Here is a 72,089-nt window from a genome sequence, read left to right on the forward strand (position 1 = left end):
CGCGTTCAGAATGGGATCTTCAACCTCCAAACACTATAAAAGTCGCCCAATTATTCACATTGTGAAATTTTTTTTAGGGTTTCTGAAGATTAAACCCAGAGAAGAGCTCCCAAAAATTCACGCTGAAATTCAAAGTTTTTGCACAATTGTTGCCTACAATCAGCTTAATAGAGTTGAGATTTCGTTCTTAAATTGTGAAATTGATACAAAATCGACAAAATCAACTAATGTCTATGGAGATTGTGAATGCTAGAACTACCGTTCCAACTTTGATTCCGATTTTACTTCAACACAGTGGTGAATGGGTAAGTGAGAGTAAATTTGTTAATTTCCTTGTTAATGGCGTGTTGATCAATTCAGACTGTAGCTATGATTATTTTGTTGATGAGATATACAAGCAATTGGGTAGAGATCCAATTACAAGTGCAATGGAGATAAAATATACAGTGAAGGATAGCTATATAGCAATTCCAATATACAATGATATGAGCGTGCGCTTGTATATGGAGATGAAAAAGAAAAACCTGAATATCACTGAATATCCATTATGCATAACATTGAAAACTGTGTATTCAAGTGCTGAATGCTCATATTCAAGTTCATACTCGGGTGGCAACTTACTCGCAACAACTTCGGCTGGAAACTTACTCGCAACAACTTCAGTTGGTTTACAATGTCAGAACGTAGAAGAAGTACACGGAACTAATATTGTTGAGATGATGGATAATCATGTAAAGGAAGACAAAATTGAGATATTGAAGGGAAATTGTATAATAGACAATCCACAACATGAAGAAATTGCAGAAGGTCAGTTGTATTGGGACAAAGATACACTTATTAGTGTAATGAAGCACTACGCAATACGAGAAAAATATCAATTTATAGTGGATAGATCATCTACAACAAGGTATGATTTCTACTTATGAGATTGCACTTCTCTATAATTTTATGTATACAGATCTGTATAAAAAATGTATAATTATTGTATAGTGTAAATTTATGCATACAGATCTGTATAAAAAATGTATAATTATTGTATAGTGTAAATTTATACATACAGATCTGTATAAAAAATGTATAATTATTGTATAGTGAGATTGCATATGTATACAGATCTGTATAAAAAATATATAATTATTGTATAGTGAGATAGCATATGTATACTGGTTGTTTATTTGAGACACAAGTGTAAAAATCTGAAGAAATGCATTATCATAACACTATATTTTAAATAGGTATTGTCTTATATGCGTGGATGAAAGTTACAAATGGAGTCTTAGATCTTCAAGTCTACAAATCAAATGTCTTCAAGGTTAGACGGTTCAATGATGTTCACACTTGCTCAGAGATGACTAGACTGTTTTCACAACGTCATGCTACTTTGTCTGCCATTGCAAAAATGATTTGCAGCAAATATGCCAATCCAAAAACAATATACACTCCGGCAGACATCATGAGCGACGTGAAACAACAGTATGAGATTAATATGAGTTACGTAAAAGCTTATAGAACAAACGAAAAGGAGCTTGAACTACTAAGAGGGATACCACGCGAATCTTATAGAAAACTACCGGGTCACTTGTATATGATAAATATGACAAATCCTGGTTCTTTCACAATGTTACATAAATCAGAGGACAGGCGCTTCATGTATGTTTTTGTCGCACTAAATGCATCAATCATAGGAGGGAAATACTGTTACCCTATTGTAGTGGTTGATGGGACATTCCTCAAATCATCACACAGAGGAACAATGTTAACAGCTAGCGCACAAAATGCGGCAGGTGAATATGTTGCAGACTCGTATAATAATTATATATGGTATAGATAGTTCTTATCTGTGTATAACAAAAATAACATGTGGATGCTTTCTTATTTGCTTAACCATGTAAAAAATTTCCACTAGCATACGCTGTTGTAGATTCTGAAAATGATGCTTCCTGGGAATGGTTTTTTGAAATGTTTAGACAGGCTTTTGGGGAAAGGGAAAGGATGTGCATCGTATCGGATCGTCATGCAAGCATATTGAGGAGTGCTTCGATTGTGTATCCAGAGGTATCTCACTGTGTATGCATCTTTCATCTTTGGAATAACATAAAGAAGCAGTTCAAGAAGAACCATGACCGGCTGAGGAAAGTATTTTTTGCAATGGCCAGAGCATACAAAATTGAAGATTTTAATCGCCTCATGCAAGATATGGACAACATTGATAAAATGGTAAGGGGTTACCTATTCCAAGTTGGTTATGAAAAGTGGTCTATAGTGGATTCCACTGTTAATAGATCCATGGTGATGACTTCAAATATTGCCGAGTCACTCAATGCAAGGAACAGAGAGGCAAGAGAGCTACCAATAATGAGTTTGCTAGATTACATGATGAATTTGGTTATGAAATGGAATAATACAAATATAATGACTGCAATGAGTACATTTATTGGCGTAGGAAAAAAATATCATGAAGTACTGAAGGAAAATAGCTATTTGTCACAGAAGATGACGGTAACTATTCTTTTATCATGTCTTACTTCATACGCCGGAGCAACATACTTTGACAAAAATGCATTAATACTTGTCATATCCATGTTTTAGTTTTACTAATGATATCTATTTAAATTTAGGTGAGACCTTCAACTGATTATGTATATGTAGTAATGGATGCTGAACAAAAGCGGAACATAGTCTGCATGCAAAAAAGAGAATGCTCGTGCAAACGATTTCAAGTGGATGAGATTCCCTGTCCACATGCTATGGCAGTATTGGACAACACACACATGGAAGCACCCAAATATTGTTCTGCCTATTACACCAAGGAATAGTTCAAGAAGACATATGAAGTGCCAATTAATCCACTTCCAGATGAAACTTCATGGGACCTTCCAACAGAGGTGTTAGATAATGTGGTCCTACCACCGATAGTGAAGGGCAAACCAGGAAGACCGACGAAGTCGCGACGCAAGGTACTTTATGAATATCTGTATACTGAAACTGTTACATGTGAACTGTGTGAAAAACAAGGACATAACAGAAGAACATGCAGGAATCCTCAAGACAAATAGTAGATGCTGCTACAGTGATTTAGTATTTTCTAACAGTTTTTTTTCTGAATAAAAATAATGAGATTTGCAATCGGATTCTCTATGATGTATGAATTAAGATGCTACTTTTTGTCATAATGAAAGTATTGGTGGAAGTTTTATTTCAAATACTATTATGGATGTCACTATACAAAAAAATATACAAAATAGATGACAATATATAAAAAAGACTGTTACTATACAAAAATATACAAAATAGACTGTCACTATGCAATTTATATGTAATATTTTGTTCCTATACAAAAAAGTTACAAAATAAACTATAGCTATACAAAAAATATACAAAATAGATGTCACTATACAAAAACTATACAAAAAGAGGGATTACCAATTAAATATACAAAATAGAAATTGTATATTTATACAATTTACATACAATAGACTGTGACTATCCAAAAAATATACAGATAGATATCACTATACAAAATAGACTGTCGCTATACAGTTTATATACAGTTAGCTGCCCCCAAAACATCGTTCACAAAACTTCCTTTAGCAACACCAGCTAAATTTGCAAAATCTGTCGAAAATGCAAAAGCTGTCGAAATAGATTAAACTGTATAAATTACAAAATTAAAACTGTAGAAAATTCAAAACTACACAAAATTTGAAATTTTCATAATTTCACTATTAACTGAAAACTACACAACAAGTCGCAATTAAAAGTAATATTCAACATTAGCATTTTAAACATATTATTCAAAGACATCCCAAACAAAAAGCATAAAACGTTATATAAGTATGCAACTGTATCCAATCATAGACAATATCAGAACCAAACTACTTCCATCATAAAACTACATGTGAGTTTTCTGTTAAACTATCCCAAACTACTTCATCTTGCCCTTCAACTTGCCCTTTTTCTTGATATCCTTCAAAGTCTCGTCATCACCAACATCATGCAACTTGCTATTTTTCTTGATATCCTTCAAAGTCTTGTCATCACAAACTGCATGCGTCTTGCCCTTTTTCTTGTTATCCTTCAAAGACTTGTCATCAACAACGGAATGCGACTTGCTCTTTTTCTTGTTATCTTTTTTTGTCTGATCCTTCAATCTACCAGTAGACTCATCATCACTAGCTGCATGTCCTCTTTGTTTCTTCACTCTGTAATCCCATAGCAATATACTATATCGGTTTCGTATCCCATCAATATCAATAGCTCTAGAAATACTGCTGCCTTGAATGATGTACTCAGCAAATGCAGCAACATAAACACCACAATCACTACATACAAGGTAGCACATAAACATTGAATAAAAGTTAGGATAATATCCAAATAGGAATTCATGTACAAAAAATGAATAAGAATCAGAAATATTCAATAATAATTTACGTGTTATCTTGTGTTGTCAACCCATCAACGACATGAATCTCAAAAGGATCATTGGCGGGGATTCCCATAGGATTCTCCTTTGTGTCTACAAAAGCCAATACGATAGAAAGGAAATAGTGGGAGCAACACGTGAGTAGTCGGCTACAACGTCGACTCCGTACCGAACTCGCTACTTCGTTCGTCGGTCCGCCGCCGCCTACTCGAGTANGCTGAAAATGAAGAATATACACACATAGTCAGAAAATTACAGTATGAGAAAACTAAAAATGTATATCACCAGTTTATATTTTACAGTTAAAGCGTTGACTTACTGAATCACAAACCATTTTTTTTCTCCAATATCATCAACTCCAAATTCAAAGATTTTCTTTAGCTTATTGCTAGCCTCTGTATAAACACCGTCCCTGATGAACCATGATAAAAAGATATGGTTCATAACACGAAAATAAATAAGAAAAAAAAAAGAAAAAAGAAAAAACTGAAACACAAAACTTACGGCGCATTAGTCCTTAAGCCTCCATTGATGAAAGTGTTTCACTTACACAATACTTTGAAATCAACAGGATTGTCAACATTTCCCTGAAAAGGATACTTAATAGTCAAGATGAGCTTCTTTGACTTAGTTGGCTTATTTTCAACAACTTGGATGGTGCCACCAGAGTCAAATGTGTTCATGAATGGTGACTTCATGACCCCTGCTGGTTTCCTTTCTCTAGGGTTCATTTCAGGTGTGTCATGATCAATAACTATGCGATCTTCCTGCATAGTAGCAATATTTTTCTCCACTCCTAAATCACCATGTTCAATATTTTGATTGAAATACTTTTGGGTGATTGCAGTTATTTGAGCCTCAACATCACTACTCCAGCTATTGTCCTCACCAACTTCCTCACAACTATTTTTACCAAGTTGTACAGAATCATCCACCAAACTCCCCATATTAGCAGTATTTTTGTCACAAAACTGCTGGGTGATTGCAGTGATTTCAGGCTCGGCATCCTCAATCCAGGCTTCGTCATCACCAACTCCTTCACTACTTTTACCATCTCGTATAGAATCCTTCACCACACCCTCCATAACATCAACAGTTTGCTCTAGACTTACCTCATTGTCAACATTTTTCTTTACAACTTCTTCAATGCCAATATTTTTCTCCATAACTTCCTCACTACCAAAGTTATTCTCTGAAACTTCCTTATCATGATGGTCGTCATCTTTTCGATTACCCTGTTCAGAAAAAATATATAAAAAGTTGTAAAATTATAGTAAAAGGTAAACATAACAAATAAGCATAGTCATGAGAATACCTTTGAAGCATCGCGTTCACCTAGAGCTTTAAAAACCTTTTCGAATGAGGAAATCATTAAGTTCTCCAAAGATGAAACCTTGTCGTTTACCTATAAAAGGAAAAATGAAACCGAATTCAATTAAGTTGTCAGAACTGCTCAAAGACAAAATAGAATTGTACCTTCTTGATTTCACTTCTCAGAAGTTTCAGCTCTGTCTCGCTTGAATTCAAGTTAGTGGGTTGTGGATCCGGATTCTCATTGTTGATAGATTGTGATTCCGGCTTATTTTTGGAGTGCTTCTTAGCATTTGTTTTAACTTCAGCCACGACTCCAGATTCAATATGAATCTCATTTTTTTCTTCACAAACCGGAACAAAGTCATGCAATTGAAGCCTTGTTTGTTCATCATTTGTTGGGGAAATGTTGCCAAACACCAACTACAAATAAATAAATAAAAGTTAGCAATCATGATTTTTTTAAAAAAAAAGACAACTTATGTATCAGAAATGCATAATTAATGTATCAGAAATGTATCATAAATGTATCAAAAATGTATCATAAATGTATCAGAATGCATAATTAATGTATCAGAAATGTATCATAAATGTATTAAAAATGTATCATAAATGTATCAGAATGCATAATTCATGTATCAGAAATGTATAAGAAATGTATCAGAAATGCATAATATGTATCAGAAATGTATAATTTATGTATCAGAAATGTATATTTTTTACCTGATCTTCACTTAAAACAAAAAACTCTTTCCTCAACCTCTTAAACGTCACCTTCTTCTTTACTTGCCAGTTAAGTATGCGTGGAACAAGCTCTCCAATCCGGTAAGCGAGGTTTTTGCGACTGTAGGGGCAGCATTCATAAAACCAACACTGGAATGCCAAAGGCAAACCACCATATCGGTACATCTCTCTCTTACTACGAACCTTATCCTTCATTGACTCCAACGTAGCATTAAAAATCACTTTTCCCCAAGGAAAAATCTCAAAATCACCAGATTCAACCAACAGAAAATCATTCTTTGTAATCAAATCATCATTCTAATAGAAAACAGGAAACTGTGAATGAAATACAATACTGCAATCTTTAATGCATCCTCATCAGATTTCCACATCTTTTTTAAGAAACAATCAGTTAACAATTTCTTAGACACTTTCGACATGCTTGGAAAGTACAATTCCATTAACCGACTCGACTGCACAGATTCATACTCCTTATCGGGATTACCATTACACTTTAAACCTGTGATAATACAAAACTCTGCAAGTCCAAAGCGCAACTTGGTGCTATTCACTTTAATCCATAACTCATTATCTTTAGGTGACACTACTTCCCTAAGCAATAGTGAATGGATAAGTTGGTTCTGTATAAAAATTNCGGGCAAGTCCACAAAATAACCAAAACATGTTCTTCTAAACATCTCAATCTGCTGATCATCCAAATTATCTTTCAAATGTTTCACTATACTGCAGTCTGTATGCACACTAATACGGGTACTATAATGATCACCCAAAGGAACATAGTAATCCCACAGTTGCAAACAACACAAAAATATAAATATATATAAGCTTCATAACAATCACAATTACGCACTTTAAACATTACTTATACAATATGTGGATAGATGGTACACTTTATATACAAAAGTTGCACATTACTTATTGACTTGATACACATTATATAAAATATGAAAAAGAATGATACATTTTATATACAAATCTGGAACATAACTGCTATATTGGTTATCTCAAATTTCTACATATTAAAATAAACTATCCGCACACAAGTCAAAGTTATATCATTAGAAAATATCTTCAAATCAGATGAACTAGAACATTTTTGATCAGCATGAACTTTTCTCTTTTTTGATGGAACATCATCCCCATCACTTTTAGCCTTCCTTTTAGAACCTTTACCCTTATCCTTCACAATATCCTTTCCCACTATTTTAATCTTTCTTTTTGAACTTGTGCCTTTTTCAACAACTACATGTTGAGCAGTGTGTGACCTCGTTACTCTATCGCTGGGAGTCCCGCTATGAGAATGAGTCCTTCTATCAATAGGGGTATTTTGCTTACCTTCACTAGGTGTATTTTGCTTACCTTCACTAGGGGTATTTTGCATTGATTCAACAGATTTATGGGTTGCATGCCCCAAATCGCACCCAAATTCTGGCAAATCTTCAAAATCGTCATCATCATTCCTAATAAAATTAGGGTCATATTTCACTAATTGACCGGTTAATTTCAGAGAATTTGGAGATGCCTTCATCTTCCTTTTTTTCTTCTTCTTCATCAAAGACTTCTTTCCCCCCATTATAGAGACGAATATGAACAAAAATCGGAAAACCTAGAGTCGACTATGAACAAAAATCGGAAAACCAACTGAAATTTTGACTTACATTGAAACCAAGAGTAAAAATGCAGAAGGTGTGTTTGAGAAGAAAGGTGTTTTGAGAGAGCCGGGTTAACGGAGCGAGTTAAAAGGCGGAGAGGGTGTTTTATGGATTATGGGCTAGTAGATGTAATAAGTTTGGGCCGGAGGGACATTTCGGGTCGAAGGGGAAAAACTTGGGCTATTAAAATTTTGAAGGGCTATACAGGGTAGTTTTCTCTATTGGATTAATTTAGGAATAGTCCGTTTAATACAAATGTGCAACACGAAGCCCACCCATGATATTGTTGGACCAAAAGGTTATGTTCTGTTTCTCTGAAATTATTTGGGGCAATTGCATAGATAGTCAATTTCAAGACCCCTATTTAAGATATAGCTGAATTTTATATATTTTTGTCAGTTTAACCGCTGAAGTAGAAAAAATTCACGTCTGAAGTTGCAAATTTTATCTGAAGTTTGGTATGTTGTTTGTTCAAACATAATTGAAATTTCTATGAAGTTTGACCGGACAGTGTTAAAATTAAAACTTTGTAATCTAAAATTTGGTATGGCAAGTTTAAACTTTCATACCAAATATTTGAAGTTTAAACAACCAAGCCTAACTTCAGACTCACACCCTTCAGTAAAGTATGATTTACAAACCATTAAAAATAATCAAAAGGAAGTGCTTGTTGAGTGTAAGTAGACACATTCTCCTTTGCCAAACGTAAACGTAGTGCAAAAGAAGTGAACTAACCTTTTTAGTGGTTTTAAATATCTTTTCAGATTATACCCAAATCATCTGTGAACACTTTTGACATTTATCTTAATTATTTCGAGTTCAATTCTTACTATTATATCAATTCCCAATGTAATAAAGTAGAAAACAAAAAAAAAAAACTTTATTGACCCTTAACTCTATATGCACCCTTAGATGCACCCAAAGTATTAACCATTGTGGCTCACACGGAAAAAGAGTCGCACATAATGGTGCGTCTGCCCGTGCACTTTCCAAAACATGACATGACTAACACATTATTATAGACGAGAAGGGTTTTAGCCGAACTTAATCTTATACTGTCACTGTAGACTACTGCCCAATTCAATGCGTTTGCGTAAAATGTCAAATACCATGATAAGAAACAGAAGCACAAGTTTTACGATTGATGCTGATAATTATTAGTTAATCCAGCAGCGTGGACATTTATTCAACAACAGTATGCACTCTCTAGGTTAGTCCTTATTCTCATAAGCAGTTGGTTATAAGATGATAAGTGGTAATGCAGGCGAAAATTTTACTCTCTACAATATGCTTATTGCAGGTTTTACCTTGAAAGACAAAAACACATAACAATAGGATCTCTTAGAAGCATAAAGGAAAAATATAATAGTAGTAATGTTTGGTGAGAAGTGAGAAAGATTAAAAAAGAAATTGAATATTGTGAAAATTAAGAAAGGAAGTAGAAAGATATACAAAACAAAATGAGAAAAAGACTTTAAAAAAAGAATAATCACTTGATATCTTCCATAAACTTTGTATTTATATGTTAGGGGCCCATTTTTAAGAAACAAAGATATCTTTCCTTTTCAGTTTTTACCAAGATATGTAACAAGAGTGAAATTACTTAATTACTGTAATAGCAATTATAGGGTAAAAGTGGGGTTCCCTAAAGTTGGGGGCCTAAACCTTGGGCTTCAGTGGCGATGTGAAGCAATAGCCACTTTTAAGCCCGCTATTTAAAATATATCCATAATTTATAATGTATTTAAATATTAGTCAATTCACCCAAACTTCAGAACTACGTATCCTGAATTTAAAAATTTAGGACATAGTGTCCTGAATTTTTGAGTTGCTAATATGAAATTTAGGACTAAGTGCCCTGAATTTCTGAACTACTAAATTAAAATTCAGGACATAAGATTCGAATTTCTGGACACAATTTTTGAACTTTAGGACACGATGTCCTGAAGTTTAAACTTTAAGGTTAAACTCTAGGACGCCGTATCCTGAAGTTTGAGCGAAATTGGCTAATCTTTAAATATATTGTAAACTGTGAAAATATCTTAAACAACATACTTAAAAGTGGCTACCTGGTGTCATTTCCACGGCTTTAGCCAAAGGAATTTTTACATACCTATACACTATTGGAAACTTTATTATCCTCCCTACTCAAGTTCCAATTTAATTACATCCTATATACAAATTTACCAATTATATACACTTTCGGAATTAAATGAGTATCCCTTTATATTAGGAATCAATTATTTTCCATCCTTATTCTCTCTCCCTCGTGCTCTCTCTCCCTCGTGCTCTCTCTCTCTCTCTCTCTCTCTCTCTCTCTCTATATATATATATATATATATATATATATATCCATCTCTCAATCCCTAATTCCAGTAATGTAGAGCATAGGAAAAGAGAGCACCAATTCCACCCTTGACAGCCATTAAAAAGCTTTGAAGCGTTGAATTCGAATTTGAATTTTCAAAAACCATAATTTGCTTGGATTGTGTGTTGTTGCAAACAATTATATATATATATATATATATATATATATATATATATATATATATATCCATCTCTCAATCCCACCCTTGACAGCCATTAAAAAGCTTTGAAGCTTTGAATTCGAATTTGAATTTTCAAAAAATATTATTTGTTGGGTGTTGTTGCAAACAATTGGGAATTCTCTCTACGTCTCTCTCTATCTCTCTATCTCTAATTCCAGTAATGTAAAGCAAAGGAAAAGAGAGCAACAATTCCACCATTGATAGCCATTAAAAAGCTTTGAAGCTTTGAATTCGAATTTGAATTTTCAAAAACCATAATTTGTTTGGATTGTGTGTTGTTGCAAACAATTGGGAATATGTTTGGAGTTTATATCTCAATTTTGAGGGTGTTTTGGTGAAGATTAAACTTGATTTTGGTTGAATTTTTGGTTGAATTTCAAAATAAGAAGAAGAAGAAGAAGAAGAAGAAGAAGAAGAAGAAGAAGAAGAAGAAGAAGAAGAAGAAGACATGACATACATTATACTTACGAAATTGTAGTAAAATTGTAGAAAAACTATTGTATGAAAGTTGAACAATATTGAATAAAATTTGTATAAAAATTATATTTAAGTTGTATGATATTATAATTGTATATGACTGGGTAGAAATAATGTATGGAAGTGTAGATAAGTTGTATAATAGTATATAATTAGTTGTATGAAATTTGCTTTTACCATGTATAAATCAGATACAAAATATACAAAAGACATATTGTATAAAATTTGTATACAAATAGTATTTAAGTTGTATGATATTGTAGTTGTATTTAACTGTATAGAAATAATATAAGAAAGTTATAGATTAGTTGTATAATATATAATTAGTTGTATGAAATTTATTTTTACTATGTATAAATCAGATACAAAATATACAAATTTTATACAATCACATATATATCCTTCATTAATCATATAAGAATTTTCCAAAGGGGTTTATATGATTCTGAACTGCTCCAACCATCATCTAAAAGCTTAGACGTAAATGCCTAGATTTTTCGAATAGTTGAACCACATACATATCAGATGCTTAGACAGCCCTTTTTATAGTAGTCCAATATTTGACCATTGATGCAGCATAAAACGTTACATCAACTAAGTATGACTAAAATTAACGGTTGAAGACCTGGATGCCATGTTTAGATTGATAAAATGCAAGTGTAGTTGCCAGACTGCTTGTAATTTATAAGCTTCTGCTTACCTCGGTATTCGGATTTTTAAATGTTGCATAATTCAAATCTCTAGTGGCTTTAGAGTTGTACAGGATCTGGACTGACTCAATTTGAACCGAAACAAACCAAATTGAAAATATAAAACTATTCTTTTCAAACTAAAACCGGTTGTTTAAATTTTAAAATCAGACTGAGTAAACCATACAATTATGTGGTTCGAACCAATTAATGCCTTAATAAAAAGGAATTTTTACCTCCTATAGCAAAGGTTAACACCTTATTTATTTTAAATAAATACCATTTAAAAAAATTATATTCTATAGATACATTTTAATGTTTATAGCAAAATATCTAATTTTGGTTACCTCCTACTCCTAAGCCACTAAATACGCTATTCAGTTACACTATTTTCTTTCTCTCTCTACTTTGATACATGCCATTCTCTTCCCCCATTCCCTGAAAATACGATGCTCAATCTCAAAATTCCTCTCACCCACATCACCTACCATTAGTGTTTCTGTTTTTTAACTTTTTGTTTTGGCTCAGTTAGGAGGCAGAGGAATAGGCCGGCCAAGTAAAACTCGGAGTATCTTGCACGTTTAAGAGATTAGGGTTTTACAAGTGTTGAATCTTTATTTTGAATATAATCTTAATAACAATTAACCTGTATGCCTGCGTCCATTTAGGGACATAGGTTATAAGGAATGATACAGAGAAGAAGTGCCTTAAAGAAATACCATTGAATCTCATTGTATTCCATTTGCTATCAATTAGCAGTGTAATCCCCAAATCGGCTACTTCACAAGATGCATGGGAACAGTGAGATTTAGGGTTTTTGCTCGGCGGCGGATTCGTCGGAAATTAGGGTTTGTTCTTGAACAAAGATGACGGAGTTTGGGGCTGAGCGACTTGATTTTCTGTTTATATATTTCAATGTATTTTCAACGTATCACGCTATATTTTCATGTATTTCATTGTATTTATTGTCTTTTTTTTCATTGTAATTCAATGTATCTCGATGTATTCCATGTATTTCATTGTATTCACTGTCTTTTTTTTTCATTGTATTTCAATGTATCCCGCTGTATTCTATGTATTTCATTGTATTCACTGTCTTGCTATATGCCATGAATGTATTCATATATTTTTTTTAATTAATATAATTTATGTATTCAGATGTATTATATAATTTCTCTGAAGATTGCTATATTTTTGGGGTATTTTCCGGTTGAGAATCTTTTTTATAACTAGAAATACAAAATTTGTGTGTTATAATTGAGTTTGTTGAGTTATATTAGGAGTCTATATTATGTTAATTGATTCACTTTCTGTTTAGAAACAGTGTAATCCCCTGTTTCACGCCGTGAATACAATCGAATACAATAATCTGTCTAGCTGTAATCCCATGTTTCACGCCATGAATACAGTCGAATACACTCGAATACAACAACTGATTAGCTGGACTTCCCTGATTCACGCTAATTTTTGCTACTGTATTCATGAATACAATAGCTTAAATACATCTAATACATCTTATAACAACAGAAAACGTATCTACAATCCGTAATATAGAAAATGGTATCTATAGATAGCTAATTACCACTAAAAGATAGTGCTTTATGAAAATTTCTCTAATAAAAATGATAATGAGAAGAGGGTTTTGGGAGTCAAATGATAGATCTGATGGAATTTCATAGTATTTACTATTTAGTACAATATAGCTGTGTTCATGCATTCGCCAAAACTCCTCCAACTTTAATTGATTAGTGTATTTTAAGGCGGAAGAAAAATAAGGAAAGAGAAGAGGAGAAAAAAAGAAAGTAAAAGGGTGTAACTAAATCCCTTGATTGAAGGCACTAATAATGAATTGGGAGCCTTTTAAGGTGGAATGTATATATTTTGTAGATAAAACTTGTGTAGGTCGGGTAAATAATAAAACATGGACAATTTTAGTAATAAAGTTTCAAATAGTGTATATGAACGAAAAAATCCCTTACCCCAGAAGTCGGCCCTGCCAAATTAGTGGAAGAAAAATCTGTAACATATAAGTTTGGTAAAAACTACTCCCTCCGGTTCACAATAAGTGTCCAATTTGCTTTTAGCACGCCCATTAAGAAAATACTAAATCCTATACAAAAATACCTAGTATGACTAAACTACCCCTAATTAAACATTTAATGTGAGGAGTAAGAAAACTTTTTAGGGATATGTACATAGGGGTTATTTTGTAAAAACAAATTGAATTTTTTCTTGATTAAATAACAGGACACTTATTTTGAACCAAAATGAAAAGCAAATTGGACACTTATTGTGAACCAAAAGGAACAGTACAGTAGTAATTTTCTTACGAGATTTGAACTGGAGACTCCTCGGTGCCAACAACTTCAATTATTTTTAAAAACTTACTACCTCGTTGTTTATACAATTTAAATTAAACAAATAATTTCTCATGCAACTGAATTTAATCATGTGAAAATTCCTCTCTAAATTTTGTTAAATTAAACCAGGCCCCGTGCCGTAAAGTGCGAGGACTGTATAATGCATCACCTAAAAAGTATAACTTTTAATTCTTTTATATTCATTTTACAAGTATTACCGACAAATTGTCGGGACAAAGGAATAAGAATTCATGTGATTCATTGGAAAAAGAAATCATCTAACTTGCTATTAATCTAAATCAGATTGCTAGAACGATTTTTAGTGGAAATCATTGGCTGAATGCTTGATTTAGAAAGATTTTATTCATGTGATCTTGGATAGAAATATACACGTTTTAGGACGTCGTTGTTGACCATTTTTCACCCTAACGTCTAGGGTTTTTCGGACACTTTAATACCTCTCACCGGATAAACCACATGTTGTCAAAAGCAATCCCGTGGGAACAGATCTATGATTTTTTTTTTGTTGATATGTTACACATATTTATCTATACTATATTAAAAGTACGAAGACCCTTAGCGAAATGTTGTGTTCGTCTTTTTTACCCTTTAATATTAGATTTCACATTAGACAAAATAGTAATTTAATTATTTTGCTAATATTTAAGAATTCTAAATCAACTTAATTTTGTGCGCACTATTCCCTAATATTTAGGAGTTCCAAATCAACTAAAATTTTATATACTAAATATTCCTTGTTTGAACTTCTATGTGACGAGGCCTAACGTACTAAAGGTTATATACTAAATATTACTTGTATGCTATAAGCATGAAAAAAACTGAACAAAACATTTCCTTTTTCTTAGAAAAAGAAAATTTTACGGCTTAGAATAGGTAGTGGATTGTTGTTGGCCAATGAAAGTATCATTTTTATGTCCTAATTTTAGTATAAAAGTATTCAAAGTACTTTCAATAATCTTTTCTCTCTATATTTATTTTTACCAAGGTAAGAAAAAAGAGCTCAAACAATTAATATTTTTTAATTACAATTAGTGCAAAAAAAGTTTAAGCAAATTTGTAATTATAGATAATATTTTAGAACATTATTTTATGTATGTTTCATTATGACTAAGCATGAAAACCTAATCAAAATTAATGGTATAACACTAGAGAAGTAAATGAATTTTAGTGGATATTATTTTCTAATTTCTCATGTTATTCAATAAGAATAAACGTTATACCTACTTTTGAAATTCTAATTACAATTAAATTCTAGCTTTCTAGATATTTTCTTTGTATAATCTTTGAAAAGTACACTGATCAATAATAAAATAAATTGCTAAAAAGATATTTACTAATATAAAAGATCTATCAACTCATAAATTTAAAAGTGCAATATTAGATTAATTTTTTAAAACTCTGAATGAGTTAATATATGAAGAACTTGAATGAATAAAAAACAATTTTAAAAATAAATAATTAAGTCTTTGAATTACTAATTATCGAAAGAATTCAATTTAATTTTTTTTAATTCATCATATAAGTAAATTAGTTTTCAAATTAACCAAAATCTTAGGATACATAAATTTATATCCATAAAAAGAGTATTAGCGATGGAAACAAATGAACAAAATTAGTTAAAATTAGAATTATGAATCAAATTAGTAAAAATACAAACTTAAAATAATAAGGATGAAATAATGGAAGACAAAATATATTCTAAATAAGTTGTCATAAATTATTATTATTATTATTATTATTATTATTATTATTATTATTATTATTATTATTATTATTATTATTATTATTATTATTATTATTATTATTATTCCAAAAATGGCAACCTTTACAATTTCTATATATCAAGTTAATAGTTGTAAAATAGTAACTCAACATCAGTTATTTTTAGATTTTATATTGTCACTTATTAGTTTTTTTTATGAGCAATAAAACCAACCTCATCATTTCTAAAGACCGAAAGATTCAATTTTTCAAATTATTTTAGTTATCTTCGTTAACAAAAGTATTTTATGTTATTTGTTTGTTTTCAGTATTAGACTATAGAAATGACATTAATTTTCGTAAGATATTCCCATATAAATTCATAGAAATCACAATAAGGTATATGAGGATTTCTATTGGCAAGATTCCTTCCTTTATTGAGCTAATAAAATGGAATCACCGGTCATCATTTTTCAAGAACTTGCATTTTTCTTTAATTTTTATTTTATAAGTCAAACTCTTAGTTAATAATATTTATATTAATTTTTTAAATTATATATTCAATGATATAGACACACGCGCAAAGCGCGTACCCTAAGACTAGTCTTTTAAAATGCTAAAAAAGAAGAGTAACATTTTTTTTTAATTATGATTACCTACGAGCTAGAAAAGCTAGAACCAAATCTTGGTGTCAATGGAACAGACGATGGCATAATCAAGTGCGTATTTAGTTTACAAGTGAACTCGTTACTTGGGTTCTACTTAAAAACCATATATATGTGTTAAATAATTAGTACTAAATATGTACAAATAATATATTTTAGACGTCAAATCATGAAGTGCTGCATTTTACTTTTAAATAATATATATCACTTCCAGAAAATACAGTTAAGAAGCAAATTTCAATCACAATGCTGATTTCTGCAGATGAATCAACTATCTGATGTGAAGCCAAATGCTCTTGGATGGGTAGTTGAATAGGGGGATAAATCCTTTTTTTTCCTTTATATTGAATGTTGGTTAACTGCTCTTTCTACCGAAACGATGTCTATATAATTACATATACTATTGATGTGAATTACAAACTTCAGTCATAGTAACCCTCAGGCATAGTTGCAGGGAAGGCAACGCAACAGCTCACATTTTGGCAAAAGAAGGATCAAGGTAGCCTATCATGAATAATCTAGTTTGCTATCATAAACCTCCCATTTTTGTGAGTCCAGGATTCTGGGGGATAAAAATGGTGATGTAATAGTTCGCAACATGTCTCTTGTTGTTTGTAACAAACTAGCAGCCCTAGGTAATATTGATGCTATGATAAGCATCACTGGAAACGCCACTATGGCTTATAATAACTTTATCCGTACTTAGTATTAAATAAATTCTCCAGCCTTTAAAAAAAAAAGAGGTTAGATTAAATTAACCCACATATATGCAGACTGACAAGTACTAACTACACCAATAATATATCCTATTATACTTTCATGCAATTAGGTTGGTCGATTATATGGCACTACTTAAATCGTTAATGCTTTCTATAATCGAAACATCGGTTTTAGATCTGGATCCGGACCCTCAGCCCCACTACTTTTTGGTTAGACCTCCTCAATGGACTAAATCACATAATTGGAAATAAATGGTAGAACAAATTTTGAAAAAGTAAAGTATCTGTATTGGGAAAAAACTGAATTTAAATATTGAAGATGACATGTCATGACACGTGGACCAGTCAAATAGTCAAAGCATGACAAACAGTTAGAAGACACGAGCAACAATAGATGCGGGAGAGAAGATTCTTAAAGGTACGAGCTATTATCCAGATGAAACGAGACTCGTACCTGTTCGAGCCATTTAAAGCTCGAAGATCAGAAGGAATTGAAGAATGAATCTGATAGCGTAAAAGAGTCCAAATTCAACATTAAATGTCAAATACGTTAGAGAATTTGTATTTAATAAGAATGATTGAGTAACGTTTCTTTGAATGTCATTTACTGCTCGTAATTGCCTCATTAAGACAAAGGTATTACACTTTCTCTTAGAATTGACTATAAAAGGAAAAAGTCACAACATCTGTAGGACACGAAATATCATTCCGATTATACGGAAATATACTCTTATTCATTGCTTCATTGTTGTTCACAAAATCTCTTATTTCTTGATTATCAGTAACCCGATTTCTCTATTAAATTCTAGTTTTAACCAAATATTCAGTTTTTTTGTTAAACAGTATCCACAACTCCTTTTAACTTAGAAAGGACCAGCCAACCTATTTAAATAAAATATTATTCAATTTATATATTCAAGAACTCGATTCCCGTTGGAATACATAATTAAGTGATCAGAAAAAAAAAAATCTTCGTAAATTAATCAACGTAATTAACTCTTACGTGAATCTGACCAATGAAAAAGTCAGATTAATTTAGCAGTGGAGAAAAGTGAACCGAATATATTCCAGCATATATATATAGTCCTTGGAGACTTCTGCTATAAATAGCTTAGCATCTAACCATTGTTAATCATCAACTGATCCTTCTCATTTAATGATGAAAATGAAGCTAAGCCACATTGTATTTGCAACTCTTTCACTTCTCGCTTTGTTACTGATCCCAAGAGTATTGGCCGCACAATGCGGTGAGCAAGCCGATGGTGCACTGTGCGCCTCTGGTTATTGCTGCAGCAACCATGGTTGGTGTGGAACCACCGGTGATTATTGTGATCCAGACAAGTGTCAAATCCAGTGTCCTTCACCGTCTCCTCCACCTCCTCCATCCACCCCAACCCCTTCCCCTCCTCCACCCACCCCAACCGCTCCTCTCCCTCCTACTCCATCCCAAGACATTACTGAAATCATTAGCAGTGATTTATTTGATGAGCTGCTTTTGCATCGGAACAATGTTGCTTGTCCTGCTAGGGGCTTCTATACCTACGATGCCTTTGTACAAGCTGCCAGGAATTTCATTGGTTTTGGCACCACTGGCGATATTACTGACCGTAAAAGAGAGGTTGCTGCGTTCTTGGCTCAAACATCGCATGAAACTACTGGTAATCTTTAGCAATTTAATTACGTGCTTATAATAATAATAATCCAGTTACTTATACTCAGCTTTTTGGCGAAATATATCACAAGTTATATACTCCTGATTAAAATGCCTATGTCCCTTTTGTTTAATTATTTTTTTTCCAGCCAACTAGTACTTGTGTTAAATTCCTAAGTTAAATGATATGTCCTTGGACAGGTGGTTGGGACACTGCACCTGATGGCCCTTATGCATGGGGTTACTGTTTCAAAAGCGAAGTAGGAAACCCTGATGACATGCCTTCCTATTGCGAACAAAACGTTGAGTGGCCCTGCGCTCCTGGCAAGAAATATTATGGACGAGGCCCCATCCAAATTTCATAGTATGTTCCCTTCTCTTTTTAATTTGCACATAAAGTAATACTCCTTCAGTTCAAAAAAGAGTAGCACTATTTTCTTCTTAGTCCATCCAAAAAGAATAGTAACTTTTTAAATTTGAAAATAATTTTAACTTAAACTAATTGCCATTTTATTGCCACACAAATATTATGATATATTAGGATCAAAGTTCCAAAAATTTCTTTCTTTGTTAAACTCCATGCTCACGCAAACTACGCATATAAATTAAAACAGAGTGAGGGCAGAGTGAGGGCATGTGCTTTGTAAATCTACTTGTCCTATGATTTAAGGAAAAAGATCAGAAATCTCTTGTTCTGAATAGATGAAAGAGAATCCAAATTTTGATAGTAGGAATTGTTGGGTTTTTAAGGTATTTAATTAATATATTAAATACTTAAAAGAGGGTGAATGGGAAATGGAGGGAAATGAAATTTTTGAGTGAAATTTTAAGTTCCCCCTCCCTTGGCAAATGGGCATTGTCCCATATTGGAAGAGGAAGAGGTTTTTTATGGGTATATAAGCAATTGCTCTTCTTCTAGCTCTTAAAGAGTTGAGAAGAAGGCAAGCCTCGCGCCATCGTCGTCGCTCGCTCGGCTCGGCTTCGGATTCGGATTTGGTCAAATAATCGATTGATTGATTAACTTTTTGGACCAAATTTATTTGTTAATAGTAAAATATTAACAGAAATGTTATTAAATATTTGTTTTAATAACAAAATATTAATATTAAATATTAATATTAAATCCAATTTATTTTCCCTCTTTATTATTGAGTAAATGGCCATTTATGTAATGGCATTTATGTTGTGGGCGTTTTGCATAAACAGCCATTCTTAAGAGACCCAACTTTGGCTATAAATACAACACTATTCTGCTCAGAATTTTAACTACAATTTTCTGAGTTTCCTCTCCTTCTTCTGCATACTTTTAGCATCAAAACAAAGCAAAAAGTAAGTGTGATTTGCTACCGAACTTTGTGTTCGCTGAAACACTGGGGTTTGAAGTACCACTACACCAGTGTGTAATTCGTTCTATCCTGGGAGGAAATAATCCATAACCTTGGGTACTAGGAGGGGATTAAATTCCTTAAGGAAACACTGTGAATTCAGTGGGCTCGAATTGGTTTATGTCATTTCTGTTTATATTCATTACTGTTTATATTCATTTATATTTCCAGAATTTATTTTACAAATACAGTGTAATAACAAGCTTAAGGAATTTAATAATTTATTTTCTGTATTTGTACTTACTGTTTCTGGAAGAGTAAAACCTTTGTGGTTTTGTACTCTATTAAAATCTACGTGATTTTAACGTTTGTGTCATTCTTTTACAGAAATGACTAATGAGAATGAGAACCAAGCGGTTCCAATGGTGACTGCCAATGCGTCAACAAGCCGAACGACACCGGCAGCATTGGCACCGGCGGAGAAACCCGAAAAATTTTCCGGGATTGATTTCAAGCGCTGGCAGCAAAAGATGTTCTTCTATCTGACTACTCTAAGTCTCCAGAAGTTCATCAAGGAAGATGTTCCTGTGTTGTCCGATGAAACTCCAGAAACTGAACGCTTTCTCGTAATTGAGAAGAAGTGATAGGGGTGGTGAATATGAATCTCCTTTTGAACAAATATGTTTAGAATATGGAATTATTCATCAAACAACGGCCCCTTACACGCCCCAATCCAATGGGATTGCAGAAAGAAAGAATCGTTCATTAAAGGAGATGATGAACGCATTATTGATAAGTTCTGGTTTGCCACAGAACTTGTGGGGGGAAGCCATTCTTACGGCTAGCCGAATACTAAATCGAGTACCCCATAGCAAAACACAATCCATTCCATATGAAAAATGGAAAGGAAGGAAGCCCAACTTGAATTATTTTAAAGTGTGGGGGTGTTTGGCAAAAGTGCAAGTTCCTAAACCCAAAAGGGTAAAAATAGGACCGAAAACCGTTGATTGTGTTTTCATAGGATATGCAACTAATAGTAAAGCATATCGATTTCTGGTTCATAAATCAGAAAATCCCGACATTCATAATAATACGGTTATAGAATCAGATAATGCTGAGTTCTTTGAAAATATATATCCGTATAAAAAGGAATGTGAGTCGATTGGTGAAGGATCTAAACGACCTCGGGAAGAAACAAAAGAAAGTACACTTAACCAAGAGGATCCAAGACGTAGTAAACGTCAAAGAACGTCTACTTCATTTGGACCAGATTTTGTGACTTTCTTATTGGAAAATGAGCCTCAAACATTTAAAGAAGCTATGTCTTCTTCGGAATCATTGTTATGGAAAGAGGCGGTCAATAGTGAAATAGAATCCATACTGAACAACCATACATGGGAATTGGTTGATCTTCCTCCTGGAAATAAACCGTTGGGTTCTAAATGGATCTTTAAGAGGAAAATGAAAGATGATGGCACTATTGACAAGTATAAGGCAAGACTTGTGGTCAAAGGGTATAGACAACGAGAAGGTCTTGACTATTTTGATACATACTCTCCAGTTACAAGAATTACATCCATACGAACGTTAGTAGCGTTAGCTGCAGTTTATGGTCTTGAAATTCATCAAATGGATGTTAAGACGGCCTTCTTAAATGGAGAGTTGGAGGAAGAAATTTACATGGAACAACCTGAAGGGTTTGTGGTTCCAGGTAAAGAAAAGAAGGTCTGTAGACTTGTTAAGTCCCTTTACGGATTAAAACAAGCACCCAAACAATGGCATGCTAAATTTGACCAAACAATGTTGTCAAATGGATTTAAGATAAATGAATGTGATAAATGTGTGTACATTAAAAATGTTCCAAATCACATAGTCATTGTTTGCTTATATGTGGATGATATGCTCATAATGAGTAATGACATTGCCAACATAAATGCTACTAAGCGTATGCTAACTAGCAAGTTTGATATGAAAGACTTGGGAGTTGCTGATTTAATTCTGGGAATTAAGATCCATAAGACTTCTCAAGGTCTAGCATTGTCACAATCTCATTATATTAAGACAGTACTTGAAAAATTCAAGCACTTGGGCTTTAAAGTTGCAAAGACTCCAATTGATGTGAATCTTGCATTAGCAAAGAACAAAGGCCAGAGCATATCACAATTGGATTATGCTCGTGTGTTGGGTTGCTTAATGTACATCATGAATTGTACACGACCAGATATAGCTTGTGCTATAAGTAAATTGAGTCGATATACGAGCAATCCAGGCCAATCTCATTGGATGGCCATGAAACGAGTTTTGGGGTATTTAGTACATACCCAGGACTTTGCTTTGCACTACAATAAATATCCTGCGGTCATTGAGGGATACTGTGATGCAAATTGGATCACCGGATCAACTGATTCCAAGTCCACAAGTGGATATGTATTCACTATTGGTGGAGGAGCGGTATCTTGGAAGTCATCCAAACAAACTTGTATTGCCCGCTCTACAATGGAGGCTGAGTTCATAGCCTTGGATAAAGCCGGTGAAGAAGCTGAATGGCTCCGGAATTTCTTGGAAGATATTCCATTTTGGCCCAAACCGTTGGCACCAATATGCATACATTGTGATAGTCAAGCGGCAATTGGAAGGGCTGGGAGCGTTATGTATAACGGTAAGTCTCGCCATATACGACGAAGACATAAAACCGTTAGACAATTACTCTCTAGAGGAATTATCACGATTGACTATGTAAAGTCAAGTGATAATGTGTCGGATCCACTTACAAAAGGCCTAACTAGAGAGGTAGTTGAGAAGTCATCAAAGGGAATGGGACTGTGGCCGAGAACAAGTCATAGTGGCGGTAACTCTACCTAGAAGACTGGAGATCCCAAGATCTAGGTTCAAGGAGATCAAACAAAGTCATTTATGACGGTTCAACATTGTCAACTAAACTTTTGGTCCATTCTCGTGATGAGACAATGTTCAGTACCAAGGATAAAGCATTAAGGCTTTTTAATGATTTCTAAATTTGATACAGGGTATATCAAATAGTGTATCTACGGGATGACACGTTTAGGAATCACCTATGTATGTGTGAAGTGTTAGCCGCTTCAAGGAGAACACAGCAAGGCCAGTTCTCTACGCACTTATGAAACCAGGCAGTGTTCATGGCTGAAACGAACACAACAATGAGAACCAAAGACGGTTAAGGGTTGGTTGTGTGACTTGTGGTTCTCTAGGTATACACTAAAGTTCGACGGTTCAAAGATATCAAATCTACCGATTGATCGAGTATATCCGACATAAGTTCACTACGGAAAGTTCAAAGGGAAACCTACTTATCCAGATGCAATTAATCCTTACTTGTGAATCACACAGTTTTTCATGCATACTTCCGTGATATAGCCATTCCCCATTCATGTGGGGGATTGTTGGGTTTTTAAGGTATTTAATTAATATATTAAATACTTAAAAGAGGGTGAATGGGAAATGGAGGGAAATGAAATTTTTGAGTGAAATTTTAAGTTCCCCCTCCCTTGGCAAATGGGCATTGTCCCATATTGGAAGAGGAAGAGGTTTTTTATGGGTATATAAGCAATTGCTCTTTTTCTAGCTCTTAAAGAGTTGAGAAGAAGGCAAGCCTCGCGCCGTCGTCGTCGCTCGCTCGCTCGGCTCGGCTTCGGCTACGGCTACGGCTTCGGATTCGGATTCGGATTCGGATTCGGATTTGGATTTGGATTTGGATTTGGTCAAATGATCGATTGATTGATTAACTTTTTGGACCAAATTTATTTGTTAATAGTAAAATATTAACAGAAATGTTATTAAATATTTGTTTTAATAACAAAATATTAATATTAAATCCAATCCGTTTTTCTGTTTTGGTAACAGAAAAGTAACTACCCTCTTCAATTTTCCCTCTTTATTTTCCCTCTTTATTATTGAGTAAATGGCCATTAATGTAATGGCATTTATGTTGTGGGCGTTTTGCATAAACATCCATTCTGAAGAGACCCAACTTTGGCTATAAATACAACACTATTCTGCTCAGAATTTTAACTACAATTTTCTGAGTTTCCTCTCCTTCTTCTGCATACTTTTAGCATCAAAACAAAGCAAAAAGTAAGTGTGATTTGCTACCGAACTTTGTGTTCGCTAAAACACTGGGGTTTGAAGTACCACTACACCAGTGTGTAGTTCGTTCTATCCTGGGAGGAAATAATCCATAACCTTGGGTACTAGGAGGGGATTAAATTCCTTAAGGAAACACTGTGAATTCAGTGGGCTCGAATTGGTTTATGTCATTTCTGTTTATATTCATTACTGTTTATATTCATTTATATTTCCAGAATTTATTTTACAAATACAGTGTAATAACAGGAATAACATATAAGGTTATACCAGCAACTTTGCTTATTCCTTTTAACCATATTTCAGCAACTACAATTATGGACCTTGTGGAGTTGCCATAGGAGAAAACCTCCTAGGTGATCCTGATTTGGTGGCTGCAGACACAGTAATCTCATTCGAAACTGCACTTTGGTTCTGGATGACTCCTCAACCACCAAAGCCTTCGAGCCACGACGTCATCCTCGGGATATGGGAACCAACCCCATCCGATATAGCAGCCAATAGGCTCCCTGGTTATGGGGTTATCACGAACATCATCAACGGAGGATTGGAATGCGGTCATGGCCCTGACAAGAGGGTAGAGAGTCGAATTGGCTTTTACTTAAGGTACTGCCAAATTCTTGATGTTAGCCCTGGCGAAAACCTTGACTGCGGCGACCAGAGGTCTTTTGCCGACGGAATCTTGTTCAACTCTGTGTAGAATAAAGCTACTACTCTTGTACTAGTTCTTCTAATTGCTCGTGTTAATCCATTAAGTGGATGCTTGCAATCTGACAATTGTGAGCATGTCTTGACGCCATATAATAAAGAAGCGAGATTTCAAATATCCTCTATGTAGTAGAATCAATTACTCAAATGGTTACTCAACTATCCCAAATTATCTCCCAAAGTCACTTTTCTTTCGTTTGTAACAACAAAGTCACTCAGAAGGTCACTCAACTTGATTTTTCAAATTTTGGATTGCCAAATACCTATTTTACCCTCTAAGTTATAAACATTTACTCCCTCTGTTCCGGTTTATGTGAACCTATTTCCTTTTTGGTCCGTTCTAAAAAGAGTAAACCCTTTCTAAATTTGGAAACAATTTAGCTTAAACTTACAATTCTACCCTTAATGAGAAGGGTTTATAACCACACAAATACTCTGGACCCTTTTTGACTTGTTTAAGACCACAAATTCCAATAGTCTTCATTTTTTCTTAAACTCCGTGCCCAGTCAAACAGGTTCACATAAATTGGAACGGAGGGAGTATCTTTTTTTTTTTTTTAAAAACTTTTTAATATTATGATTTTTTCCGTTTTAATTTATATTATGGACTTACCTATAGAATAAATAAATATTATTTATATATATAAAAAAATAAAAGTATTTAAGCATATATAATGCTGGAATAACAAAATAATGAGCATAGTAAAAATATTAATTAGAATAATTTGTTCGTAATAATAATTTTACTATTAACAATAAAAATTCGAAAATTTAATTACACAATTCAGAATGAAAGAAAATAAAGGTAGTAAAATATATATTCCATGCACACGTAATATTAAATAATTATTTAAATAAAGGTATTTTTATAATATACATTATATATTATTAGGTTTCTACCAACTTTTCGACGACACAAAGTTATGTCACCGGAAAGCATGGGGACTATCTGTATAGGGTAAAATATGTTATGTTAAGTCGTGCCTGGAATATGTATAATATAATTGAGCATAATTTTCAAGAATATATAATTTATATTATAAAAAGACCTTTACTGAAATAATTATTTTTATATTACGTGCATGGAATATATATTTTACAACCTTTATTTTCTTTCATTTTGAATTGTGCAAATAAATTTTTTAATTTTTGTTGTTAATATTAAAATTATTATTACTAACAAATTATTCTAATTAATTTTTTCACTATGCTCATTATTTTGTTATTTCAGCATTATATATGCTTAAATACTTTTTATTTTTTTAATATATAAATAATATTTATTTATTTTATACGTAAGTCCACAATATAAATTAAAAAGGAAAAAAATTATAATATTAAAAAGTTTAAAAAAAATAAAAAAAGATAAATGTTTATAATTTAGAGGGTAAAATAGGTAGGCAATCGAAATTTTGGAAAATCTAATTGAGTGACCTTCTGAGTGCAATAAACATAGTTCAGTGACTTTGTTGTTACAAACGAAAGAAAAGTGACTTTAGGAGATAATTTGTGATACTTGAGTGATCATTTGAGTAATGGACTCTTATATAGTATGAGTCTTAACTAATCATTAATTGGCTTGATGATAAATTTAACTGCATTCCTCTAGACGACATATAAAATGGTTATTATATTTCACCTCATTTAAGGAAAACAGGGGAAGAAAATAGAGCATAATATACCTTTTCTGAGCTGATCTCGTACAAAATCCTGAAAGTTTCGTGGTGACTCGAGAGCAGTTAGTCCTGATAATGTTTTACGGTCAGAGTGCAAACGTAAGTACGTAACGTTAGAAGGCTACTAAGTCAAGGGTACAGAGATGACATTATCCTTTTTCCATTCCAAACACAAAACTAAATATAGAACTAAGTAGTGCAATTTTGAAACTTGAAACGAGAGATCTCATGGTTTGAAGTAGCAGATTCTGCTTACATCCAACAAATTATAAACTTATCACAAAGGAAACATAAAGAAGGATTGGCTAAGGATATATACAGAGCTACAAATTCTAAATGAGTAATAGCTCAACCGTGGGCAGAGCTTATCTCTCCTCTTTCTCTACAAACGGATAAAGAAGGTAAGAAGAAAAGTGTGATCGAGTACTAATTAAGTACTCCTTCGCTTTCAAAAAGATTAGCATTATTTCGTTATTAGTCAATTTTAAAAAGATTTGCACCTTTCAATATTTTTTTAATAGAAAGCATTTATAGTCATACAAATGTTATGGCGGGTCTAATGACCACAAGTTTCAAAAGTTTTACAGCCACACATATGCTATGACGTATGTAAGAACAAATATCTCAAAAGTCTTTGCTTCTTCATCATTAAAGTTTATACTAAGTCAAACTGGAACAATCATTTTTGAAACGGAGGGAGTATAATAGCATATATTATATTTCTACCAGCTACCAAGCCAGAAGATTAAAAGTGAGCCTATGGTAGCCTACAATATGATTTACACTCGTGAGTCGTGATTATATATTTTCTTAGCCGAAAAGGAACGGAAACTAAATATTCCCTCTGTCCAAATTTTGACTACGTTGGTAGTTATTGCGATGGGGAATCTATATGATAGCAGGATTGGGGGGAAAAACAAAAATAAGTAGTTTACTATTGCAAGTTGCCTTTATAGACAAACATCAATATGCCTCTATTGTTATATGTAGAGTTGGTGGAAATAAACAACTGTTATATGGTAGCAGAAGTTGTTGCAAGTGGTCTTAGAATAACAAAGAAATTGCTGAATTTTTCTCAAACAACCTTTCTAAAATAAAATAAAAAACTGTTATAAAGAGGTGTAAAACAAAGTTGAGAGTCAAGAGAAGGAAATTAGCATCATGGCTAGTTTTGATATTCCAACAATTGATGTTTCTCCATTTTTGATATCAGAGGAAGATGAAGATGGGAAAAAGAAGGTTATGGAGCGAATAAGGGAAGCCTGTGTTAAATATGGCTTTTTCCAGATTGAGAATCATGGAATTCCTTTGGAGTTGCTGACCAGAACCATGGATTTGTACAAGACCTTCTTTGCTTGTTCAGATGAAGATAAATTATTGGTATCTCCAAAATCCGGTTCATCAATACCAGCTGGTTATTTGAAAAGCCCACAAAATTCAGCGGAGAAGAATGAGCACTTCGTGTTTCTTCCTTCATCCTCTGGCTTCAATGTCTATCCCAACAATCCACCTCATTTCAAGTATGTCTTCATATTCCCTTCCTCATATCTCCAATTTATACAATTCCAAGTTCCGAATGAATGATTTACACATAGTTCAGATGTTTTAATGTAACAAAAACAATTAGTTTTATATCTTTATTCTGATAGTGAATAAAGCTCAATTATTTCAATATGACAAAAAGTAATATTTTGACTTTACTAATATAGTAGGTAAAATTCAGTGACCGTGTATAAGAATTAGTCAAAATTAATGTTTAGCTCTTAAGGAGCATTATTTCCTCTTCGTGAAATATTTTTTATTATCCGTAGACAAGTTTTGGAGGAGATGTTTTCTCATTTCACAAAATTAGGAATGCTGTTGGAGAGCATCATAAGTGAGTGTTTGGGCCTCCCTCCTAACACCCTTGCAAAATTCAACGATGATCGGTCATGGGATTTCTTGATTGGTCTCCATTATTTTCCAGCGACAGAAGCTGAAGACAATGGGAAATCTGCACATGAAGATGGCAATTGCATTACTTTTGTGTATCAGGATGAAGTTGGAGGCTTTCAAGTGCACAAAGATGGGCAGTGGATCCCAATAGCACCTTCCAAAGACAAACTAGTTGTTAACATTGGTGATATTATTCAGGTAATTCGGTTAGTTTTTAACCCAAATAAAATGGCTAATTTCACGAATATTCATTTAATATTTTAATTTACAGCATTAAAGTCATAAAATTGAATTATTTAAATTCTGTAACGAAAAGATAACTCAACGAAACCTATATATCAAAGAAAATACTGACCTTGATACCCAAAAACGCAAGTGTTTGGTGCCATATGGATATATTGGCATGTAATTATAAGCATAGGTGCGTTAGCAAATGATCTTATATAAAAAATTATAATTCATTTTCTGATCAATTTTCTTTTTAAATAAACAACTCATGATGTGGTATATGGTATAAAGGTGTTAAGCAACAACAAATTCAAGAGTGCAACTCATAGAGTGGTGAGACCGAAGGGGAAAAGCCGTTACTCGTATGCATTCTTCTATAACTTGCAGGGAGACAAATGGGTTGAGCCATTACCACAGTTTACAGAGGAAATTGGAGAATCGCCCAACTACAGAGGATTCCTCTTCAAAGAATATGCGCAGCTGAGAGTCAAAAACAGGACTCATCCACCAACTAGACCTGAAGATCTCATCCATATAACCCACTATTCAATTTCTAATTAGACGGGAATTAATTCTATGTGATCAAAGGCTTTCCTCTATGTCGAAGGAAACATGGAAATAATATGTATTACTTCACTCAGAATTAATGTGGAGACAATTTATTTGATTATTATCTCTTCAATCAGCTATCCCATTTCACTTGTTTCCTGCAGAACCTCTTCTTTCATAGATTACTGGATTAAATTGTTCCGAACAATATCATACATGAAAGAGAACTGCGATACCATTTTGAGATCGTTTAATCTGTCGATATTTCAACATAAGAAACATGGTAAGCACTGTTAATTTAAAAGGCTCAATTTACAAGCTATGTGTCTTGATCGCTGTTCCGTTTAATTTAAAACTACTCAAATTGTATATACTGTTGGGAAAACAAATATTCCCGCCCAGGAATAATATCCACGATAAATAACAATAACACAAGAGAGTAACAACGACACCAAATCTTTTAACGGGGTAAAATACAATATCCGAGTGGAGCAATATTATCACTATAACATTACAACTTAGTAGTGTCAAGAGAGACTACTACAACTTCAAAAGAGATAACACTCTTTATTTTAGATACCCCACTACAATATTACTCGCACTCACTATTTATCTCACAGACTACAATCTGTGGATTACTCTCAGCTTTCTACTTCTCTCTCGTTTTTGGTGTACTTTAAATGAAACCGAATGACTCTATTTATAAGCAAAAGGAGCCGTCCAACTGAGCCAATCAAATTCATTCGTTGCAATTTGCAGATTTGAAAATTGCCATCTTGTTATCGTCCATATCAACTTTTTGCATTGCAACTTGTTGCCAACTTTTGTTTTGCTTTTTCTTTTATTTATTTTTAAATGGGTCCCACAAATCTCTCCCTTAATTTTGATTTTTCTTCTTCATTCCAAGTCTAGATCTCAGTCTCTAGAAGTCATCAAACTTGAGAGGCTTTGTAAAGATATCCGCAACTTGATCATGAGACTTTACATATTTCAACTTGACTTCCTTCTTGGCAATACATTCTCTGATAAAGTGATACCTTGTATCTATATGCTTGTTTCGATCATGATACACTGGATTTTTCGCGAGTGCTTGTGCGGATTTGTTGTCAATACAAATCTCTGTAGCTTCAATTTGTGGCAAATTGAGCTCCTTCAATAATCTTCTCAGCCATATAGCATGACACGTACAAGATGTTGCTGCTATATATTCAGCTTCACAAGTTGAGAGAGTAACAATTAATTGTTTCTTTGAACTCCAAGAAATAACAGAATCACCCAAGAAAAATACAAAACCAGTTGTGCTTTTTCTATCATCAATATCTCCCGCATATTCACTATCACAATATCCCATAAGGTTGAAATCACTAGAAGAAGAATAAAATAACCCAAAGTCAATCGTACATTTTAGGTAACGAAGAATTCTTCTAGTGACTTTCAAATGAGTGGAGGTAGGAGCTTCCATGAAGCGGCTTACTACTCCAATTGCAAAGAGTATATCTGGCCTGATACAAGTCAAGTACCTCAAACTTCCCACAAGACTTTTGAAAAATGTGGGATCCACCTTTTCTCCTTTATCAAACTTGTATAATTTTGTCTCACTCTCCATCAGTGTGTTCATGGGGTTGCAATCGAGCATGTTGAACTTCTTCAATATCTCTTTTGTACATCTTTCTTGAGAGATGAAAATTCCATCCTTCATTTGCTTCACTTCTAGGCCTAGGTAATATGACATGAGCCCTACGTCTGTCATCTCGAACTCACGGGACATATCTTTCTTAAAAGCTTCAAACAAACTTGGGTTATTGCCCGTGAAAATAAGATCATCAACATAAAGACAAACAAGTAAGATATCTCCATTAGTATGAACTTTAAGGTAAAGAGCATATTCATGGAGACAACGAGTAAACCCATTGTCTTGAAAATATTTGTCGATGCAACTATTCCATGCTCGTGGGGCTTGCTTTAATCCATATAAAGCTTTCTTCAACAACAACACTTTATCTTCATGGTTTTTGACCACGAAGCCCAATGGTTGTTCAACATAGACTTCTTCTTCAAGATAGCCATTCAAGAAGGATGACTTGACATCTAGTTGATAGATCTTCCACTTCATTTGCGCCGCCAAAGAGATCAGCAAACGAATCGTCTCCATGCGAGCAACAGGTGCATAGACTTCTTCATAATCAATGCCTTTCCTTTGCTTGTAGCCTTTAGCCACAAGTCGTGCCTTATATTTCTCCACATCTCCATCAGCATTCTTCTTTATTTTGTATACCCATTTCACTCCAATTGCTCGATGACCCTTGGGAAGAGTTGTTAACTCCCAAATGTTGTTATTTTCTATTGACTCAATCTCCTCCTCCATGGCTTGTCTCCACTTTTTGTTTGTAACAGCTTCATCAAAGTTCATTGGTTCACTGTCAGCAAAGAGACAACATAAAAAATCAAAATTAGTAACTTCTTCTGTGTCCTCATAGAGCTCTTGAATACTCCTTGTCCTTTGCGGCTGTTCATTTGAACTTTCTTGAGAAGAGGGAGATGCAACATTGGTTGGAGAAGGAGGTGGAGTTGTATCCTGCACAGGTTCCACGGTCTCTGGTTCTTCTTCATCACCAAAGTATGGAAGAAAATCATATGAAGCTTCGTCTTGAGCTTCCCAATCCCATGCCAATTCTTCATCAAATTCAACATCGCGACTTACCACCACCTTGCCACTACTTGGGTTGTATAATTTGTAGCATTTGAACTCGTATCATAGCCAACAAATACATGCTTGACACTTCGACCGTTAAGCTTTGCTCTCCCTTGATGTGGCATATGAGCATATGCTATGCTCCCAAAGACTCTCAAGTGCTTGACACTTGGCTTTCTTCCACTCCATACTTCTTGAGGGGTTTGATCTCTAACATTCCTTGTTGGAGACCTGTTGTTCAAATAAACTGCACAAGGAACAGCTTCGGCCCAAAATTCCTTGGGCATACTTTTAGCTTTCAACATACATCTAGCCATATTAAGAATTGTTCGATTTTTTCTCTCTGTAACTCCATTTTGTTGGGGTGAATAAGGTACCGTTAGAGGGCGACGAATTCCATGAGATTAACATAAGTCATTAAATTCTTTTGAAGTGAATTCGCCGCCTCTATCGGACGTTAAAACTTTAATTTCATAGCAATTTCTTTCTCCACAAGTACTTTGAAATTTTTAAAAGCACCAAAAGCTTCAGATTTTTGGTTCAAGAAATAAACCCAAGTCTTTCTACTAAAGTCATCAATGAAGAGCAGAAAGTATTTACTTTTATCAAAAGAAGGTGGATTGATTGGTCCACATACATCAGTAAGCTAAAGCGGTTTGGTTGATCTTGACATGGCCTCCTTTGGAAAACTCCTCCTTGCATGTTTTCCAAGAAGACAAGCTTCACACAATTGATTGGGATAACTGATTGATGGCATCCCATGCACCATGTTCTTTTCTCCCATTGCTTTGAGCGCTTCAAAATTCAAGTGCCCAAATCGCATGTGCCAACACCATGATTCATCTTGCACATTAGCCTTCAAACACTTTGCATCAATTGTTTTAAGATTCAGAAAAAATAATCTATTCTTTGCCATATGCACTTTAGCAATTAATTCCACTTGAATCTCTAAGCCAAAGATGCATATTTTTCATGTGGATGTCATATTCCTTTTCAAGAAGTTGGCCCAAACTCAAAATATTACTTTTTAATTCTGGCACATAATAAACATCTTGAATTAGCTTGTGACTACCATCTTTACAGGAGATCAGAATCATACCTATCCCTTCGATTTGAATCTTTGAGGTATCTCCAAAGGACACATTACCTCTCACTGTTTTATTGATCTCCACAATCTTTTCTTTGCATCCACACATATGATTGCTTGCTCCATTGTCCAAATACCATGAGCTGCAATCATCCCTGTCTTCTTCCTTGAGTGCCAGCAATAACGTTGACTCATCTTCTTCTTTCTTGTTGCAACAAGGTTAGCTTTCTCTTCAACATTGCTACGACATTCCCAAGAGTAATGGCCATATTTATGACAATTATAGCACTCAAGTTTTGATTTGTCATACCTTTGTCTATTATTTTCTTGATAGTAGCCACGTCCTCTTCATCCTCTATGTCAACGACCACGACCTCTGAATGTTTGGTGGATTTTAGCTTCATTGTTGAAGTTGTTACCGTTACTTCTTCCTCGTCCACGACCGCCACGGCCTCGTCCCCGTCCATTCCCTCGATAGCTCTTTTCACCTCCATAATCCTTGAAGGATGCCTGAGTTTTAAGAAGTTGCTCCAGTGGCACTTCCTGTCTCCTTTTGATCTTTTCTTCATGGGCTTGTAAAGAACCCTCCAATTGCTCCACCATCATAGAGTCTAAATCTTTAGACTCCTCAATGGCACACACCACAAAATCAAATTTAGGTGTTAAAGTGCGAAGGATCTTTTCTACCACACGGACATCTTCTATGTCCTCCCCGTATCTTTTTAATTGATTCACAACAGCCTTCACTTTTGAACAATAATCCGAAATGCATTAGGATTCTTTTATTTTTAAAACTTCAAAATCAGCCCTTAGAGTTTGAAGTTTTACCTTCCTCACTTTGTCAACTCCTTGAAGAGACTTTTGTAAAATCTCCCAAGCTTCCTTTAAGGTGGTAGCATTTGCCACTTTCTCAAACATGGCATCATCCAAACATTGGTGGATGAGCGTGAGGGCTTGTTGATCCTTCTTCCTTGTCTTTGCCAAGACATCTTTTTCATTTTGAGGCAGAGCTTCCTCATTATCGGGTTTTGCATACCCTCTATCTACGATTTCCCGCACCTCCTGGGAGCCAAGAATAGCTTTCATACGTAGACACCATTTCTCATAATTATCTTTTGTGAGACGGGAGTACTGAAAAGACAACGAACCATTACTCGCCATGGCTCTGATACCACGTTGTTGGGAAAACAAATATTCCCGCCCAGGAATAATATCCACGATAAATAACAATAACACAAGAGAGTAACAAAGACACCAAATCTTTTAACGGGGTAAAAAGACAATACCCGAGTGGAGCAATATTACTACTATAACATTACAACTTAGTAGTGTCAAGAGACTACTACAACTTCGAAAGAAATAACACTCTTTATTTTAGATATCTCACTACAAGATTACTTACACTCACTATTTATCTCACAGACTACAATATGTGGATTACTCTCATCTTTCTGCTTCTCTCTCGTTTTTGGTGTACTTGAAATGAAACCGGATGACCCTATTTATAAGCAAAGGAGCCGTCCAACTGAGCCAATCAAATTCATTCGTTGCAATTTGCAAATTGCCATCTTGTTATCGTCCATATCAACTTGTTGCATTGCAACTTGTTGCCAACTTTTGTTTTGCTTTTTCTTTTATTTATTTTTAAATGGGTCCCACATATACTGCAACCTTGTTCATTTCTTTCTTTTTCTTTTTTCGAATAATGTCAAGTACTCCTTATATTGTTAACTAATATATTCGTTTTGTAAGACAAACGTTAGCACATTATTGGATCTTTTCGGATTACTATGTGCCTAGAACTTTGTTTACTATGCATATAATACAGATTTGAGTATAAAACAAAGTTGTAGGATCAACTTTTATTTATGATGGATCAGCTGTCGAGATGCTGAATATTTATGTGGGGCAGAAACGATTAAGGGCAGTATTTAGTTTTGTGTCACATTTCACCATTTTATTTGAGTAAATAATTACATTACTTTATTATTTTTAAGTATGGAATACAAATCCATCCCCTTGTAGGGCATGAAAAGCTAAAATTGGTTAAACAGAATGAAACTTGGCTAAAACGTCATGGCTAGTTTTGATATTCCAACAATTGATGTTTCTCTATTATTGAAAGAGGAAGATGAATATGGGAAAAAGAAGGTTACGGAGCGAATAAAGGAAGCCTGTATTCAATATGGTTTCTTCCAGATTGAGAATCATGGAATTCCTTTGGAGATGTTGAGCAGAACAATGGATATGTACAAGATCTTCTTTGCTTGTTCAGACGAAGAGAAACTCTTGGTCTCTCCCAAGCCTGGGGGAACTGTACCACCTGCTGGTTATTTGAAAATTCCACAACATTCAGACGAGAAGAATGAGCACTTATTGATTCTTAATGCATCCTCTTGCGTCAATGTCTACCCCAAAAATCCACCTTAATTCAAGTACGTCTTCATATTATCTTAGGAGTGGCAAACAGGCGGGTCGGTTCGGATATGGTTCGGGTCGAAATGGGTAATGAAAAATTGGATCAATTATCCAACCCGATCCATATTTAATACGGATAAAAAATGGGTTAACCGGCGGATAATATGGGTTACCCATATTATCCATGACTTCTTGTATATGATAATTTTTGGGAGAATTCTTAGTCTCCCTGATAGAATCTAGGCTTGCGTGAACAATTAAATCCTAGTTTCCAGAGAATTCAAAGAATGAAGAAGGGAGGAAGAAAGAAGAAGTTGATTTCTGATTTCTTATTATCACTATACATTCCAAAAAATGCAGTATTTAACTATCTTCTAACAGCTTAACTAATCACTCACGTGTAAGTCACATGTGTTAGTGTGCATTGTCTAAAATGCCCTTCTTACATCTTATCTTTTAACTCTCAATACTCCCCCTCAACTGGAGGGTGGAATATGTCTAACACGCCAAGCTTGGATACTAAGAAACAATGTTGTGCAGCAGTCAACCCCTTTGTTAGGAGATCAACTAACTGCAAAGAAGAAGAAACAAAGCATGGATGTATAAGCCCTGCTTTGATCTTCTCTCTTACAAAGTGATAGTCTATCTCGATATGCTTTGTTCTCTCATGAAATATTGGATTTCCAGCTATTTGAATGGCTGCCTTGTTGTCACAGAACAGAGAAACAGGTTTAGACACTTTGATCCCCAAGTCTTCTAACATTCCTGTCAACCATGTGATTTCTGCAGTTGCGGCTGCCATGCTTCTGTATTCAGCTTCTGCTGAACTCCTGCTCACTGTAGGTTGTTTCTTTGATTTCCATGAAATCAAGGAATTGCCTAGTTTCACGACATAACCTATCACAGACCTCTTTGTGTTGAGGCATGATGCCCAATCTGAATCACAGTATGCACTAAGTTGATCAATGGCTCCTGCTTCCATCAATAACCCCATTCCTGGTGCTCCCTTGATGTATCTCACCACTCTCAATGCTGCCTCCATGTGTGATTGTTTGAGATTTTGAATAAATTGACTCAAAGTTTGTACGGCAAAGCTTATGTCAGGCCTAGTGATAGTTAAGTATAGCAACCTTCCTATCAATCTTTGATAAGCTGATTTGTCTTCTAACTCTGAATCTCCTGTCTTCCCAATGCATGTGTCATATTCCACTGTTGTCAATTTTTGATTTAAATCTATAGGAGTTGTAATTGGCTTTGCACCACTCAAACCTGTCTCCGAGATTAATTCCAAAGCATATTTTCTTTGATTGAGTAGGATCCCCTTCTTTGATCTTGAGACTTCAATTCCCAGGAAGTATCTTAATGTGCCTAAGTCCTTTACTTTGAACTTACTATGTAAAATTGTCTTGGCATCATTAATTAGACTGGAACAACTCCCAGTAGTTAGTAAATCATTCACATATATCAGTATAATGACCACCTCTTCTCCTTGGTGCTTTGTGAATAAGGAGTGATCAAATGCACTCTGTTTATAGCCATTCTGAGTAAGTGCATCAGTGAGTTTTATGTTCTATTGTCTGGATGCTTGTTTGAGACCATAGAGAGTTTTCATAAGCCTGCATACCTTCAACTCCCCCTGCTTGTGAAATCTCTGAGGTAACTGCATATAAACCTCCTCATAGAGATCTCCTTGTAGAAAGGCATTGCTCACATCCATTTGATACAGAATCCATCCTTTTGCAGCAGCTATACTAATAATGGTCCTGACTGTGACCATCTTGGCTACAGGGGAAAAGTTGTCATGGTAGTCCATCCCTTCCTTTTGATTATATCATTTTGCAACCAGCCCTGCCTTGCATCTCTTTACCTCTCCATTAGCTTTGTATTTGATTTTGTGTACCCATTTTGACCCAATGGCCTGCTTCCCAGCTGGTAAGTCCACTATCTCCCAAGTGTTATTGTCCTCAAGTGCTTTGATATCCTCTTTCATAGCTGTAACCCATCTGCTGTCATTGGAAGCCTGTTGGAAAGTGTTGGGTTCAACTTCAACTGAAAAAGCCTCCAAATATGCTTGATAACCTGTTGAGAGATTAGCATAAGTCAAAGTATTAGATAAGGGGTATAAGCAGCAACCAGTGAACTTCTTGGTGGTCTGATAATCCTTTAGCCAAACTGGAGGCTTTGATGTTCTTGTTGTCTTCCTAGAACCTTGATCATTAATAGGTTCCAGCCTGTTTATGTGAGGATCAATAGCAATCTCTGGTACATTGCTTGGGAGCAATTCTGCTGAAATATCTTGCACCTCATGTTCACCTTTAACTGCTTCTATATTTGGAGTTGTAAGATCAGTATCCAATATTTCTGCAATAGGTATATTGACATCTCCTGTGACTGGATTATTGTCTGTGGGTGGAATAGGAACATCTGTGGCTATAGTGGGGTATGATTCTTGTGGATCAGTAGTTGAAATTGATGATGAATAATCCGGTTGTAATGGCACAGTTGTTTGGGTAGGAAAACAGTCTTCTATAGTGGTTGTATTTTCTCTGAAAGGAAAGATATGTTCTCTAAAACTAACATCTCTGCTTACAAAAATAGAGTTAGTTCCAAGTCAAACAATTTATATCCTTTCTGAACTTCTGAGTACCCTATGAGGACTAATTTCCTTGCCCTCTTTGAAAACTTGTCTCCCTTTGGCAAATTGCTAGCAAAACATAAACACCCAAACACTTTCAAGTGATCAATAGCAGGTAGCTTTTTATACAAAATCTCATAAGGATACTTTCCATGTAATAAAGATGTAGGCCATTTATTGATCAAGTACACAACAATTTTAATACAGTCTCCCCAAAACCTGCTAAGCTTAATGCTCTAGCTACTTCAAGTATATGCCTATGTTTCCTTTCCACCACCCCATTCTGTTGGGATGTGTAGGGACAACTGATTTGATGCACAATACCTAAAGATGCTAGCAACTCATTACATCTAGAATTAAAAAACTCTTTCCCATTATCAGATCTTAACACTTTCACATTCATGTCAAATTGGGTTTTACCATTATAACAAAGTCTTTCAGCACTGTTACAACTTCAGACTTTGACTGCAATAAGCACACTCAGGTATACCTACTAAAATCATCCACAATCATAAGGAAATAATATTTTCTATCATATGTAGGCAATTTGTGAGGACCCCAAACATCAAGATGAATAATCTGGAAAATACAATCAGTTTTACTGCTGCTAAGAGGAAATTTCAATCTGCTTTGCTTAGCTAAAGGACACACTTCACAGTTGTGCTGTAGACTATCTACTGCTTCATTGCCATTATTGATGGATGTCCTAATTTCATATGCCAAAGACTGCTTTCATCATTCTCTTTGGTAACCATTGCTGCTCTAGGCTTCTCTCTCCACTTTAGTATATAAAGTCCACAATCCTCTCTACCAATCCCCATCACCTTCCCATTGTAAAGACCCTGCAAAAAAGTCAGGGAAGAATAGGGCACAACACCTCAATTCCTTGGTCAATTTGGAGACTGACAACAGGTTAAACTTAAAATCAGGAACATATAAGGCATCCTTCAATTCACATCCTCCTAGGATATATGCATTTCCTTTGTGTGCTACTGAACATTTGCTACCTGTTGGAACCTGCACTTTATGGTTTCTTTGTTGATTAATATTCTCTAAATTAGATAAGATCTCCTTATTACATGTAATATGATGAGATGCTCCTGTATCTATTATCCACTCACATAGAGATGTATTGGACAGTAATGTGGTTATACCTGCCATAAGTGCCTGACCATCACCTGGAGGTGTTTTGTTCAAAAGATCTAATATTTGCTTGTACTGGCTTTCAGTAAAAAACTGTCCAAGTTGTTGTCCTTGAGAGGAACCTGCAGTCTCTTCTGAAACCAGGTTAGCAGAAACTCTGTTTCCTTGGCCCTGTTGTTTCTTCTTGCTTTTAAAATCAGGAGGATACCCTATGATTTTGTAATAATTTTCCTTGAGATGTCCTTTGTATCCACAGTGCTCACAAACAATCCCAATCTTCTTAGCCTTATAGCCTTGATTCTGTCCTGCCATCATAGTCGAGGGTTCCCTGTTCACTTCAAGCACACCTAACTCACGTTGGCTTTCCTCTTGAATAACCAAAGCATAGGCCTAGTTTACAGTCAGCACTGGTGTTTTCAGCAATATCTGGCTTCTCACTTGGCTATAGCTTTCATTAAGTCCAACTATGAATTGCAATAAACGTAAATTCTTAAATTGTTCAATGAAAGGTCTAGTCTCTTCACATCACAACTTGGTGCTGGAACTAACAGATCTATTTCATCCCAAAGGTCTTTCATTTTTGTATAGTATGATGTTACAGAATCAGTACCTTGCTTTAGTGATCCAATTTGTATCAACAGAAGGTAAAAACGAGTAAGGTTAGATTTATTAAACCTCTCTTTGAACTCTTTCAACACTGTCTTTGCATTTGATGCATAGAAGATACTCGGCTGTAATTTTGCAGACACTGTGCGTCCTATCCATGAAAGAACCACTGCGTTGCATCTTTCCCATTGATTCGTCAATTCTCCTTTGTAAGAGCTTTTCAAGCAGGTTCCTTCAATGAAACCTAGCTTGTTCTTCACCAAAAGTGCCATCCGCATCGATCTGCTCCACAAACCATAATTTTCAGGTCCGGTGAGCTTGATATCGTGCAATGCAACTCCAGGTGTGTCTGTAGATGCTAAAAACAGAGGATGATTGTGATCAATTTGAAGATTCACTGTTTCACAATGGCCGATCAAATTGAAGCTTCTAACGGTGTTCGATGTTTAGATCCTACAGATTTACATCAACCCGCTCTGATATCATGATAGAATCTAGGCTTTCATGAACAACTAAACCCTAGTTTCCAGAGAATTCAGAGAATGAAGAAGGGAGGAAGAAAAGAAGAAGTTGATTTCTGATTTCTCATTATCTCACTGTACATTCCAAAAAATGCAGTATTTAACTATCTTCTAACAGCTTAACTAATCACTCACGTGTAAGTCACATGTGTTAGTGTGCATTGTCTAAAATGCCCTTCTTACATCCCATCTTTTAACTCTCAATACTCCCTAACTTGAGGAACCCCCAATTTGAGGCTTTACAAATGTAAAAGTTAGACCCATTGGTTATCCATTTTCTAAATGGATAATATGGTTCTTATCCATATTTGACCCATTTTTTAAAAAGTTCATTATCCAACCCATTTTTTAGCGGATAATATGGGTGGTTAACTGTTTTCTTTTAACCATTTTGCCACCCCAATATTCTCTTCTTCATTCGTCAACTTATACTTCCAAATTGGTTTGGTTTTTCTGGAAAATAATTTAGGAGAAAAGTCGTGTATTCGGATTTGTTTCAGATCTTTTCTGAATTCTGAACATATTGGAACGCTGCTTTTGTTTTATAAGAATTAAAACTGCTCTTACCGTGATTAGTGATGTTCCAAACAAATAGAGACTTGTATCAGAAGAGATTTGCTACAGTATTGGAATTTCGCAATCATCCGTTACTAAATTAGTCATAATTGAATCAAGGGGGAACCTAGCCCTAGTAAAGCCCCAGCTAACTATGTTATGGTGCTTCCAGTAAGAATAAAAAATAATTATCCCAACTTGCTTGAAATTACGGCGCAATTGTTATTGTTGTAGTATTAATCTTCTTAGAAAAATATTTTTTTTGATATTCTCAGGCAAGTTTTGGAGGAGATGATTTCGCACTTCACCAAATTAGGAGTTCTATTGGAGAGCATCATAAGTGAGTGTTTGGGCCTTCCTCCTAACACCCTTGCAAAATTCAATAATGATCGGTCTTGGGACTTCTTGATTGGTCTCCACTATTTTCCAGCAACAGAAGCTGAAGACAATGGGAAATCTGCACATGAAGATGGCAACTGCATTACTTTTGTCTACCAGGATGAAGTCGGAGGCCTTGAAGTGAAAAAAGATGGGCAGTGGATCCCTATAGCACCTTCCAAACACAAACTAGTTGTTAATATAGGTGATGTGATTCAGGTAAACTTAGCTGGTTTCAAAGTTAATATAATTACCATTGTCACAAAACTAAAAGAATAAGTTGTTTGACATTAATATTCCTTGTTTATGATTGTATGGAAAAAGGCGTTGAGCAACAATAAATTCAAGAGTGCAACTCATAGAGTGGTGATAGCGAGAGGAAAAAGCCGCTACTCGTGTGCATTCTTTTATAACTTGCAAGGAGACAAGTGGGTTGAGCCATTACCACAGTTCACTAAGGAAATTGGAGAGTCTGCCAAGTACAAAGGATTTTTCTACAAAGAGTATGTGCAGCTGAGAGCAAGAAAATGGACTCATCCACCAAGTAGACCTGAAGATCTCATCCATATATCCCACTACGAAATTTCTGATTATTAGAGAACTCTATATGTGATCAAAGATTTTCCTCTATGCGGGAAGAAACATGGCAATAATATGCATGAGTTGTACTCCAATTATATAGACAATTCATTTTAGTGTCAGTCTTCAATCAGCTATTCCATTTCACTTGTTTTCTGATTCTTAAGCTACATGTCAGAGATGTGATCTATTAACTAATTAAACGTGATTATGTTAATTTGGTTAGAGCGTATAGAAACTATGCTAGTCTTTCATACTGGGAGCATGCTCCTATTTTTATTATATGGTAAGGGAGAGTGTTAATGCACGAAGGGTGATGCCGTGCCGTTTGTGAGTGTTAATGCACGAAGGGTGATGCCGTGCCATATTGTGAGTGTAAAAGCACGAAGGGTGATGCTGTGCCATTTTATGAGAGTTAATGCACGAAGGGTGATGCCGTGCCGTTTCCATTGATTTATATTGTATGGTTGAGAGTAAAAGCACGAAGGGTGATGCCCAATTTTCGTCATTGTGCTTAATTGTTTTTACTGGTTAAAGGTATATTGACTGTTCTGGTTATCATATCTGTTGTATCTCTCATATCTTGTATCCCCTTAGCTTGTCCCCCTCCCAGTAGTACATGTTTAACTTTTATTTGTTGTTAGCTGGTACATATATTGTTATCTGCACAGGTTTATTATGTGGGTGTCTTGTCATAGCCTCGTCACTACTTTGTCGAGGTTAGGCTCGACACTTACGGAGTACATGGGGTCGGTTGTACTCATACTACACTCTGCACTTCTTGTGCAGACTTTGGTACCGGCCCTAGCTGATCGTAAGGCGTAGCAGCTTGGACTTGCTTGTTGGAGACTCGAGGTAGATCTGTTGGCATCCGCAGACCTTGAAGTCCCCTTCTACTTTCCTTATTTTACTGTTTCTTTCATCCAGAACAGTTGTATTTCTTTCAGACTCTTTTTGTAGAAAATTTTAGAAGCTCGTGAGTTGTGACTGCAGATCCGTATTGTAGTAGATGTTGGGCGTTTATGTTATTCCGCACTCAACTTTAATTCATTTTGGCTTAATTAACTTTATTTATTGAAATTGAATGAAACTGGACTTAACGTTTCTCTAACGTTGGCTTGCCTAGCAAGTAAAATATTAGGCGCCATCACGGTCCCGAAGGTGGGAATTCCGGGTCGTGACACAAGAAAATTCATACGAAATGGTTGTATTGAAAACCATATCTCAAACCAGATATTCTCACTGATTGGAACAAGAGTTCATGAATAGAATTTTCGGTTAATGAAATGGATGCATTGAAAATTGTAAATAATTCTTTGAGGAGTGTAAAAGATTCATTGTAAATTACGATTCAAATTAAATACACGAGAACACAATTAATAAAAACAAAACCCTGACCCTAACCCTAAATATAACTCTATAAATACATGTACATTATTAATCTCATCATCCAAATCATCTATTCTATTTCAAATCATGTGCAAATAATAATAGAAAGAACTCCAACGAAGAAAAGCAATGATGAACCTCTTCATGGTTCTCCGGTTAACCGCAAAATCATGTACAAAGATCTAAGTAAACAATTAAAAAGTTGAAGACTGAGGCGAACTTGCTGCTGCTTAGGATGACGCATGAAATTGGCGTCGACTACGTAAAAAGGCTTTTACTTGATTCCTACCCTCTTACTGCTGTTACAACATGTTGGAGGAACTGCTGGCTGACCAAAATAAAGATAACGATAATCCTATTATCATTATAAGTAGTGACACCAAAGCCGTCTCTAAGGCATCAAATCTGTCAATCAAAAGAGAAAGTAGAGTTATTTTAAAAAGATTGGTATTTTAAGTCCTTCTGTTGTGCATGCCATGTTTGTAGCATGGTATGCTAAAATTATCTTATGTTAGGTGATTAACTTTCAAATATTATTTGAAATATGTTAAAGAGTATCAATTATTCAATGAAAATTATGCTTATTTCGTATTTCTTTACCCACAACTTCCTTTACTTTTGGTTTTTATTTTTTGCTATATGTTCAAAAATATTTTTGCTTCCTTTATCCCCTGGTTCTAAATATTATCGAGCTAAAATCAATACGCTTTTTTGATGTATAATATAGTGAAGTTCTTTTACTTTTTCTCCCTTTCTCTCTCCTTCTCGAATTATTTAATAGGAACCTTTCCAATATCCCATATTACATTTATGACAAACGAAACTAGCTAGTACTATTTGTGATCTTTCCTTTGAAGATTTTTTTGGTACAGGATGTTAGATTTTAGCTTATGACAAATACAATGAATAAAAAAAGTATTGCTAATTGAATAAAAAGTTAAGAAATAATGCATCGTACCTCATTTGAAATACAATGGATGTACAACTCTGGCGAAATGCAAATTACTACAAAATGTGCAAAGTACAAATTTTTTTCCTCGGAATAATTTGCCTGAAATAGAATCGAAATGCTAAAGAAGTCATAAAATTCGAACTTCATAAATAATTAACAAAAATAAACATGAAATAATCATGGCCAACTTCATATAATACTTGATATTCAAAATGCAAAACAAAATCTACATCTCTTGCACACCAAAACTTATAGCAAACACTTTTCTAATATAGGAGAAAATAAAAAATAAAATTGACATAATTAGTTTGCAACATTTTCTGATAACTTCATCCCAATAAATATTCCCGCTAATATAGCAGATGAAATAGCACTTGTTGCATTTTCATTTGTTACCACTTGTTCACTTTATTCAACAGCCGAGCTTGAAGATGGCTATTCCTGTGAACAGTTTGTTGTTTGAAATTTGTTAAAGGCTTCTAAGGCTTCATCATAATATTGGAAAGCTTGGAAGTAGCTACCCCCAACTCCAACAATCATATTAACACACTCAGACCAATATTTGTATAATCCCGGCTTTTTACCACAAAATACAACAAAAACCATCGATTTGAGAATTTTTTTACCTTCAAATGATTTTTCAAATTCTTTGAACGCGGATATGGCTGCACCATGAGATTTGAAAGACTGGAAGATGCTACGCTTAACCCCCGATAACCATAAGAGAACATTCACTCCATGAGTAGTATATTCCTGGCCTTTTACCAGAAAATACAACATATATTTTTGAAGCACTATTCTTCTTCGACTGCACCATTGTTGATTCCTTAATCTATTGACTCACACTTAGAAGAACATAGGAAATTAAGAGATGAAGAAACAATCAACTATTATGTTTGTTTAAGTATTAGCTTTTTGAAGAGGGATATATATACCTTAGGGTTCTGTGTTTGGCCATCTAGGGTTGTTTAAATATTAGGGCTTTGAAGACCTTATTATACAAAAGATATACGAAATACACAATCAAGTATATGTATATAGACGAATAAATTCGAAATATATACGCGTATACTACAAAAAAAAAGATGAAAAAATACGTCCATGGGAAAGAGGGCATGCATGCTTGATATTTCCATGTATTGGGAAGACAAGCATTCAATAGATGTGAGAGAATCAAGGAGAGAAATTCAAACCCTAACGGGAAGGGCAGTTTTGGTATAAAATTAGCACTAAAACCCTAATTTGGATGTGATTTTACATTAATAACCCCATTTGGGTCATTGTGGCAAAAAAGAGTGGGGCAGAAAGGAATTTTCCAAGCCATAATATAGTCTAATGTGTTCCATTAATGGTATTCTAGCAAAACAATAATTGGATACATTTAATTTGTTCGAGAAGGTCGTTGTCATCTGTATGTCGAATAGCAGCTACCTACCATACATTTTATTTCATCATACGCTAAAAAGAATGTGATGATGGAGAAGAATCTATAAAAGTTGATGGTTTTTGGGCTCATTCAAAGAACGTCGCATATTACATTATTCGCACTGGAACGTAGCATATCACTATGTTGTTTTGGACACCAAACAACTTAATGCTTGAGTTACACGGTTGAACTATTGGAGCAAACAATACCTATGTTAATCAATTTTATAACTTTTTTTTGAAATTGAATACTTTTTATTTATATGTTTCAGTGGCAGTTGTCAATTAGCAAATCGTAGACAAAATGTTTAAGATATTCCCAAGTGAACTTTTTGATGTGGGAAACCACCATTCAAATCTTTTGGGAGCTAATTAGTGTATATGAAAATATCTACTAAGTATGTATTTTAATCATGGTTAAAATGTTGTTCTGTTAATTATATCTAAATCATTGATATTATAATGCATGGGTCATGGATGTATCACATTTTCAAATAAATAAGAACTCGGAAATACGTATACGAGATGAAATAGAGAGGAGCTGTGCACCGTTGAGGAAGAAAGAAAAATAAGAAATATAATCATTGAAATGAAGAAAGAAGCTGTTGTGAACCCTTTTTACAAAACAGACGACTTGGGACAGCTGTCGCACGCAAATAAACCCACTAAAAAGAAGACACGTACTCCCCCTCACCAGCTAATATCATAGGACTGAAATAAAACAAGGCAGAATGACATCTGGCATTTGTCATGCCGGTCCTCAAACTCAACAATATGCTAATTGAAAACTTACACTCGTTCAAACCGTGTATAATAAATGCTTATGACAGGAGGTTGTTAGTGCGTGTAACATAATTTCCTCCATGTTGGCTGCCACGTTAAAAAATAACAATGTGTAGATGCCATGTCACATGGGAGATTAAAAATAATTAAAATAAAAAATAAAATAAAAATAAATATAATATTCAAACATTAATCCCCTAATTCCCTCCCTCAAATGGTGCGACTGTTGTGAACAGTAACACAGTAACAACGGAATGGCCACTGTACCGTTGTCCGATGGTGAAAAGCCACCGGACCAGTCCCAAAAGATGCGTCTCACCATTGCGCATAAACCCTACCTAGGCGCCCCTCTCATTCTTCCCAAGCTGCTGCAGATTTCAACAATGGTGGATCGGGTACTATAGCGAAAAATCGCCTGGGCAAAACTGATGTTTATCATATCGGTTCTGGTTCAAATCGAGTGATTCCAAGCAGTAGAGATTGTTCTCCACTTCAAATACCATCGACTCACCAAGTTTCAGACAATTTCAATGCCGGAATAGCCTCCTCCAACCAACTGAATATGGCCCGCAAACAACAGTTGGTCGAGCATGGAGCTATAGGTGTCCAAATTGAACAAGACCAATGCCAATTGACTCCAACTGAGCAAGTGATTGATGCCAAACGATCAAAGAACAACTGCAATGAACCAATCGTTACAACAATTCAAAAAACAAAATCTGCAAAATTGCAGACACCAGGTGTTCGACGAAATGATAAAGTCAGTTTTAACAAGTCTTGCGTTGTTTGATTTTTGAAATTGGGAGTTAAATTTTCTCAAAAAACTCTAATCTTTTTAAAGGATTAATTGGTGAAAGATGTGTGATTTGTGCTTCAAAATCCTTTATGGGTTAATTTTGAGGTGTGGTGATTTCTGAGGATTTTTCGGTTGACCCTTATTTTGGCTTGTTGGTATTTTGATAATTTGATGTGTTTTCCTTCTACAAAAAGGGCATATAATTGAATTTTTAAAAAAAAAAATCTGAATTATTGGTCAAAGGATTCTAAATTCATGATAAAGTTTCAGATTCGAGGGAAGAAACAAACAAAGAAGATATGGGAGGGGAGAAAGAATTGGACAGAAAATGTTGGAGAGAGAGAGCAAACAAAAAAAAGAATTGGACAGAAAATGTTGGAGAGAGAGAAAAGCAAAGAATAAAAGCTCACTTTTTTTTCAACAATGGATCGGAGGATGAACAATCGGAAAGAAGATGACAGCCAAAAAATGGCTCTTGGTGCCTTTTTAATGGGCCGCACGCTCCTTAAACGAGTGTAGCACACACACTTCAGTAAAAAATGCCACTTCGGATGAGCTGGGTTTAAAATGCTTAGTTTTTAAGGGTAGAGGGGTTTTGTTGGCAAATTGTTGAGTTTGGGGACCGGCATGACAAAGTGGCACAAGTATAGGTGTCATTTAGGCCATTCTGCCATAAAACAAACTAAACTTACGGACTCAAATTGAAAAACCGAAAAGTAATAAGTAAAACACCTAGTCCTTACGTTTCAAAAAGATTCTTACTATTTACTTATTAGTCCGTTCCAACAAGATTGATACATTCTTATATTTTTTAATGAGAAGTACTTATAGCCACACAAATGTTATGACTTGTTTAATACAACATGTTTCAAAAGTTTTATAGTTACACAAATATTACGGCAATGGAAGTATTTAATACCACAAATTTTAAAAGTGTTCGTTTCTTTATTAAGAATTTTGCCTAGTCAAATCAGGATAAATAAATTGAAGTGAAGTAATTAATTAATCAAACACCCCCTTCATTAATTAGAAGATGGATTAGATAGATCCGGATGTACGATGTTCTATTTAAGACTATTGGTTATTATTGTCTTGTAGAGTGCAATGCCAAAGACTAGAGAGGGTAAATGGAATTTACTTATTTTAAAATCAAGCACAGTCCTCGGACACTTTCTCTATAAATAGCTTACCATCTATCATGTGTGTCGTCAATTCATGCCCATCTCAATGCAAAATATGAATATGATGAGAATGTAGCTGAGACACCGTGCATTTGCAACTCTTTCACTTCTCTCGCTTTGTTACTGATCATCCCAAGGGTCTTGGCCGCACAATGTGGTCAGCAAGCCAGTCTACGAAAACCAGACATAACCGAAATAATTAGCAGTGAATTATTTGACAAGCTGCTGTTGCATAGGAACCACAATGATTTGTCTTGCTAAGGGCTTCTACACGTACGATGCCTTTGTGCAAGTGGCAAGGAATTTCACGGGTTTTGGCACCACCGGTAGCATTACTGACCGTAAAAGGGTGGTTGCTGCATTCTTGGCTCAAACATCCCATGCAACTACTGGTAATTTTTACTCAAATGTATTAAAAGTTTAAGGATTAACTTCTACCACAACAATTAGTAATATAATTTTTTTTTACACAAACAATGAAATTAACCTATTGTAGACTTAGACAAGTGCATATCATATTATGAGTAATTACCTTTAATGTGACTTGAAAGTGTAAAAAAATGTCAATAATGTGACTTGAAAGCGTAAATTTTAAATTGCCAAAAGTTATTATATAGTGCTACAGTATGATAATTTCTAGGTTCCAGAGTAAACTGCATTGCTACCTTGGCTTTCTTAATTTGATCTTCAAATTGCCAACTTCGGCGAACTACTTATGTTAAGTTCCTAACTTGTAAGTTATATCCTTGAACAGGTGGTTGGCCAGCTCCACCTGATGGCCCTTATACATGGGGTTACTGCTTCAAAATCGAAAGAGGCAACCCTGATTCCCGCTGCAAACATGGCCGTGCGCTCCCGGCAAGAAATATTATGGACGAGGCCCCATCCAAATTTCATAGTACGTTCTCTTCCCTTTTTTGCACACATCCATTGAGTGGCACAACGTCTATTTTGTAAATCTACTAGTGCTCTGCTTTAAGATATTTTGCCTTGAATCTACTAGTGCTCTGTTTGCGATATACAGAGGCGGATCCAGGATTTAAATTCTATGGGTTCAATCTTTAAGATTTTTAGCATTTAATTCATTATATGTTTAAAGTTATGGGTTCACATCTATTATTTGTTGCAATTATAATAAATTTTACACATAAATTTGTACTCCGCAACGAAAGTACTAGGTTCAGTTGCACCCGGTACCGAAGGCCTGGATCCGCCCCCGGTGATATACTAACTAGAGGCTCAATTTTTGTTTTAAACCATATTAATGCAGCAACTACAACTATGGGCCTTGTGGAGTTGCAATAGGAGAAGACCTCCTAAGAAATACTGATTTGGTGGCTGCTGACAGAGTCATCTCATTCAAAACTGCACTTTGGGTCTGGATGACTAGTACTTCTAAACCACAAATGCCTTCGTGCCACGATGTCATCCTCGGGAAATGGAAACCGTCCCCATCAGACATAGCAGCCAATAGGCTCCCTGGTTACGGGGTCATCACAAACATCCTCAACGGAGGATCAGAATGTGGTCATGGTTCTGACCCGAGGGTAGAGGATCGAATTGGCTTCTACTTGAGATACTGCAAAATTCTAGGTGTTAGCCCTGGAGAGAACCTTGACTGCGGCAACCAGAAGCCTTTCGGGCACTTGAACTCTATATATGTAGAATAAATTAAGCTACTCTAAATAAGAAGGTGCTTTATTAATTGCACGTTTTAATTCATGAAATGGATGTTTGTAATCATGCTCATGGGACGCTATATGATAAATAAATGAGGTTTTCATATATCCTCTGTATAGTAACTGTGTCACTCTGTGTGATGATGGGGGTGTAAGACAATAGAGCATGTATGTGTACTCTCTGAGGTTATCTGCTACAAAGTCCTACTTTATTGGAAATTAGAAATAGCTCAACCATTTACAGAGTTATTCACTCCTCTTTCTCCACAAACGGAAATTAAAGAAGGTAAGAAGAAAATCATGAGAACTAATTAAGCCAATCGTGTATTGCTACCAGTTATACCAAGTGTGAGAACTAATTAGCCTACAATATGCACTCGTGACTGGATTTTTTTTCTTCCTTAATTAGAGCTGAAAAAACATATTTACTTAATTAAGTAGTTTACTATTGTAAAGTTGCCTTTTGAAAAATAACAAAGAAATTTGTTGAATTCTTGCTATCCATGATTTCTTAATAATATTGTTAACTAATATATTAGTTTTGTAAGACAAACGTTAGCACGTTATTGGATCTTTTGGGATTACTATAACTTTGTTAACTATAGCATATAATACAGACTTGAGTATGAAACAAAGTTGCAGGATCAACTTTTATTTATGACAGATCAGCTGTCCAGAAGCTGAATACTAATGTGGGGGTTAGAAATGATTACGGGTTATTTAATTTTATATCCCGTTTCACCATTTTATTTGAGTGAATGATTACGTTACTCTATTAATCTTAAGTGTAGAATACAAATCCATTCCTATCACCCTTGTAGGGCATGAAAAGCTGAAATTGGTTAAACAGAATGAAACTTGGCTAAAACATCATGGCTAGTTTTGATATTCCAACAATTTGTGTTTCTCCATTTTTGATATCACAGGAAGATGAAGATAGGAAAAAGAAGGTTATGGAGCGAATAAGGGAAGCCTGTGTTAAATATAGCTTCTTCCAGATTGAGAATCATGGAATTCCTTTGGAGTTGCTGAACAGAGCCATGGATTTGTACAAAATCTTCTTTGATTGTTCAGATGAAGATAAACTCTTGGTCTCTCCCAAGCCTGGAGGAACTGTACCACCTGCTGGTTATTTAAAAAGTCCACAACATTCAGACGAGAAGAATGAGCACTTATTGATTCTTAATGCATCCTCTGGCGTCAGTGTCTACCCCAAAAATCCACCTCAATTCAAGTACGTCTTTATATTCTCATCCTGATTATTCCTACTTATACACTTCCAAATTGGTTTCGGTTAGTTCTGGAAAATAATTTAGGAGAAAAGTCGTGTATTCAGATTAGTTTCAGATCTTTTCTGGATCCGGAACATATTTTGAATTGATTTTTGAATCCAAATTTGATGCTAATGGAACACTATTGTTTTTTAATTTTATAAGGATTAAACTAATAGATATCTATATCAGAAGGGATTTGCTACAGTATTGGAAATTCCGCAATCTCTGTTACTAAATTAGTCAAACTTGAATCTAGGGAGAACCCAGCCCGAGCAAAGAGTAACTCTGTTATGGTGCTTCCAGAAGAACAAAAATAATTTGCATTTTCGTCTTTGTTTAATTTGTAAAGAGAATCCTTACTTTTATGTATTGGACTATATAAGATGAACTTAAATGAAGCTAAGATGGACACTGAGGATTCATATGGTCGATCTAATTTACTTGAAATTGAGGTAGAATTGTTATTATTGTCACAGCCTTAACTTCTTTTGTGGAATACTTTTGAATTTTGATATTCTTAGACAAGTTTTGGAGGAGATGATTTCGCACTTCACCAAATTAGGGGTTCTATTGGAGAGCATCATAAGTGAGTGTTTGGGCCTTCCTCCTAACACACTCGCAAAATTCAACAACGATCGGTCATGGGACTTCTTGATTGGTCTCCACTATTTTCCAGCAACAGAAGCTGAAGATAATGGGAAATCTGCACATGAAGATGGCAACTGCATTACTTTTGTCTACCAGGATGAAGTCGGAGGCCTTGAAGTGAAAAAAGATGGGCAGTGGATCCCTATAGCACCTTCCAAACACAAACTAGTTGTTAATATAGGTGATGTGATTCAGGTAAACTTAGCTGGTTTCAAAGTTAATATAATTACCATTGTCACAAAACTAAAAGAATAAGTTGTTTGACATTAATATTCCTTGTTTATGATTGTATGGAAAAAGGCGTTGAGCAACAATAAATTCAAGAGTGCAACTCATAGAGTGGTGAGACCGAGAGGAAAAAGCCGCTACTCGTATGCGTTCTATTATAACTTGCAAGGAAACAAGTGGGTTGAGCCATTACCACAGTTCACCAAGGAAATTGGAGAGTCTGCCAAGTACAAAGGATTTTTCTACAAAGAATATGTGCAGCTGAGAGCAAGAAAATGGACTCATCCACCAAGTAGACCTGAAGATCTCATCCATTTAACTCACTACTCAATTTCTAATTAGAGAAGTATGTGATCAAATCAATATGGAAAGAAACATATATAGGTATAATATGTATGATTTCACCTCAACTATGCAGATAATTCATTTGAGTGTCAGTTCTTCAGTCAGCTATTGTATTTCACTTGTTTTCTGAACCTCTTCTTCAATAGATAGAACACTATCATACAAGTGTTATTAGACTAATTCTGATTTTTAAGTTACATGGCAGAGATGTGCTCTTTTAACTAATTGAAAACGATTGCATTAAGCAAAGTTGGAACTACGCTGATATATGTAACAGATTTAGCATGTTCAGCCTTTCAAATTATTTTTTGTTGATATAGACATAGTTAAGTTATTTTCCTGTTTCAAAAAATATTTTTATGACGTTGGTACAATAATCAGAAAGTTAGATGAATTTTCGTGAAGTGAACCCCTTGTAAAAACTTGTCAACTGTTAGAAGGCATGATCTAAACCCATGGGTCTCCCTGCTAACTTCTCTAAATAAATATTACAAAAGCTTATTTGATTGTCTCAACAATTCTTCAGATTCAGTGCTTTTCTTTTTCCCTCTTCTTGTACTGTGCTATTCTTTTCGTTGGTTTACTCACTCTCTCACTGCAGCTATGTCAATTCTTTCGCCCCTTTTTCTTCTAACCATTTTGAGCTCCTTTAATCTGTCCATGCTTAAATACAAAAAACATGGTAAGCACTATTAATTTAAACGGCTCAATTAACTATAGATGTGTGTCCTGCCACTGTTCGTTGTTAATGTAAAATACTCAAACTGCAGATACTGCAATCTTGTTTATTATTTTCAAATAACGTCAAGTGCTGCTTCAAATTGTTTACTCTATTTTTGGATACCAATGCACGTCTCTTCTACCACAATTAAAGCCAGATGGAATCTAGAGTAATGATTTTTTTTATATGAGCAAATCTTCAAAATGCTAAAAAATTTATGAAACAAATGAGGAAGAGTACAAGATGAGATCTAACGTCGCAAATTATAATAGTTATATATGTGGTGAAATCACGTGAAGTTGCCAAATTGAAGGCTCCATGTGAGGTGGTTAATTATATTATGTCCCTCTCTATGGTTCTGCAAAGAGAGTAAAATTAATTGATTTAATTAATCAATAACCACACTTATCCCATTTTTTAAAATATGTCATCAGAGCGCCAAGCTAATCATCAACCAACAACCCACGTATATAGACGTACACTTAAAACCATCTCATTAATTTTTTTCATATAGTTAGTGTAATCTTGAAATAAGCTTCTTCTAGTATTACATTTTTCAACACAAATACTCAGTTTGTAACCTCTTATTGTATGCACGAGTTTTGCAGGTCCACATGGCTAATTCAATGATACCGATAGTTGATCTCTCTCCTTTCTTAAGACAAGGAGATGAAGATGGCAAGAGAAAGGTGAGAGAAGTGATCGACGAAGCGAGTTCTCTATATGGTTTCTTCCAAATTATCAATCATGGGGTGCCTTTGGATTTAATGAGCCGTGCCCTGAAACTATCAAAAACTTTCTTTGTGTCTTCAGTTGAAGAGAAAATGAAATGTTCTCCATTGCCAGGGTTACCTTTTCCTGCTGGCTATAATAGAAAACCGAATCCATCTTATGAGTTTGCAGAGTTCTTGGTTATGCTTCAGCCTGGATCCAACTTCAATGTTTTTCCTGCCAATCATCCACAGCTCCGGTAAGCCATATTTCAATATTAGAAGGATTTATGTTATATGCATAGGAAAATTTTACACCATAAGTGTAGGTTAACCATTTTTACCAGGTTACAAAGTACTTAATATTTATTATAGATATTGCTTATAATTATCTTATAAGTGTTCTCAGTGGCGTAGCCACCCTATACCAAGGTTGGTCAAACGTACACCTTTCATCATATTGCGTATATAAGTTAAATACGTACTTTATATGGTTATATGTTACTATATTTTGAACACCCTTAATAGTTGAGTGAGGCAGTCCAACGTTTTGTGATGTTCAAAATGACATATTGTTCATGGGTTCAAAGTTTTGCCGATTTTATTTGCCAAAACTAAACGGAGACACCATGTGTGGTCTATTTGATTCTCTTTCACCGAAAAATTTTCTAATAAAATAACACTTAAAACTTAAAATTTGTATAGAAATAAACAACTATTCTTAAAAGTAATTTTTTAACAAAAAGTTATTTCTTAAATAAATTTTATAATTTAAAAGCCATGCTCTACAAAAATTTCTTCAACAAAATCTCGATCTCTACAAACTACAAATCCTCTCGACTCTCTCTTTTCTCTTGTTTTATGCTTACTTTTACTAGTAAAATTTCTAATGTTGTTTTTTTGTTATTTTAATTTTGATTTATAAAATTATAATTCCAATCAAAGTTTTTCTATTGTTTAGCTAAATGTTGCGTCGTTTCATCTAAAAATAATGTGGGTACACCATTCATCGAAGAATTTTTTTTGATTTGTTTAAAGTTTGAACATCCTTGACGGAATTCCTGACTATGCTACTGAGTGGTCTGATTGTGTAAATATCTTTTACACATTAGTGTATAGAACTTAAACTCATATTAGGGACACTGCTATTTTTATCTTTTTGCAAAAACATAAGCTGTTTAATGACTAAACTGGCGCCTATTATAACTGGTGCCTATCAAAATTTTCCAACAGAGGTTTCCAAGTTTTGACATTCTCTGCTATCTACTGATTCTTGTGCTCAATGATTTGTGGAAACCCTTAAACTAATATATTCGTTTTGTAAGACAAAAGTTAGCACGCTATTGGATCTTTTCGGATTACTACAATAGTATAAAATTTGTAAATAATGGCATATGATACAGACTTGAGTTCGAAGCAATGATGCAGTATATATTTTAATTTATATATGACACAGCTGTCCAGAAATTGAATATATATATAGGAGGCAGAAATGATTAAGGGCTATATTTAATTCACATTTTAACCATTTTATTTGGGTGAATGATTGCATTCGGCCTCTATTAATCTAATGTATAGTATACTAATCTATTCCTATCACCCTTTAGGGCATGAAAAGATGAACACTCAAAATATACAAAATGAAACTTGACTCTCAAGTTCGACGAATAGCCAATAATAACAACATACCCAGTGTGGTTCCACAAGTAGGGTTTGAAGAGGGTGAAGTGTATGCAGACATTACTCCTACCTAGTATGATATAGAGAAGTTGTTTCTGATGGACACTCGCTTAAGAAAAGCGTTTTCAAAACAGATTTAACAAATATAAGGATAAAAATCAATGGTGAAAATACTGTAGCCATTGAGATAATTCAGTAATTCCTATTTTTTCAATGTTTCAGAGCAGTAATGGAAGATTTATTCGATCAATTTGTGAAGATTGGAGCAATTTTAGAGAGCATACTAAGTGAGACTTTAGGTCTGCCTCCAAGGACTCTCCAAGAATTTAACAATGAGAGAAATTCAGATGTGTTAACAGCTCTGTATTATTTACCAGCAACAGTGAAGGAAAAAATTGGAATAAGTTCACATAGAGATGTTGGATGTATAACATTTGTGTTACAGGATGAAGTTGGAGGGCTTGAAGTTCAAAAGGATGGTAAATGGATCCCTGTAACTCCAAAAGAAGGTGCCCTTGTTGTCAACATTGGTATAATTCTTCAGGTAAAAAACGAAGAAATTATTTACACTGTGAGCGTATATAAGAGTTAAGTAGTTTTGCTTATGAGCTTCTTTTTTTAATAATTATTTGTTTTTGTTGAAGGTATTGACAAATAACAAATACAAGAGTCCAAATCATAGGGTGGTGAGACCCAATGGAAGATCAAGAAATTCATTTTCATTCTTCTATAATGTATCAGGAGAAAAATGGGTTGAACCACTTCCCAATTTCACTAAACAGATAGCAGAGAAACCCAAGTATAAGGGATTTTTGTACAGTGACTATTTACAAAAGCGCAAGGAAAATAAGCTCAAGCGTACTTCTGGTCTTGAAGACGATCTTGGCTTATCTTATTTTTCACTTACTGTATAAAGATCATTTATCTGTCTCTTATCAATCGTTGTTTCTCTTCATTTTAATACGTTTTTAAACATTCTAAATTTGTACACATTTGTCTATTCTCCTGATAGAATTGATTGAATCTACACAATAATGCAACATGCAAGTGAATCTGAGAGTAAATCTAGATAGGAAATGAGATGAAGAAGCTCTGTATTTTCTCTTATGAAGAAGAAGAAATACACGTGTGGGCTATTATATAAAGACCCAATTCTAACTGCCTTAACAGCTTTTCCTTTTAGGACAAAGCTTTCTAATCTTTACACTTAGGTCCCTCAGCTTAGTTTATGTACAATTAGTATGTATCTCAATACTCCCCTTCCAGATGGCGAGTGAAACACATCAAGCACACCAAGCTTGGACAAGAGGAAATGATGTTGTTCTGATCCTAGACCCTTGGTCATAAGGTCAACCTGTTGTAGACTAGTAGAGATATATTGTGGTGCCAATTGTCCAGCTTTGATTTTTTTCTCGAACAAAATGGCAATCTATTTCAATGTGTTTGGTTCTTTCATGAAAGATGTGATTGACTGCTATTTGTAAAGCAGCTTTATTGTCACAATGCAGAGGAACTGGTTGATGGACATGAACTTGAAGCTCCTTCAACAGTCCTAGAAACCAAGTAATTTCTGCTGATGCTGCTAGACTCCTGTACTCAGCCTCTGCAGAACTTTGACTCATAGTCTGCTGTTTCTTGGACTTCCAGGAAAGTAAAGAATTCCCCAATTTGATGATGTATCCTATGACTGATCTTCTAGTATTTGGGCAGGATGCCCAGTCAGAATCACAACAAGCAGATATACTATTGATAGGACCATTACTGAGCAAAATTCCAAGCCCATGAGCTTATTTCACATATCTGACCACACGCAACTGCATCCCAATGGGATTGTTTGGGGTGATGCATAAATTGGCTAAGTACTTGAACTGCAAAGCTAAGGTCTGGTCTAGTAATGGTTAGGTAGAGTAGCTTCCCTATAAGTCTTTGATAGCTTCCAATGCCTTCCAGTTCCTCATCCCCCTTGACTCCTACATGCTTGTCATTATCAATGGTATTCAATTTCTAATTCAGTTCAATGGGAGTAGAGATTGGTTTGGTTGTTGCAAGTCCAGCTTCTGAGATGAATTGCAAAACATACTTTCTTTGAGTGAGCAGTATCCCTTCCTTTGATCTCAGAACTTCTATCCCAAGGAAATAACGAAGTTTTCCTAGGTCCTTCACCTTAAAAGAGCTGTGTAGAGTATGTTTAGCCTCCTCTATCAATTCTACATTGCTGCCACATACACTAGGATTATAACAATGTGAGGACCTGTCTTCTTAGTGAATAGAGAGTGATCATGAGCACTTTGGGAGTAACCACCTTCCAGTAAAGCTTCAGTAAGTTTAATGTTCCATTGCCTTGAGACCTATTTAAGGCCATATAGAGATTTTAGTAGTTTGCACACCTTGTTCTCCCCTTGTTTCTGGAAGCCTTGAGGCAAGTCCATGTAGACTTCCTCATAGAGGTCTCCTTGCAAAAATGCATTGTTCACATCCATTTGGAACAAAGTCCAACCTCTTGATGTTGCAATTCTGATCACTGTCCTCATAGTTACCATCTTAGCCACCAGAGAGAAAGTTTCATGATAATACAAACCTTCTTGTTGAGTATAACCCTTTGCCACTAATCTAGCTTTGTATCTTTCAATTTCCCCATTTGCTTTGTACTTGATCTTGAACACCCATTTAGATCCCCTTGCTCGCTTACCTACTGACAAGTCAACTATTTACCAAGTAGCATTGTCCTTAAGAGCCTTAATTTCCTGTGACATTCCTTCTATCCAGTTCTTGTTCCTGCATGCTTCCTTGAAGGATTTAGGCTCAACTTCTGCTGCAAACACTCCTAAATAAGCCTGGTAATTGTTAGATAAATGACTAAATGATACAGAGTTGGAGATACAGTGTGGCTTGGACTGTAATTTACATGTGGTAATGTAATCTTTTAGCCAAATAGAGGATCTTGAAACTCTGTTGGATTTTCTGGTATGCAAATCAGCATTAGGTGGTTGGTTGTGTCCGCTTGATCCTCAACATCATCACTCTCTGTTGTTGGACTCACAGCTAGTTCATAATCATCTACTGCTGCTTGTTCAATGGAGATTGCTTATTCAGAATCAGCTACTACTGGTGTGGTTTCTGAATTTTCTGAATCTATTGGTGTCACTTCCTCATTTGGAAGTTGTTCTTCAGCAGTTGAATAAAGAGCAGGTTGGGCAGGCATAAGATCAGTTGGAACAAATGATGGTGTATTATTGGGGAAGAGGTTTTCTTCTTCAATTTACACTCCTTCCTTGAAAGGAAAAATATGCTCTCTGAATGTGACATCTCTGCTGACAAATATTCTTTTGCTTTCTAGATTATACAATCTATAGCCCTTTGTGTTTCTGAATAGCCAATGAGAATGGACCTCCTTGCTCTTGGTGCAAATTTATCTTCTCCGGGTAAATTGCTTGCAAAACAAAGACATCCAAATACTCTTAGATGGTCTATTTTTGTTGGTTTTCCATGCAACACTCATATGGACACTTCCCCTATAACACTCATGTGGGCAATTTATTTATCAGATAGGCCGCTGTTCTTACACAATTTCCCAAAACCTTATTGGCACTAAGCTTTGGAACATTAGTGCTCTTGCCATTTACAAAATATGCCTATGCTTTCTTTCAACTGTGCCATTATGTTGAGGGGTATATGGGCAACTACTCTGATGGATTATTCCCAAGGAAGCCAACATTCATTACATTGAGAACTACAAAACTCAGTACCATTATCTGACCTTAACACCTTGACAATCATACTAAACTGATTTTGAATCATTGCAACAAAGTTTTTTATTACAACTAGTACTTCAACCTTTCACTAAATCAAACACACCCAAGTGTACCTACTATAGTCATCAAGAATAGTAACAAAGTAATGCTTTTTTATCATATGTAGGTACTCTGTGAGGTCCCTAACATCTAAGTGAACAAGTTGAAAAATTCCAGTAGAAGTAGTACTACTAACAGGAAATTTTAGCCTACATTGTTTAGCTAGTGGACATATTTGACAGTCCTCTTGTGCCTGCACATTAACTTTATTTTGTAATTTTGGAATATGCTGCATTGCCTTCATTGAAGCATGTCCTAACCTTAAATGCCAAAGTTCAGTTTCTTCTCCCTTTCTCAGGAAAACTCCTGCAGCTCCCACTGTTATGTTCTCCTTAAGCAAGTACAAACCATTATTCTCTCTACCAATCCCCATCACCCTGCCACCGTAGAGATCCTGGAATATACAGGAATCAGGGAAGAATGTGGCTGAGCAACAGAGATCCTTTGTAAGTTTAGATACTGACAACATGTTAAATTTAAAATCTGGCACATATAAGACATTTTTAATGTCTTATTGCCTAATATGGAGGCCTCTCCTGTGTGAGTTATTTGAGATTTGCTTCCAGTAGGAAGTTGTACTTCATGTTTCCTTCGATCATCTGCCCTTCTAACATTGTTAAGAATATCCTTACAGTGTGTGACATGATGTGTTGCCCCTGTATCTATTATCCAATCACACATACCTGCGTCAGATAACAGAGAGACTATACCTGCAAAATTATTAGAACTTTCTACAGTTGTTGGTTTTGACAGCAACCTCACCAGCTGTTGATATTGTTCTTCTGTGAGAAACTATCCTGCTCCTTGTATCTACACATTCATTTGTTTCCCTTCCTTACTATTTCCATTCATATTCACATTGTTAGTATACACCTTTCCTCCCGCAGGTTGATTCTTCCTCTTTCTCTTAAAGTTAGCTGGATATCCAATTATTTTGAAGCAATTCTCCTTAAGATGTCCTTTATAACCATAGTGTTCACAAATGACTCCAGGCTTCCTTGCTCTAAAGTCCTGTCCTTTCCCTGCTAACATAGTGAGTGGTTCTCTATGTGTATCAACCACACCTAAAGACCTCTGACTTTCCTCTTGAGCCACAATGGCATATGCTTCATTAACAGTCACAACAAGCCTCTTAGCTAACACATTGCTCCTCATGTTGCTATAACTTTCATTTAGCCCCATAAGAAATTGCAGCAAACGTTAAGATCTTAGGTGTTCCACTGAGGGTCGAGATTCTTTACAATCACATGAAGACAATGGTACTAACACATCTAATTTATCCCACAAGTCCTTCATTTTTTTTAAAAATAGCTAGTGACAGAGTCAGTACCTTGCCTTAGGGTTGCGATAGCTGTCCAGAGGTGATAAATCCTCGTCAAATCGGATAGATCAAATCTCTCCCGGAAATCATTCCACACTTTCCTTGCATTAGAGGCATAGACAATACATAGCATCAATTCACTTGACACAGTGCTCCCAATCCATGACAACACGATTGCATTACATTTATCCCATTGTTCAGCTAACTCTCCTCTGTACATACTCTTCACACAAGTTACGTCCACAAACCCTAGCTTACTTTTTCCCTGGAGCGCCAATTTCATCGCTCTACTCCACAGAGCATAGTTATCTGGCCCTGTGAGTTTGAGCGGTATTAGGAGAAGTCATGGTGCATCTAAGGGTTGTAGAAACAACGGATGATTGTGACCTAGAGATGCAACTTCATTTCCCGCCATGGCTGTCTGAAATTCAGCTTCGTCAGAGCTCCGATCCTCTGTATCTTGCCTGAATATCGATGAAATCACGACCGCCGCTATGATACCATGATAGAATTGATTGAATCTACACAATAATGCAACATGCAAGTGAATTTGAGAGTAAATCTAGATAGGAAATGAGATGACGAAGAAGCTTTGTATTTTCTCTTGTGAAGAAGAAGAAGAAATACATGTGTGGGCTATTATATAAAGACCCACTTCTAACTGCCTTAACAGCTTTTCCTTTTAGGATAAAGCTTTCTAATCTTTATACTTAGGTCCCTCAACTTAGTCTATGTACAATTAGTATGTATCTCAGTACTCCCCTTCAAGCTGGTGGGTGAAACACATCAAGCACACCAAGCTTGGACAAGAGGAAATGATATTGTGCTGATCCTAGACCCTTGGTCATATGTCAGCCTGTTGTAGACTGGTAGAGATATATTATGGTGCCAATTGTCCAGCCTTGATTTTTTCTCGAACAAAATGGCAATCTATTTCAATGTGTTTGGTCCTTTCATGAAAGATGGGATTGGCTGCTATTTGTAAAGAAGCCTTACTGTCACAATGCAGAGGAATTGGTTGATGGACATGAACTTGAAGCTCCTTCAACAGTCCTATAAACCAAGTAATTTCCGTTGGTGCTGCTAGACTCCTGTACTCAGCCTCTGCAAAATTTCGACTCACAGCCTGCTGTTTCTTGGACTTCCAGGAAAGTAAAGAATTCCAAATTTGATGATGTATCCTATGACTGATCTTCTAGTATTTGGGCAGGATGCCCAGTCAGAATCACAATAAGCAGATATACTATTGATAGGACCAGTACTGAACAAAATTCCAAGTCCAGGAGCTTATTTCACATATCTGACCACACGCAGTGCTGCATCCCCATGGGATTGTTTGGGGTGTTGCATAAATTGGCTAAGTACTTGAATTGCAAAGCTAAGGTCTGGTCTAATAATGGTTAGGTAGAGTAGCTTCCCAATAAGTCTTGATAGCTTCCGATGTCTTCCAGTTCCTCATCCCCTTTGACTCTTACATGCTTGTCATTATCAATGGTATTCAATTTCTAATTCAGTTCAATGGAAGTAGAGATTGGTTTGGCTGTTGCAAGTCCAGCTTCTGAGATCAATTGCAAAGCATACTTTCTTTGAGTGAGCAGTATCCCTTCCTTTGATCTCAGAACCTCTATCCCAAGGAAATAACGAAGTTCTCCTAGGTCCTTCACCTTAAAAGAGCTGTGTAGATTCTGTTTAGCCTCCTCTATAAAATGATTTGAAATGAGTAATTAATATTATGGGTATAACAGGAAAAAAGAAATTATTTTCTCTTGATATGGTAAAAGTGACAAGTGAAAGTAAAATTCTATTTTTAGAATATTGGACAAGTAAAAGTGAACGGAGGGAGTAAAACAAATATGCGTATCTATTTTTACAATAGATTTTGTCTTTTTAAAATAAATTCCAGATTTCGAAAATTAGTCATATGGACTTAATTTTTAGAATATAAATTTAGTATTTATATTCTTTTATGAAGACTATAATTATTTTATTATCCAATTTCTTGAAATATTAATTAGCTTAATATTAGCAATACTTGTTAATTAGTTTAATATGTTAATTAGTTTAACATTAAAATTAATTTTATGTGAATTTGTATAGCATGTAATAAATGTTAATTAGTTTGACATTAATTTTATTTGCATGCTAATATAAGTTATTTGTTAACTTATAATCCACATAAAATTGTAAAATCATGATGAGATAATTATGTTTTCTTAAACATTATTAAGACTCTTAGCTAGATAATTGAATAGGTTAATTTTCATAATATTTTAATTTTTGGACGATGATTGGGAACATAGTAAACTTTCGACTCCATGATTAATATATGTGTTTATTAATTTAATCAATTATTTCTTAGTGTCATAATACGTATGTATGTTGAACATCGTGCCTAGCGTTATTTTTTATTTTTACATGATCCTCATAATATTTTTTTATTTTGTTGAAGAATGACTATTGCTTCGAAAAACATTGTTTCTGAGCTCAACAAAGGGTTGAAACTCAATGATGACAACTATGAAACCTAGAGCTTGAAAGTCCAGTATGTGCTAGAGGAGCAAGAGGCTCTGGAGGCCATTAACAATGTCATGAATGAGCCTGAGAAAGGCAACAGTGCTCAGCATAGGCGTGAGCATGAAGCCTATGACAGTTGGAAGAAAAAGAACTCCATTGCTCGCATTACGTTGTTGAGCACCTTGGATGATGACATCCTAAGCGAGTTTAAAGATCACCAAAGAGCTACGGATCTTTGGAATGCTTTGAGGAAAAGGTTTGGTACTTGTTCCACTGCAAGGCTACGATCCTTAACAATCAAATTTGATTCATATAAGAAACGCCCAGAACATCCTATAAAAACACATCTGAGGCAAATGACAAATATGATCAGGGAGTTGAAAGATGCTGGTCTTGTGTTGATTGATGAACAACAAATCCAAGCTGTCATACGCTCTTTACCTAGTTCTTGGGATTATATAAAAATGCATTTTACCCGTAATGAGCGAATCACAACTCTGGAAGATGTCCGGAGGCATCTTGAGTTAGAGGAGGAACGACTTGAGGCTGCAAAGCCAATAGCTGAGTTGCACATGGCAACAACCTCCAAAACCAAGAGTAATTCAAATAAAATGAACTGGGGAAAGAAGAGAGGGCCACCTCAAGCTCAGCCTGCTAAAAGAGCAAAGACTGAAAAAGGCAAGAACAAACGTCCCGAACGTATCAAAGTTGCTAAAGTGAAATGCTACAATTGTGACAAGATGGGTCACTATGCCAGAGATTGCTCTGAGCCTCCAAGAAAGGTAGTTCATGATGCTCGAATTAGTGAACTTTGTGTTTCTAGTTCTGTTTTTCTAACTGAATCTAATTCGTTGTGGATTGTAGACTCAGAAGCAACGGACCACATAGCCTGGGAACACAGTGCCTTTGTTGAATTTCGGCGAGTTCCACGTGGAGCAAAGTGGATATATGTGGGCAACAACACTAGAGTTACTATTGAAGGGATCGGTACATGCAAGTTAGTCCTGCGTGGTGGTCGAGACCTAATACTACATGATGTTCTCTTTGCACCAACAATTCGCCGGAATGTTATTTCTGTTTTAGTTTTGCTGAAGCTAGGATTTGACTTATTTTGCTATGGCAGTTTTGCAAAGTTGACTTTTGGTTCAAATTTATTTGGTTTTGGTCATGTGACCGGAGGTTTAATTATTATGGATTTGGATTATGATTCATTTAATAATAATGCTAGTTTTTCAATATTTGTTTCTTCACATAAATATGATAGTGATGTAAAAATATGGCATGCTAGACTTGGTCATATTGGCCAAAAAAGAATGCAAAGTTTAGCAAAACAAGGTTTTCTTTCCAGCATTGAACATGTGGAATTGTCCACTTGTGAAAATTATCTAACTGGAAAATCTGCAAGAAAAAACTTTTGGTCAGGCGACTAGAGTCGAATATCCTTTGCAATTAGTCTATTCGGACATCTGTGGGCCTATGAATCTTAGGGCTAGGCATGGAGCAAGTTATTTCATCATATTTATTGTCGACTTTACCCGTTTCAGTTATGTCTATTTAATTTCCCACAAATCTGAAGCAATAAGTTGCTTCAAACGCTATATGAGCTTAGTGGAAAATCAATTAGACAAGAAGATAAAGACTCTTCGAACTGACCGTGGTCGTGAATACTTATCAACCCAGTTTAATAATTTATGTGATGAAAAGGGAATAGTTCATCAGTTGACTATCCCAAATACTCCACAGCAAAATGGTGTTGCAGAGAAAAGAAACAGAACGCTCCTAGAAATGGTTAGGTCAATGATGGCACAAGCTAACCTCCCAATTAGTTACTAGGGTGATGCGTTGCTTACTGCCACCTTTGTACTTAACAGAGTGCCTACAAACTCAGTTACTACTATTCCATATGAGTTATGGACTAGAAGACAACCCGACCTGACTGTATTAAGACCTTGGGTTTGGGCTGCCTATACATATGATTCCTCTCACAAATATAGCAAATTGGGCTCGAGGGGAAAGAAAAGTATCTTTATAAGATACTCTGAAATTCCAAAGGGTTATGTATTTATAGGTCAGAAAGACAGTGGGAGTGTAACTGAGTTTGAATCACGAGATGTCACATTCTTAGAGGATGAGTTCCCTAAGAAGGGAGAGGTAGGTCAAAACCTAACCTTATTGAGATAATGGATCAATAAGTACAAGGATCACTTCATTCGAGTGGGAGAATTTTAGCAGACGATGGATTAGTTTCTCATCAAAAACCTCCTTCATCATCAGATGCGAATGAAAGTAATCCTTCTAAATTTAGTGGAAGTGACCAAATGGATCTTGTTCCAAGTGGGAGCGAGATGGTCACAGATCTTGTTCCAAGTGGGAGCAGGATGAATGATCTTGATCCGAGTGGGATCAACATTGATCCAAATGGGAACAATGATGAATCACAAATGAGTCGTGGTTCTCGTAAAAAGATTCCCCACTGATAATTTGATATTGAAGACGACGAACTATTTATGATGCTCCTACAAGAAGAAAATGAGCCTAAAAATATAAAAGAGGCTCCCTCATGCCCTTCTAAGGATAAATGGACAAAAGTAATGGAAGATGAATTGGAGTCTATGAGAGTCAACAAAGTTTGGGAACTAGTTGACCTCCCTGAAGGACGCAAAGCAATTGGGAGCAAATGGGTTCTCAAAGTTAAGCTCATGGCTGATGGCACTGTTGAGAGATATAAGGCTCGACTGGTGGCGAAAGGGTATACACAGCAGAAATGAATAGACTATGAAGAGACTTGCTCACCTGCTGTACGATTTACCTCGATTCGGCTGGTTCTAGCTATATTTGCAAGCTTGGATCTTGAATTTCGTTAGATGGATGTAAAGATTGTCTTTCTCAATAGAGAACTAGATGAAGAAATCTATATGGAACAACCTAAGTGTTTCATTGAAAAAGACCACGAACAAAAGGTTTGTAGACTTTTGAAATCTATTTATGGCCTCAAACAATCTTCAAGGCAGTAGTATATACGCTTTCAGAATGTTCTTGTATCCAATGGTTTTACCATGATGGATGAAGACCATTGCGTTTATACCAAGAGATCAAGAAATAAAGTTGTGATTTTAACATTGTATGTAGATGACATATTTATAGCTGGAAATGATAAGTAGTTTATAAACGAGATAAAGTCATGGTTATCATCCCAATTGGAGAGCAAAGATATGGGTGAAGCTGCATATATTCTTGGAGTTAAGATTTTAAGAGATCGTCCAAAGAAACTATTGTATCTCTCACAAGAGAATTACATTAGAAAAGTTCTTGAACGATTTAATATGCAAAATAGTTGCCCAGTCGAAACTTCTATCAGGAAAGGCCATGCCTTGGGAAGTCAGATGTGTCCTAAGACTCCTGAAGAGACAGAAAAATGAGCCGAGTTCCTTATAAGAGCGCAGTCGGAAATCTAATATATGTTATGGTGTGCACTAGACCTGATATCTGTCAAGCAATTAGCTTGGTAAGTAGATATCAAACCGACCCAGGTTTAGCACATTGGCAAGTAGTAAAGAGGATCATGACATATCTGAAGGGAACTGCTGATTATGCCCTTTGTTACCAAGGCGGCAAGGATCTGCGATTAATTGGATACGATGATGCTGATCATGGAGGAGATTTAGACGAAAGGAAGTCTACCTCAGGATATGTTTTCTTACTCAATGATGGCGCCATATCATGTAGTAAGAAACAATCATGTATATCACTATCTACGATGGAAGTCGAATATGTTGCTCTCGCATCAGCAGCACAAGAAGTAGTTTGGTTGAAAAAGTTCTTGGAGGGATATTCTGAAAATACTGAACCAGTGTTAGTCTTCTGTGATAGTGCTGCAATATCCTCTACCACGGATCCTAAGTTTCATTGTAAAACCAAACATATAAATATCAAGTATAACTATGCGAGAGACATGGTTAGACGCAAGGTAGTGAATGTGAGGTATGTGTCTACAAAAGATATGTTAGCAGATCCATTGACCAAGCCTTTGTCTAGAGATGCATTTGTGAGATACACTAGGTCTCAGGGCTTGCATAGACTCTGAGATACTTTATTTTGTTAATTATTTTCCCATGTTCACAAAACTAATAATCTTTGATTATCATTTAAGTTGATTTACATACATACATATTTTTATTGTTCAATGTTATGTGCATTCTTTGTTCATTTTTTATAAGTATGTCGAGTAGACAAGAGGTTGGCCTTCTAACACAGGAAACCGCCTCCTTATCTTAGTGATGTGAGGAGATAAGACATGATTTTAAGCAAAATTATCATAAGGATAATTTGAGAGCTATTCGCTTAAAATTAGAATGTCGCTTAAACAATGACATAAGGCCATTAGGGTGAAAAACGTTCACCTAGTCTACTTGTGAGCCGGATGTGAGTTAAAAATGATATTGTAGATCAAAGAACTCAAATTTAGATACTTATGGTGTCTAAATATCATCTATACAGTGTTCTTTATGAGATAATGACATACGCTCCTTGGGAAAAGGGAGAAAATGCTGTAGCACATGTTTCATACCATGTGCGCTAATGTCGACCAATTGGGTTAACATAAGTCCATTCTCAACTTATTGTTGTGTGAGACCCAAAGCTTTCATGATAGCTCAAGATTTTATACCCTTAGAGACTCTGATCAGATACTTGAGACTTAGTGTGATGTTAGCTATCTTAGTGTGTTTCCAAAAAGACCATGTACACAGATTCGATCTAGCGGAGCATATCTAGAAACACAGTCATACTAATGTTAAGGGAATCGTGAGAAGAGGAAGATCATTGATGGAATCTCATTTATTTGTATTCACTGGTGCACCAATTATAACTTATGAGTTATGATTGTGAATACAAGAAATAATGATATATGAGTTTTTGAGACTATATCAAATGTGATTTATATAATCTAGGGTACTGCATATTTTATGATCTACTTGCATGTTTGCACTCGACGAGAGGCTATATAATCCTAACAGATGTATAGCACTTAGCTCTCACAGTATGCTGGTCGCACAGTTTACTTCCCTGTATGAATAATTGAGGAGATGAGAATATGTTTCTCAGATTAGATGAGCACTCCCATTATGTGTAAGTGGGAGACGGAGTAAATAGTGTCCACCCATAAGGGGTGCTCTTAGGGCCCACTAGGATAAAACACAGTAATTTTAGTAATTACTGTAACCCTAGTATTCCCTATATAAGTGCACTTAGTGTGTATAATAAAGGGAAACTCTCTTCAGTATTTTTCTATGTAGGAAATTTTGGGTCCACCCATAAAGGGTGCTTTAATTCCCAATAGGTTTATTAGTTAACCCTAGTATTCTCTTTATAAAGTACACTTGCAGTGTACTTTAAAATATACTCTGAGCAGTATTTTTCCTATGCTTAGTCTTCTCCTACAATTAAACTAGGGTTTAGACTGTGGAATTGGGAGTTGATCCAATACACTGTAACAACCACTGCCGACTAGTAATTCCATCCGCGGTTCGTGTGTTCCCTTTCGCTTCCGCTACAAGAACAAGTAAGTTCTCATTTTATGATTTACGCGCTAAATCTAATGTGTTTAGATTAACGTGTTCCTTCGTTGATATCAGAGCCATATGTTGGTTTTCTGGTCCGAAAAAAATTATAGATATGTTCTGTCCTTTTTGTAAAACAAATATGCATTTTTTTTGGTTGTTAAGATTACTTTATATTAATTAACCATACGTTACATGGAGCTTCTGCCCATAGGCAATGTTAAAAAAAACCTAGTTGAACTAGTGCCAACAGTTGTTGATACCCAATTTTTCCCTCATATATTTTTAAATATGCATATATACTTTCAAAATAGACCACATGCATTTACAAACAAGCATAAGTATTTCTATAATTTTTAAGGCTTTAAATCAATTTATTTCTGCATTTTTGTTATACAAATATCCGATAATTACCCCTCATATTATTTTTATTATAATTTAATCATCTAAATTCATCATTTATGCCCATATAGTGCTTAAATATTTTAATTGCATTTTCTATAATTACATTTTTTGCATTTTTAAGGCTAGAATTGCACATTTTGCAATAATAGCCCATATATATGCATAATTATATTATCTATACAGAAAATGAATTTTATATTTTTATAATGTTAAGTAATTATTTTAAATCATTTTCATGTACAAATGACATTTTTATTATTTATTAATTATTTTTTATAAATTATTTTACTGATTTAATTGGGTATTTAAAATTTAGCACCTTTCTAATTAATTTCGGACCTAACCCAATTGTATACACCAGCCCAATACCCAATTACCCCTGCCCAATTAAACCACCCGACCCAGATACCCCTTAAATCAGGACTGTTGATCTCTAAAATCAACGGTCCACATTACATCCGCCCTTTTAAACTTAACCAAACCCAACCCTAATCCCCATTATTCCGTCTTCGTCGCTCCTAAACGCTTTCTCCCTTCACCCTCTCAAACCCTAAAATCGCCGTCTCACTCAAACACTCCAAGAATCTCCGTTCTAATGGGATTCTCCCATCACTCCCTTACCATTCTAGGGTTCTTCCCTTATTTGGCACCCGATTCTGGAATAATTTAGGTACTTGCCTAAATATGGAAAGTACCCCAATTTGGTTCCGTCTATATCCGTGTTTGCCCTTTGAATCTGGACAGTGTTAAGTCCAAGCACGTTATTTGTAATAATTCTCTCACATCTCTCTTAATTCGCTAAGCCCTAAAGGTTAGGGTTTCAGATCCTCTCTAATTTGAACCAAATATGGTTCAAACTCTGTCTTTTAAACATTTTCTTCGTCTATATTTGCTCTATTATTTATGGATCTATTGATTTTTTACCGATTCTGTGATTTACTTGAATCTAGGGTTTCAAACCTTTCCTTTTACTTGAATTAAAACTGATTCGACTATGAGTTTCCCTTAATAAGCTCCTGTATTTGTTTATTTGGTACGAATCTGTGTTATTCTGTTTTACTCTGGCTGATTTGAGTGTTTTACCCATAACTAGGGTTTTAGATCTTTCTAGATCCAATTTGGTTTTCAATTTCTTAATAACTTTTCTTAAATACTGCCGTTTATGTGTCTCTATACATTTTATTACAACTCTTTGTTACTGTTGCTTCTTACTTGCCCTAAAATTGGGGTTTTGATTCTTCAGAATCAAACCAAGTCTGTTCGATTCTGGTTTTCCTTTTGAATTCTCTTGTCTACATTCTGTACCTTATTTTACTGCTGATTTTTGGTTTACTGAAAATTTAGGTTGAAATCTTTTACTGATTTTCCGATATTTTTTTCCTTCCTCATATGTGACTATACTTTCCTTATTTACCATGAGACTACATGTAAATTGATATTTTCCTTATTTCTATTACTCGCTTGATTACATGCTATTATGCCTTGTTAATTTACTGAACCTTGCATTATTTATTCTGTGATTGATTTTTCCTTATTCTTATATGTTTGATTACTTCCCTTATTTTTTCACTTAACTGAATACTATTTAAACCCTTCTCCCCTTTCCCCTTAGGACAACTCTCGAACTCTTCTATTCTCACTACTAAAACTTAAGCTCTCTCTCTTGCTCCTGGTCTGATTTCTGCACTAAGTGGTTATTGTTTGGCCGGCTGAAAGCCAAGGCCAAATTACTCTGGAATTTAACAATTACCGCACCTTTACTTTCTTTCTTCTCAACTGGTATGCCGTAACCTTTGCAATTTCCTTCTCTATGCTTTGTATGACTAGCCTGTTTCAATTCCTAGCATGATTTTGTCTTTTATCTGGTGATTTGATAATACTGTTAACTTAAGACTAAGGCATCTAGAATAACAGGGATCTCTCATAAGTTAGTTTAAGGTTTGATTTGTTTGTCAATTTTATACATGTTCTGAACTATGAGCATGTAATAAAGTATGTTTGTGCTTAATTCATATGTCACGTCTGTTCAATTCAAATGCTTCTACCTAATTGCTTCTGTGACTAAGCCATGGCCGTTTCAAATAGTAGCATAATTACTTAGCTTAATCAGACTTCACCATGTTTGAACTGTATGCTGAACCTGAACCTTGTTTGTTTCTTGGAGCAGTTCTGCCTGCAACTCTGTATTCTGAACTTTCTCTCTTCTGAAAATTGAACTATTTCAAAACTTTCCCCTTACCCTTTATGCACAGGTTTTCCAAACTCCTACTCTTAGTCATTTAGGTTCTCACCACCCCAGTGTGAGCACTGCCTAGGGTCCTTGAGACTCCTTTGAACTCTGACACATTGGGCCTGGTTTTCCACTCTTTTATGAACTCTGTGCTGAATGTGTAGTTCTGGTGTGAGCATTGCCCGGGGTCCCTGAGGCTCTTTGGGAACTTTGGCACACTGGAAGCCTGGTTTTAATGTGGTGTGAATGGATCACTACTATGCTTCAGAGCTGTTGTGTTTGA

General features: G+C 35.2%; 5 protein-coding genes and 1 pseudogene across 5 annotated transcripts; 5 read left to right on the plus strand and 1 right to left on the minus strand.

Annotated features, from left to right (window-relative positions):
* On the plus strand, positions 18,435-25,232 carry LOC109224666 (endochitinase 3-like). Its single transcript, XM_019389200.1, has 3 exons — positions 18,435-18,969; positions 19,164-19,326; positions 24,713-25,232. Exons 1-3 carry the CDS (start codon positions 18,468-18,470, stop codon positions 25,104-25,106), a joined length of 1,059 nt encoding a protein of 352 aa, XP_019244745.1. The 5' UTR covers positions 18,435-18,467; the 3' UTR covers positions 25,107-25,232.
* LOC109223811 (flavonol synthase/flavanone 3-hydroxylase-like) lies at positions 27,793-29,645 on the plus strand. Its single transcript, XM_019388249.1, has 3 exons — positions 27,793-28,310; positions 28,602-28,923; positions 29,245-29,645. Exons 1-3 carry the CDS (start codon positions 27,952-27,954, stop codon positions 29,512-29,514), a joined length of 951 nt encoding a protein of 316 aa, XP_019243794.1. The 5' UTR covers positions 27,793-27,951; the 3' UTR covers positions 29,515-29,645.
* Positions 33,642-34,442, minus strand: LOC109224392. Its single transcript, XM_019388974.1, has 3 exons — positions 34,341-34,442; positions 34,110-34,256; positions 33,642-34,022 (listed from the first exon to the last, which is right to left on the minus strand). Exons 1-3 carry the CDS (start codon positions 34,440-34,442, stop codon positions 33,642-33,644), a joined length of 630 nt encoding a protein of 209 aa, XP_019244519.1.
* Positions 35,358-42,134, plus strand: LOC109224393 (annotated as a pseudogene).
* On the plus strand, positions 48,836-52,943 carry LOC109223812 (flavonol synthase/flavanone 3-hydroxylase-like). The gene is made up of 5 exons (XM_019388250.1): positions 48,836-49,034; positions 49,397-49,540; positions 51,248-51,555; positions 52,117-52,438; positions 52,544-52,943. The coding sequence occupies exons 1-5, from the start codon at positions 48,921-48,923 to the stop codon at positions 52,811-52,813; spliced, it is 1,158 nt and encodes a 385-aa protein (XP_019243795.1). The 5' UTR covers positions 48,836-48,920; the 3' UTR covers positions 52,814-52,943.
* LOC109224667 (1-aminocyclopropane-1-carboxylate oxidase 1-like) lies at positions 54,056-56,866 on the plus strand. Its single transcript, XM_019389201.1, has 3 exons — positions 54,056-54,507; positions 56,150-56,471; positions 56,572-56,866. The coding sequence occupies exons 1-3, from the start codon at positions 54,152-54,154 to the stop codon at positions 56,839-56,841; spliced, it is 948 nt and encodes a 315-aa protein (XP_019244746.1). The 5' UTR covers positions 54,056-54,151; the 3' UTR covers positions 56,842-56,866.

Source organism: Nicotiana attenuata, chromosome 3 (genome assembly GCF_001879085.1).
Source record: "Nicotiana attenuata strain UT chromosome 3, NIATTr2, whole genome shotgun sequence".
Classification (NCBI taxonomy): Eukaryota; Viridiplantae; Streptophyta; class Magnoliopsida; order Solanales; family Solanaceae; genus Nicotiana; species Nicotiana attenuata.

Coding starts and splice junctions, on each gene's coding strand:
- LOC109224667 (XM_019389201.1), top strand. CDS start 54,152: ATGGCTAATTCAATGATACCGATAGTTGATCTCTCTCCTTTCTTAAGA. Junction 54,508..56,149: donor GCCAATCATCCACAGCTCCG/GTAAGCCATATT, acceptor TCAATGTTTCAG/AGCAGTAATGGAAGATTTAT. Junction 56,472..56,571: donor ACATTGGTATAATTCTTCAG/GTAAAAAACGAA, acceptor TTTTTGTTGAAG/GTATTGACAAATAACAAATA.
- LOC109224392 (XM_019388974.1), bottom strand. CDS start 34,442: ATGGCGAGTAATGGTTCGTTGTCTTTTCAGTACTCCCGTCTCACAAAA. Junction 34,257..34,340: donor CTATTCTTGGCTCCCAGGAG/GTGCGGGAAATC, acceptor GTCTTGGCAAAG/ACAAGGAAGAAGGATCAACA. Junction 34,023..34,109: donor GAGTTGACAAAGTGAGGAAG/GTAAAACTTCAA, acceptor TCAAAAGTGAAG/GCTGTTGTGAATCAATTAAA.
- LOC109223811 (XM_019388249.1), top strand. CDS start 27,952: ATGGCTAGTTTTGATATTCCAACAATTGATGTTTCTCCATTTTTGATA. Junction 28,311..28,601: donor AACAATCCACCTCATTTCAA/GTATGTCTTCAT, acceptor TATTATCCGTAG/ACAAGTTTTGGAGGAGATGT. Junction 28,924..29,244: donor ACATTGGTGATATTATTCAG/GTAATTCGGTTA, acceptor TATGGTATAAAG/GTGTTAAGCAACAACAAATT.
- LOC109224666 (XM_019389200.1), top strand. CDS start 18,468: ATGATGAAAATGAAGCTAAGCCACATTGTATTTGCAACTCTTTCACTT. Junction 18,970..19,163: donor AACATCGCATGAAACTACTG/GTAATCTTTAGC, acceptor GTCCTTGGACAG/GTGGTTGGGACACTGCACCT. Junction 19,327..24,712: donor GGCCCCATCCAAATTTCATA/GTATGTTCCCTT, acceptor ACCATATTTCAG/CAACTACAATTATGGACCTT.
- LOC109223812 (XM_019388250.1), top strand. CDS start 48,921: ATGCCTTTGTGCAAGTGGCAAGGAATTTCACGGGTTTTGGCACCACCG. Junction 51,556..52,116: donor AAAAATCCACCTCAATTCAA/GTACGTCTTTAT, acceptor TGATATTCTTAG/ACAAGTTTTGGAGGAGATGA. Junction 52,439..52,543: donor ATATAGGTGATGTGATTCAG/GTAAACTTAGCT, acceptor GTATGGAAAAAG/GCGTTGAGCAACAATAAATT.